Source organism: Rhinatrema bivittatum, chromosome 16, assembly GCF_901001135.1.
Source record: "Rhinatrema bivittatum chromosome 16, aRhiBiv1.1, whole genome shotgun sequence".
NCBI lineage: Eukaryota > Metazoa > Chordata > Amphibia > Gymnophiona > Rhinatrematidae > Rhinatrema > Rhinatrema bivittatum.
In genome coordinates this window covers 44,681,492-44,753,580 of record NC_042630.1, presented here as the reverse complement: position 1 = coordinate 44,753,580, position 72,089 = coordinate 44,681,492, and the positions used below count along the sequence as shown (strand labels likewise).

General features: G+C 42.5%; 3 protein-coding genes across 3 annotated transcripts; all 3 read right to left on the bottom strand.

Annotated features, from left to right (window-relative positions):
* Positions 1-21,902: 21,902 nt before the first annotated feature.
* On the bottom strand, positions 21,903-22,853 carry LOC115077578 (olfactory receptor 13F1-like). Its single transcript, XM_029579874.1, has one exon. It carries the CDS (start codon positions 22,851-22,853, stop codon positions 21,903-21,905), a length of 951 nt encoding a protein of 316 aa, XP_029435734.1.
* A 14,227-nt stretch (positions 22,854-37,080) lies between these two features.
* LOC115077577 (olfactory receptor-like protein OLF3) lies at positions 37,081-37,926 on the bottom strand (the record flags this gene model as incomplete). The annotated part of the gene is made up of 1 exon (XM_029579873.1): positions 37,081-37,926. A coding segment is annotated over one exon (846 nt), but the record flags the coding sequence as incomplete, so codon positions are not given.
* Positions 37,927-63,505: 25,579 nt separating this feature from the next.
* LOC115077576 (olfactory receptor 5B21-like) lies at positions 63,506-64,471 on the bottom strand. Its single transcript, XM_029579872.1, has one exon. The coding sequence runs from the start codon at positions 64,469-64,471 to the stop codon at positions 63,506-63,508; it is 966 nt and encodes a 321-aa protein (XP_029435732.1).
* Between the last annotated feature and the right edge of the window lie 7,618 nt (positions 64,472-72,089).

Below are 72,089 nucleotides of genomic sequence, written 5' to 3'. Positions count from 1 at the left end.
TTGTATAAGATAGATCACATTTTTAGATGTGCAATCTGTATTTCTTTTCCTTTTTACAAGGTATCCTGTTACGGAATCCTTCCATTCATTGCCCTCAATGGTCATGCTACACATGTCACACCTTTGACATGCTCTGTGCTGTCCGCCATAATGGTCATCAATTTTCACGGTATCTGCATGAACCACTTTGTCTCTGATGTTAGACCCTCTCGTTGTGGCTATTAGCGGAAATTCCTCAAATTCTTCATGAATTGCTAATATTGGCCAATGTCTCCGAATGGAGGCTATAACAGATGCCGTCGCTGTACTTTGTGGTATGATACAAGTTAGTCTGTTCTGTTCTTTTTTATTCTGATACTGTAACAGTTGATCGCGGTCTGAAAATTTGGCTCTTTTATAAGCCTTGTTAATAACTTTCTTAGGGTAACCCCTATCTTTAAACTTATTTTTCAGAAATTCCGCCTGTCTTTCAAACTCTTCTGAAGTAGAACATATTCTCTTGTATCTAATAAATTGGCTAACCGGTAATCCCTGTTTCAAGGATAATGCATGATGACTGTGATATTTCAGCAAGGTGTTCCTTTCTGTTTGTTTATGATATACCGTCGTTTCAAGCTTATGTCCCTTCTTGTATATTTCCACATCAAATAAGCTATTCTAATCTGATTGCTGTCCGCTGTAAACTGTAAATTAACATCAAGTGTGTTAATCCACTGTAGAAATTTTTTTAATTCATTATGAGACGACGACCAAATCAGAAAGACATCGTCTATATACCGGCGCCAGTATCTGATGTTAGTCCACCACTGAGAGCTGTAAATATGTGTTCTTTCAAATTGTGCGACGTAAATGTTAGCCACGGAGGGGGCTAGTGATGATCCCCATGGTTATGCCATGGGATTGATGATAAAATTTATCGCCAAATCTAAAGTAATTGTTGGTAAGCACTACGTCAAGAAGGTCATGCAAAAAATGCACAGGTATCCGGTGTAAACCTCTATCTTTAATCAATCGTTGCATAACTGTTTCTATTGCTTGCTGTTGCGGGATTTGCATATACAATGAGGGGTGGATTTTAAGAGCCCTGCGCGCCGGTGAGCCTATTTTACATAGGCCTACCGGCGCGCGCAGACCCCGGGACTCGCGTACGTCCCTGGGTTTTCGGAGGGGGGCGTGTCGGGGGCGTGTCGGGGGAGGGCCCGGTCATCGCGGCGTTTCGGGGGCGTGTCGGCAGCGTTTTGGGGGCGGGTATGGGGGCGTGGCTAGGGCCCGGGGCGGTCCGGGGGCGTGGCCGCGCCCTCCGTGCCCGCCCCCAGGTCGCGGCCCGACGCGCAGCAGGCCCACTGGCACGCGGGGATTTACGTCTCCCTCCGGGAGGCGTAAATCCCCCGACAAAGGTAAGGGGGGGTGTAGACAGGGCCGGGGGGGTTGGTTAGGTAGGGGAAGGGAGGGGAAGGTGAGGGGAGGGCAAAGGAAAGTTCACTCCGAGGCCGCTCCGATTTCGGAGCGGCCTTGGAGGGAACGGGGGGAGGCAGCGCGGCTCGGCGCGCGCAGGCTATACAAAATCGATAGCCTTGCGCGCGCCGATCCAGGATTTTAGTGGATACGCGCGGCTCCGCGCGTATCTACTAAAATCCAGCGTACTTTTGCTTGAGTCTGATGCGCAAGCAAAAGTAGGCTGATCGTGCTTCTTTTAAAATCTACCCCTGATTGTATATCCATCGTGATTAACCAACTTTCTTCCCATGTCAACTGGATATCTGCTATTTCTCTCAAGAATTGAATGGTATCTTTTAAATACGATTTAGCACTGAGCACTAGGGGCTGCAATATTTTGTCCAGAAAAATCGCTGGAGGTTCTAACACTGTGTCTCGAAGTGAGACTATTGGTCTTATTGGTGGAGGCATGATGTTTTTATGCACTTTTGGGACTGAATAAATGAGAGGTATCTTTGGTTGTTTATTTTGAAGAAATTTTTTCTCTTTAGGAGTCAAGAAAGAAACTTCCTCTGTGAGATCATGGAGGATCCCTACCAAACATTTAGTGGGATCTTCTTCAAGCACTTTATAATATTTACTATCTTCCAAATGTTGTAACATAGTTGCTTGATATATATCAAAGTCTTGTACCACAATCGCTCCACCCTTGTCAGCTGGTTTTATAACCAGCTGATGTTCTTTTGACAGGTGTTGGAGTGCCGTTCTTTGATTTTTTGTCAGGTTGTGGTATCTCGGAGTCTCCTTGTTTTCTATGATGTCCAAATCTTTCAATATCATATGTTTAAATGTTGTTATATGAGGGTCTACTGGACCCTGCGGTACCCAACGTGATTTTGGACGCACTATTGAAATGTCTGAAGAAGCTGTCGGATTCTCTTGAGAACTAAAAAATAACTTAATCTGTAATTTCCTTATGAAACGATGTATCCAAATACGTGTGTTAAAGGGTTCATGAAAGTGGGTAGGAACGAAAGACAATCCGTTCTCTAGTACTTGTGCTTGATCTGATGTCAATGACTTTTTAGATAAATTAATTATGGCAGATGACTTTTCCCTGCCTTTTGATTTTTGTGATATTGTTGTCTTGTAACTCGTACCTGTTTGTTGGAATTGTCGTTTTTTGTTATTTGTTTTTTCTGATTTCTGTTGCCTAAAAAATCTTTCGACTGTGATGTCCCTGTGTCTGATGACTTTTGCGTTTTACTATTAAGTTTGGTTGTTTCTTGCCTCTCTTCAACGTCGTTGTCAGCTGATTTTCAAATACATTGATAACATTGTCATTGCGAGTAACGCAATACGTAGAGCGTCATTCACAGCTGATTATCAAACACACCTGTGTCATCGCGAGTAACGCAAGACGTAATACGTTGTCCCAAGTCTATTCTCAAACACACCTGTAAGACTACTACTGTGAGTAACGTAACATCCAAGACGTTCCTCTTCTCATTGGCGGGACTGCGATCCGCTGATTTTTATAAATAAAGCTTATTGAGAAGCGCAAAAAAACCGCCGTCATTCAGAGCTGTTAAGCCTGAAGAGAAGGAAACATCTATTGCCATGGATTATTGTTAGCCATATGAGAAGAACGCTGAGGAAACCAGTACGCCATTGAACAGCGTTTGCCACTTTGAGGCAGGAAACATTCAAATTCGGGCCAGGAGAAGAGTCTGCAGAACTGGCGGAACTTGAGAGCGCTTTCCACTAAACGAATACAAACTCCCCTGAGGAAGAAAGGACAACTTTTCGAAACACAGCTGTGTTGGGAGATAAGTCATACGTTTTCAATACTTTACTATCATGGCGTTTATCATGGACATTATCTAACTAAAAAATTTTTCATTTGAAAGAAGATTATAATATAAGTCATTGAGCACAGACTTTTCACATCAATTCATAGCGAATTAATGGCGTTTTGATTATAAATGTCTTTTACAAAAATAAGCAAATAAGCAAAAAGCCACTGTTGGCGTTATGTAATGAATAATTTTATTATTAACAAATTAATTGACTAAAATAAAGAAGATACACAAACATAAGGGATTGGGAGGTCGGTAAGTTTATGATTACACCACAGAATTGAAGCAAGGCCGAGGAGGCATGCATTCATATGTATGAAACTTACCTTATTCCATTCCAAATTATTTTTTAATTAAAAATAAACAAAAAACGATACATATAAAAAAATTATCAGACACAGAAAGGTGAGATTAATATTGGGATTCATATATATTAGTTGGGTCTCACTTTAGCGGAGATTAGGAACATTGATTATTGTAATATATTGGAGCACTGTCGGGTCGCAGACGTCATGGAAAGTTGGAAAAACGTCTTCAGTTACACAAGAGAACAAGTAGAGAAAATTAAGGACCAAGAGTCCCTATTTTCGGGTTCAACAGAGGAGTTGGAAGGTAAAGATTGGGACGAGTACATCAAATTAAATAGAAAGTTAATCAGAATACAAATGCATGAAATCACACTAATAGAATATGTAAAGCAGCAAATAATCCCAAGAGGGTTGAGAGTGTTAAAAGATCCCATGCTATTTGCAGATGACAACGAATTTTTGGAAATCTGGAGAGCTATTCTTAATAAATGCTCATTAGATTTGATGCTCTTGATCATCAATCGAGCACAACGTCATACAGAGGAGGTACAAATTCAAATACAAGAAATATTAGAATCAGTAAACAAACTTGCAGATTTTGAAAACAAATTAGAGGAACATAAGATAGCATTGGAACAATTTCGAGCAGACATCAAAGTAGCTAAAATAACAAAATTTAAACGAGATCAGGCAGATTATTCAAACAACAGAGTATACAATTGGAAAAATCGACAGGATACACAACAACGAAAAGTAAGATTTAATTTTTCTTCGGGTGAAAGCTCGGGAAGTTCTGAAGAAGGAGATACCGAAGAAGAGAGGCAAGAAACAACCAAACCTAATAGTAAAACGCAAAAGTCATCAGACACAGGGACATCACAGTCGAAAGATTTTTTAGGCAACAGAAATCAGAAAAAACAAATAACAAAAAATGACAATTCCAACAAACAGGGACGAGTTACAAGACAACAATATCACAAAAATCAAAAGGCAGGGAAAAGTCATCTGCCATAATTAATTATCTAAAAGTCATTGACATCAGATTCAAGCACAAGTACTAGAGAACGGATTGTCTTTCGTTCCTACCCACTTTCATGAACCCTTTAACACACGTATTTGGATACATCGTTTCATAAGGAAATTACAGATTAAATTATTTTTTAGTTCTCAAGAGAATCCGACAGCTTCTTCAGACATTTCAATAGTGCGTCCAAAATCGCGTTGGGTACCGCAGGGTCCAGTAGACCCTCATATAACAACATTTAAACATATGATACTGAAAGATTTGGAGATCATAGAAAACAAGGAGACTCCGAGATACCACAACCTGACAAAAAATCAAAGAACGGCACTCCAACACCTGTCAAAAGAACATCAGCTGGTTATAAAACCAGCTGACAAGGGTGGAGCGATTGTGGTACAAGACTTTGATATATATCAAGCAACAATGTTACAACATTTGGAAGATAGTAAATATTATAAAGTGCTTGAAGAAGATCCCACTAAATGTTTGGTAGGGATCCTCCATGATCTCACAGAGGAAGTTTCTTTCTTGACTCCTAAAGAGAAAACATTTCTTCAAAATAAACAACCAAAGATACCTCTCATTTATTCAGTCCCGAAAGTGCATAAAAACATCATGCCTCCACCAATAAGATCAATAGTCTCACTTCGAGACACAGTGTTAGAACCTCCAGCGATTTTTCTGGACAAAATATTGCAGCCCCTAGTGGTCAGTGCTAAATCGTATTTTAAAGATACCATTCAATTCTTGAGAGAAATAGCAGATATCCAGTTGACATGGGAAGAAAGTTGGTTAATCACGATGGATATACAATCATTGTATATGCAAATCCCGCAACAACAAGCAATAGAAACAGTTATGCAACGATTGATTAAAGATAGAGGTTTACACCGGATACCTGTGCATTTCTTGCATGACCTTCTTGACGTAGTGCTTACCAACAATTACTTTAGATTTGGCGATAAATTTTATCATCAATCCCATGGCATAGCCATGGGATCATCACTAGCCCCCTCTGTGGCTAACATTTACGTCGCACAATTTGAAGAACAACATATTTACACCTCTCAGTGGTGGACTAACATCAGATACTGGCGCCGGTATATAGACGATGTCTTTCTGATTTGGTCGTCGTCTCATAATGAATTAAAAAAATTTCTACAGTGGATTAACACACTTGATGTTAATTTACAGTTTACAGCGGACAGCAATCAGATTAGAATAGCTTATTTGGATGTGGAAATATACAAGAAGGGACATAAGCTTGAAACGACGGTATATCATAAACAAACAGAAAGGAACACCTTGCTGAAATATCACAGTCATCATGCATTATCCTTGAAACAGGGATTACTGGTTAGCCAATTTTTTAGATACAAGAGAATATGTTCTACTTCAGAAGAGTTTGAAAGACAGGCGGAATTTCTGAAAAATAAGTTTAAAGATAGGGGTTACCCTAAGAAAGTTATTAACAAGGCTTATAAAAGAGCCAAATTTTCAGACCGCGATCAACTGTTACAGTATCAGAATAAAAAAGAACAGAACAGACTAACTTGTATCATACCACAAAGTACAGCGACGGCATCTGTTATAGCCTCCATTCGGAGACATTGGCCAATATTAGCAATTCATGAAGAATTTGAGGAATTTCCACTAATAGCCACAACGAGAGGGTCTAACATCAGAGACAAAGTGGTTCATGCAGATACCGTGAAAATTGATGACCATTATGGCGGACAGCACAGAGCATGTCAAAGGTGTGACATGTGTAGCATGACCATTGAGGGCAATGAATGGAAGGATTCCGTAACAGGATACCTTGTAAAAAGGAAAAGAAATACAGATTGCACATCTAAAAATGTGATCTATCTTATACAATGCCCATGCCCAAAAAAACTATGTGGGCAGGACATCTAGGCCAATAAGAACAAGGTTGATAGAGCATAGATCAAAACTTAACACCAAAACAATGGAGGCTCCAATAGTCGACCATTGTGTCACCAAAGAACACCAGTTTCAACAATTAAGATGGACGATTTTGGACAAAATAGATGATAATGAACGAGGAGGAGATCAAAAGAGAAATTTAAATTATAAGGAACAACATTGGATCTTCAAGTTAAAAACGGTAGTTCCACATGGATTGAACGAAGAAATTGAGTGGACATCATTGATTTAAACAATCGGAATAACCAAGTTGGTCATCCCTGCTGGTACACACGGATTATAGCACGCTTGAAACAGAAACTCAATGTTGATGATACACAACGTAATACGTCGTTCTCAGCTGATTTTCAAATACATTGATAACATTGTCATTGCGAGTAACGCAATACGTAGAGCGTCATTCACAGCTGATTATCAAACACACCTGTGTCATCGCGAGTAACGCAAGACGTAATACGTTGTCCCAAGCCTATTCTCAAACACACCTGTAAGACTACTACTGTGAGTAACGTAACATCCAAGACGTTCCTCTTACCATTGGCGGGACTGCAATCCGCTGATTTTTATAAATAAAGCTTATTGAGAAGCGCAAAAAAAACGCCGTCATTCAGAGCTGTTAAGCCTGAAGAGAAGGAAACATCTATTGCCATGGATTATTGTTAGCCAATATGAGAAGAACGCTGAGGAAACCAGTACGCCATTGAACAGCGTTTGCCACTTTGAGGCAGGAAACATTCAAATTCGGGCCAGGAGAAGAGTCTGCAGAACTGGCGGAACTTGAGAGCGCTTTCCACTAAACGAATACAAACTCCCCTGAGGAAGAAAGGACAACTTTTCGAAACACAGCTGTGTTGGGAGATAAGTCATACGTTTTCAATACTTTACTATCATGGCGTTTATCATGGACATTATCTAACTAAAAAATTTTTCATTTGAAAGAAGATTATAATATAAAGTCATTGAGCACAGACTTTTCACATCAATTCATAGCGAATTAATGGTGTTTTGATTATAAATGTCTTATACAAAAATAAGCAAATAAGCAAAAAGCCACTGTTGGCGTTATGTAATGAATAATTTTATTATTAACAAATTAATTGACTAAAATAAAGAAGATACACAAACATAAGGGATTGGGAGGTCGGTAAGTTTATGATTACACCACAGAATTGAAGCAAGGCCGAGGAGGCATGCATTCATATGTATGAAACTTACCTTATTCCATTCCAAATTATTTTTTAATTAAAAATAAACAAAAAACGATACATATAAAAAAATTATCAGACACAGAAAGGTGAGATTAATATCGGGATTCATATATATTAGTTGGGTCTCACTTTAGCGGAGATTAGGAACATTGATTATTGTAAGTGAGATAGAACATGTGTGTGATTGAGAGCTTGTGTGTAAGTGAAATAGAGAGAGCATGTGTGTGATTGAAAGCCTGCGTGTAAGAGAGAGCGAGAGCATTGTGTGATTGAGAGACACTGGCCAGAGAGGTGACGTGTGTATGTGTGAGAGAGATTGATCAGGGAGATGACTGGTGTATGTGTGTGTGTGTGTGTGTGTGTGTGTGTGTGTGTGTGTGAGAGAGAGAGAGAAAAAGAGAGACTTGTTGGGGAGTTGATTGATGTGCGAGAGACAGAAACTGGTCCTGAGGGCGTGACTGGTTTGTGTGTGTGAGAGACAGAAGAGATTGGTTGTGGTCCCTAAGAAAGAGGAGAGTGAGGTCAGTTTCAGCAGCTACTATAGAAACATAGAAACATAGAAATGACAGCAGAAGAAGACCAAATGGCCCATCTAGTCTGCCCAGCAAGCTTCACACATTTTTTCTCTCATACTTATCTGTTTCTCTTAGCTCTTGGTTCTATTTCCCTTCCACCCCCACCTTTAATGTAGAGAGCAGTGATGGAGCTGTATCCAAGTGAAATATCTAGCTTGATTAGTTAGGGGTAGAAGCCGCCGCAATAAGCAAGCTGCACCCATGCTTATTTGTTTTACCCAGACTATGTTATACAGCCCTTATTGGTTGTTTTTCCTTCTCCCCTGCCGTTGAAACAGGGAGCTATGCTGGATATGTGTGAAGTATCAGTCTTCTCCCATGCCGTTGAAGCAGAGAGCCATGCTGGATGTGCATCGAAAGTGAAGTATCAGGCACATTTGGTTTGGGGTAGTAACCGCCGTAACAAGCCAGCTACTCCCCGCTTTGTGAGTGCGAACCCTCTTTTCTTCTCCCCTGCCGTTGAAGCAGAGAGCTCTGCTGGATGTGTGAAGTATCAGTTTTTCTTCTCCCCTGCCGTTGAATCAGAGAACTATGCTGTATATGCATTGAAAGTGAAGTATCAGGCTTATTTGATTTGGGGTAGTAACCGCCGTAACAAGCCAGCTACTCCCCTCTTTGTGAGTGTGAATCCTTTTTTCCACATTTCCTCAATCGTTTTTGGACGATTTAAAATATCGTCCGATATATTTTAAATCGTCAAAAATTGTTAGAGCCGCGATACAATAACAATTCCCCCGATTTATCGTCAAAAAATCGTAAATCGGGGGAAGGGGGAGGGGAAGGGGAGGGCGGGAAAACCGGCACACTAAAACAACCCTAAAACCCACCCCGACCCTTTAAAATAAATCCCCCACCCTCCCGAACCCCCCAAAATGCCTTAAATTACCTGGGGTCCAGAGGAAGAGTCCTGGTGTGATCTTTTACTCTCGGACCTCCGTGCGTTGTAGAAATGGCGCTGGCGCTACCTTTGACCTGTCATATGACAGGTCAAAGGTAGCGGCGCCATTTTGTTTTTATGTCCCCCGACGTCAGGAGCGTAGGAGATCGCTCCCGGACCCCCGCTGGACCCCCAGGGACTTTTGGCCAGTTTGGGGGGCCTCCTGACCCCCACAAGACTTGCCAAAAGTCCAGCGGGGGTCCGGAACGATCTCCTACCGCGAATCGTTTTTCCATACGGAAAAACGATTCGACTGCAGGAGGTCGTTCCGGACCCCCGCTGGACCCCCAGGGACTTTTGGCCAGCTTGGGGGGGCCTCCTGACCCCCACAAGACTTGCCAAAAGACCAGCGGGGGTCTGGAATGACCTCCTGCAGTCGAATCGTGTTGCAATACGGCCGGCGCCATTTTGCGCAAAATGGCGCCGGCTGTACGGCAACACTGGACCCCAGGTAATTTAAAGCATTTGGGGGGGGGTTTCAGGAGGGTGGGGGATTTATTTTAAAGGGTCGGGGTGGGTTTTAGGGATGTTTTAGTGTGCCAGTTTTCGATTTACACGATTTACACGATTTACACGATATTTAAAAAACCCAAACTGCGACGATCCGATTCCCTCCCCCTCCCAGCCGAAATCGATCGTTAAGACGATCGATCACACGATTCACAACTCTAGCAGCTACTGCTGCTTCTGGTATGGCCTGCAAGGGAAAGGAGTAGGAGAACTGCTGGAAAGGATAACTAAAGGTGGCTTTTTAAGTTCTTCATTGACTACCATTTTAATTATTGGATAGTATGAGATGTGTCTGCTGTTTGAAATATTTTATTGGTGTTTAGTAAAGCTTTCAAAATTTGCATGAGTATTTAATTATTGGATATTCTATTCATCGGCTGTTTTGAAATTATTTTATTAGTATGATTTTACTATTATGATTAATGGTTTATATATCTTGATTTTTTTGATTGTTTCATGAGGAATGGTGAAATTTTTGGTTTTCCATTGTTGCACTGTATAGAGTCTGGCATGATGCATTTTACAGTTCAGTTTTTGGCTGCACATTTCTATTCATACTTTAGGTGGCTTTATTCTGTATTTGGTGAAGGTTTGTGTTCTGCATGCAAAGACTGAGATGAAACATTCTTTTAGCATGTGGTTTCTCTGTAGGGATCTGTAATAGCTTTAGCTTGGCCTGTTCTGTTTTCCTGATAGGAGGTGTATTGATATTTTAGATTCTGGTGTAATATTTGAGGCATTCTTTTCCATAGGTAGGGTTGTTATTCTTTGAGTGTTGGCAAATAGTACTGTGTTGATATGGGAGGACCATGCCGAAATATATCACAATAGGTATGATGTCATATGAATTCCAAGATGCAAAGCTTTCTTGTTAGCATCACAACAGTGCATGAAATTATCACAATAATGTATATATTAATTTTACCTCAGAATGTCACTTTTCATGTAAAATATGTGTTAAATGCATAATTTAAAATTGTGTATGGGGAGGTGGGGGTAGGGCGCTAGGCTATAAAGTTTGTCTAGGGTGCCTAATACCCTTGCACTTGTCCTGTGCACAGCAACAATGCTCCACCCCACCCAGGAATAGTTCATCATGTTTCAGGTCCTAGCACACCTCTTAGACTCCTTGGTCCATGTTTCAAGACAGCTCGGGTGGACAGTACGCCCCGGTTGACAGTCGCACCGCATGCTGAGATTCATCTTGTCTTGCCTCCTTGTCTTTCCCCTATCAACACCACAGCGACCTGACTACTTCTGCTCTGCCAGCCTGTGTTGCCCCTATCAAAACCACAGGGACCAGACTACCTCCTCTCTGCCATCCTGTCTTGCGCCTATCAACTTTCTGCCACTCTGCCTTGCTGCCATACACCAGATGTCTCACTCAACTCCTTGTGGTGTTATTGCCACTATCATGGTTCCTCAGTGTGTTGGTGCTAGTCTTTCTGCTTGCTATGTTCCCCCTTCATTGTGCTGTAGGATGTTGATGCCACTTGTCTTGCCACTTTGCCTGTCATGCTACCTTTGAGGATTCATGCAACTTTATCGGTGCTCTCTTTTGAAGCTGTGGTGTGTTTTTGACACTCTCGCTGCTGCATTGCACCTCTGTTAAAGCACTCTTGCCACTCCTGGTACCCCTTTGCCCCTTTACAGTGCCTTAGGCTATTCATGCCACTTTACCACAGTCTAAGTACCTTGGAGCTATTTTCTTGTCCTGATGATTGCCCCCCAGAAGTTTCATCAGAATTGATAAGAAAACCCCAATTCTGCAGCCAAACATAGGCTGCAAATACTTCCCCCATTGACTTTAATGAGAAATTGGAAAACAAATAAAACGAATCAATGAATTGGTTTTCCCCCCTATGAAATTAATGCAACAAATTTGGATCCCAGAGAAACAAAAACAAATCGAAACAAATGTTTTCCTTCTGCACATCCCTAATATTACCCCAGTACTGGATGTTGGTGAGACCTCATCTGCAGATCTCTGTGTAAATTCTGAAGTCACAGTTGAGGCAATCTCAGTCCATCTGCATGTCATAAACTCCCCCACCCTTCAACAAAAAAACCCCTAGAAATCTTCAAATACCTCCTGCTGGTCAGTCATACTTATCCCCAGTACTGAAGGGCCTGCCAGATTAAAGCCTTCTTTGATATAGGGAATAAAGATAAATAGAGACCAGGGCTACAGCTATAATTTATACCACAAACAATTCTCGCATGGTGTGCTTCACTTTTACCAGCCTCCTCCACTGCAGGTTGAGCCTTTGGGGTAAAGCGGCAGGCAGGACTTAAGTAGATCCCTAGGGCAGTGAAGATAACTAATCCAAAAGCACACTAGGGTTAAGGGAAGCAGCAGGCTAATGGAGTCACAGACAGGCCAAGTTTTGGGCAGGAGCTAGCTAGACTGGTCTGGCTGTGCAAAGGAATCTGGTCCAGGTGGCAGGCTACCATGGTCAGGTCCAAGCAAGAGGTTAAGATCAGATAAGTCAGGCCATGGATGGATGAAGACACACTGAAGACACCAGACAAGTCAAGACTGGACAAGGTGAACTGAACAAGGAAAGCTGAAGAAGACAAGACTGGATGATGTAAGGCTGGACAAGGCTGGATGAGATAAAGCTGGAAGAAAAGGGCTGGATGAGGTACAGGAACACAGGAAACAGGAATGCTAAGTAACAGAAGACCCATTGCTGAGGCAAGGAACTGCTGCAAGGTCCTGGCATAAATAGGCCGGTCAGCCTGATGTCATCAGAGGGTGCCACTCAGCATTTCCTGGTGCATATGTGTGCATTCACACCTAAGAAGGTTCCAGGACAGGAGCAGAATGGCGATGTTCCAGTCATGGGCGTGTGCTGACAGCATCCTGGAGCTCTCACGGTGGAGTTGGGGTGAATACAGCTGCTCGTGGGGTCAACACGTGAACCATGCTCCTAAGAATAGCAAAATTTCATATAATAGTCACTAACTGACTGAGAATGTCACCAGCTAGTAAATTAGTTACAGTCTGACATGGTTTCACACTATCTGGGTCATGGTGAAAGAGCTCCACAGAGGCACAGTCACTCGGTTGCACACTCATACATTTAAAGTTATGTTGTTATTATTATTATTATTATTATTATTATTTCTGGCATTCATGATTTTCAGGAGATTTGTCTTGCATAACCAATGTTCCACTTTCCTCCCCCTCTGTACTTCCTAGCTGCTAATGTTTACTGAGGTTCTGTTGGGGGATCACTCGATTTTGAGCCAACATGCAGATCTTTCAGCTCTAACACAGACTTAATTCTAATGTTTATGAGATGGTGGGATCAACTTGTGAACACAGTCAACATAAAGAAATCAGAACATGTTTTGCAAATTTTTCACCAGTTTAGATCAGAAGGTGGACCTTTATATGTATACACCTGATGAGGAATTAGTCAAAAATTATCTAGTTATAAAATATATTAGGTCAGGTTTACAATTGTACCAAATAATGTAATGACAAATGCATCCGTCATAAGAGCTTCTGCAAATTGTATCTGGTGGTGCATTAAATGGTGGAACATTAGTAAAGATTCTAATCCAAATAGAAAAATGTTGTATTTCATCATTTATTTTCTGGATCAATGGATTCTCCATCTATAGTATGAATAGCTTAATGAGCTAAGACTGTTTACATTCATTTATACATACTTTTGGGATATAATCCCTGGACACACAGACTGTCTTTTTTTCTGTAGTGAATCTTAAGACTAACAATGCATTTCTTACCCCATCCATTCTGAGCACTTTGTAATTAACACTGTATAATATTTATTGACGAGTGTCTAATAAGATAAAATTAGTACACAAGATGCCTTTTGACAAAATTAGTGCCTGAGATGCCTTTTGCGTAGAAGCTGAGACCATTCCAATCAATGGGATAAACAAAGAGTCTCAGTTAGTGAGAGAGGGAGAGAAAGGGAAAGATGGCAGAAGGATTAGTTCATTCTTTATCTCATTGTTAGGTCTCTAAATATTGTAGTTATTTGCATCATGAGCACTGCTACATTAATCCCACAATGTCATAGGATATGAAGTGATATGAAATTGACTAGAGGTCTACATGTACATTTGCTTTATGAGTTTAATTAATGGTCTGGACCAAGTGATTAAATCTATCCATCGATTAATTATAACTCAGGACTAATGTAGAAAATAAGTTCCAGTGGATATGCTTTATTTATTTTATAGTTAGGGGTAGTATATGAGATATAAAGCTAAAACTGAGAATGAAGAGCTGAATCCCAAGTCTAGACCCCAGTGTTGCACATTCAGAACCACAAATTTCCCTTGAAATGTCCTCTATTCCACATGATGCATCTTCACAACAACCGCTATTACCTATCTTTCAAGTGTTGGATATAAAACCAGACTCAGTAATTCCAATGTATCTAACATAAACCCTTGGTTCAATCATTACAGCAGATTCAGCTTTCTTACCTCATGTACACATAAAATCTTGAAAAATGATTGACCATATTCCTGCTTTCATGTCTCTAAGCATCATACCCAGGATGCTTAAGTCTGGTGGAAATATTGTAAAAACAGTTCAGCTGGGACTTAGGACACCCACTTACCACTTTCTCTTCTATGGCCAGCACACTTCCAAAGAGTAAACATAGTCCTTGTTTCTGAACAAGATATAGGAATTCTGTTATTTTTCCCCAATTGTAGTTATTTCTTACCTCTGTAGGAGGTTTGTTACATACTGTATTATTATAACTTTAACCAGTGCTAAACCCTGGGACCACAAAGATAATCATTTCAATGTGCTGCTATTTTTAATCATTAATAGGGCCCTATAAAAACTTCAGGATTTACATCCCACAGTTGTAACTATATGGCAGACAAAATTGTGGTAAACAGCATATCTGCAGCCTTAATTCTTCAGGTTATGTATTTATTTAGATATAAAAAAAAAACAGAGAACATTTAAAGCATATATATATATTTTAATCTACATCTGGAATCCAATGTGAGGAAATACCTCAGTCAGGTCAATATCTCTCATCCTTTGAATCTGGAACTGTAGCTGTGCAGGTCTGCTGAATGGAAAACCTCCATCTGACCAAACAGTAGAAGGAAGTCATGTCTCATTAATCCATTGGAATTATTTGATATCAACTTGATCCACATGAAGAGGTGGCTCAAGTTGATATCATGTCAGAAAATATGTTATTATTTTGTGTTTTATTGATAATTACCTATATTCAGTGTAGTCAGTAATCAATAGGCCATAAGAAGCATTAATACCCATATGCCTTTTTCTCTTTTTAGAAACCATAGCATTAGTCAAGGCCTGTGCTGGATACATTCCATTCCCCCCTTTCAGACCTTGAGAAGAGCTGTTTACAGCTAATTCCTTGTCTATAGTGGGAAAGGAATGTTTAAAGTTTTGAATTTTATGGTCTTGGGCAGCCTCAACCATTTGATTGCTCAGGCGTGTATCCTAGGGTTGGAAGGAATACATTTTCTCTTATCACTGAACTGTTAGAAGAAAGAAAAAAACAGAGGGGCGGATTTTAAGAGCCCTGCTCGCCTAAATCCGCCCAAAACCGGGCGGATATAGGCGAGCAGGGCCCTGCGCGCCGGTAAGCCTATTTTACATAGGCCTACCGGCGCGCGCAGAGCCCCGGGACTCGCGTAAGTCCCGGGGTTTTTGGAGGGGGCGTGTCGGGGGCGGGCCCGACCCGCGCGGCGTTTTCAGGGCGTGTCGGAGCGTTCCGGGGGCCGGCCCGGGGGCGTGGCTACGGCCCGGGGCGGCCCGGGGCCGTGCCCTCCGGACCTGCCCCCAGATCGCGTCCCGGCGCGCTAGCGGCCCGCTGGCGCGCAGGGATTTACTTCTCCCTCCGGGAGGCGTAAATCCCCCAACAAAGGTAAGGGGGGGGTTTAGACAGGGCCGGGCGGGTGGGTTAGGTAGGGGAAGGGAGAGGAAGGTGAGGGGAGGGCAAAAGAAAGTTCCCTCCGAGGCCGCTCCGATTTCGGAGCGGCCTCGGAGGGAACGGGGGTAGGCTGCGCGGCTCGGCGCGCGCCGGCTATACGAAATCGATAGCCTTGCGCGCGCCGATCCCGGATTTCAGCGGATACGCGCGGCTACGCACGTATCTACTGAAATCCAGCGTACTTTTGTTGGCGCCTGGTGCGCCAACAAAAGTACGCCTATTCACGGTTTTTGAAAATCTACCCCAGAGTGTTTTTTCGTCTGGTACAGCCTGGCATTACAAAAAAGGCAATGCTTTAATTGGACAGGAAAGCTCCTATATTTTTATTTTTCATATCCTGATATTAATTAAATTGTTTGAACCTCATGAAGGCTTCAAATTATTTTCTTCAAAAGCTAAAGATTAACGTATTGACAGAAATAATATAGCTGCTTTAGATCAGATAATTTTAGGGTTATAAATGGGAGGCAGACAAAGGAAGAAGGAACTGGGACTTTGATTTTTTTCCTTACCCATGGAAAGCCGGGAGAGACTATGGGCCTCATTTTCTAAAGTATCGCAGTCCTGCGGTACTTTAGAAAAATGCGGTAATAAGGGGCGGGGGGCCGAAATGGGGGGGCGGTCCTGCACTAGCCGGCAGTGATCGCACCTCCGCGGTGTGATCGCTGCCGGCATCGCGCCCAATAACTCCACCATAGAAGGTGTAGTTATTGGGCACGAAATAGGCAGCAAAAAGGTTCCTTACCTTTTTGCTGTCCACGCCATCCTCACAGAGTCAGCCCCGATGATGCCCCAATGCCTCCTCTTCCAGGGCCAACTCTGCCCCTATTTAGGTAGTGCAGGCGTGCGCTACCTGCGATAGCCTTAGAAAATAAGGCCCAAAGAGCCAGACTGCTTCAAATATCTGGTAAAGATATTATTTTTTATTCAAGCATATGAGAACCTGTTAATTGCTATTGTTTCTAAATTGGCATATGCATTAGAAATGCATTAGTAGATATATATCTAATTTTAATCTTTTCTGTTACCCTATTAATGGTTTTCACACTGATTGTAGGGTATAGTCTGATAAAATTAAGGTTTGAACATAGAAATGTTTCTTAGAATCATTTAGAAATTTTAATATTGATATCTTTCTTTATCTGAAATAAAGAAAATAGTTTTTACTACAAATTGTCTGGTTTTATTCTAAGTGCATACTGTGCTGCATTAATTATTGGTCAATAAAGTTCTGGAGTAAAAAAGAAAACACATCTCTTTAAATAATAAACTTTTTGTCTATAAGGCAAGAAGAGTAGAAGGGGGGATTTAAGTATAGGGTTTTCATCCAAGCAGGAACCCCTGGTAATAACTTTGAATTCTGCTGGTGGTGAACCACAATACTTCTATCAAACCCTTTCACAATCACATAGTTAGATTTTCAAAAAGCTTTTGATAATGTCCTTCAAGAAAGTCTCTTAAAGGATCTATGTTGTCCTGAAACAGAGGAAAAGTCATTTCATGGAGAAAATCACCCAGGTTGGTTGAAAAAAGTGTCTGGTAGGCCATGCCATGAATCCACTATCCTTTCCAAGAAGAGGTGATTCCTGATGCTGCTGTGGAGTCTACCCACTTGAAGCATCCCACCATAACAACGTATTCTAGTCCAATATTTTCTCTAAAAATGAGAATGACCTTTACATAGCTGGCCACTCCATTGCCTGCTAAGGAGACCCCTGCAACTTTGTGATCCTTGCCATTCCAAAAGAGGTAGGACAGACCCTTTCTTCCTCCAGTCTACACCTTCCTTCCCTTGCACTCCTCTGTACCCCAAGCCATCCAGCAGTTAAGATGTACCTTCATTGCTCAAAGGTACACAAATTGACTTGTGAAAGGATACTCTAATTGAGTTATTTGAGGGTTTCATATCCAGTAGATTTTTTCTGGCATATATGCGAGATATTATGTCATGAGGGAACGATTTGAATTTAACTTTATTCAGAATGAGATATTGAGATCTATGGAAGGGTTATATAAGATGTGTAAAGCCCAATCATTGTTACAAGCATTGACAGATGCTCAAGAGCATGAGCCTCTGTGTCATGGTGTCACCTGCACAACCCCAGGGCTAGCCACAGTCCATGCCTCAGGCAGGTGAATGCATTCGGGCTGACTGGACCGGGAATACTCTTATCTTGGAACTAATAATGCACTTGACTTAGAGCAAAACACTTTCACTTGGAACCAGGAACTCTTGGATGTGCAGCATGCACCAGGAAGGGAAACCCAGCAATACAATGCTGGTCTCTGGGGTAGGCCTCCGACCACTCCAAAAGCCCTTTGGTCTTCTTTGGAATGGCTTATGCATCAGGGAAGACAAAGGCAAGGGCTGAAGATGATGCTGGAGACAATATGATGAAGACACTAAAGACTTGGAACTAGAAAAAAACACTGAAGACTTAGACAAGACAAAGCTGTGGGAGAGCCCTGGGCTGCAGCGCACCCTGCACAGCCCATGGCTGGCTGCGAATCATGCCAAAGGCAGTTCAGACTCTGGACTTAGAACTTAGCAAGGACTTGGCATGAGGACTTGGAACATGGCAGAAGCTGGAACAAGAACTCAAAAGACCAGAAACAGGACTCAGGAACTTGGACTCAGACTCACTCAGGAACTCAGGACCAGGGATGGGATCTCAGAATTCAGGAACTGGGATCAAGGCTTTAAACCAAGGGACTTCCAGAGACTTGGATCAGCTAACAAAGACTCGGAAGACTCTGGACAGGATGAAGACTTGGATCCAGGAACAAGATGTGGAATGCAGGAATGAAGACTTGAACTCAGGAATGAAGACACTGAAGACAGGAATCAGGAACTGATGAGAGACCAGGAACATCAAACAAGGAAAGAGGAACAACAAAAACCTTGAAGGTGCTAGCAAACCATGTGAAAGCTTGGAGCAAAGACTGAAGAGCCCTTTTATAGGACTGGCTGGAGATGACATCATCAGGAGGTGCCGCATCATTTCCTGCCATGGGCCCTTTAAATTAGCAGCAGAGGCACATGCGCACGCCTAGAAAGAACTCCAGGGCAGAAGCAATGGCAAAGCAGAAGACAGCGGCCCTCCGGTCATAAAGAAAGCACAGGTGGCATCTGGTGGCGTAATGGGTGCTCCTCCTGCTGTGGAGCAATGGCGACACTGGTTCTAGCAGCGGCTCAAGTCTGCACAGGACAGAGTGGCACCCACCGGCATCGGAGGTTGGTGGCATCCGTGGAGTTGGGAGATGAGTGAGCTGTTCACGGGCCTGTACCATGAGTGGAATCGCAAGTCATACAACAAGGCTCAGATATGTACAGCTTTACAAATCAAGTTTTGAATCTGAAATGTGAATAGCTTTCTTTTTAGAATTTTTTTTTAGATTGTTTTAAACTGTAGTAAAACAAATATATTATGGTTTGGTAGCTCTTCACCTGGACTTTATATACACTCCTATCATAGTCCTATATAAGAGAATAATGACTGTAAGGTGGGAGGAGCAGGTAGAGGCCTTGCTTTTCCCCTCTGCAGAACGGATTTTCAGGATGGTGGAGATGACATGTAGGATGCCAGGGTTAGGAGAAATGGAGTGAAGATTGAAAGCACCGATACCATGAAAGTCATATTTTGAATGACAGAGATGTCTGTGCAGGAAAGTTCCAGCAGTGTTGTGGTTTCACAGAAAATGTGATTCATTATATTGGCGTCACAGTAAGAAATTTGTGATATAACGATAGTGTGAGGCAGTAGGGGTGTGCATTCGTTTTGAACTTAAATGTAAAACGCAACTTTTTTTTTTTTTTAATTAAAAAAGTGATGAGGCGAAAACGATCGGATTTCCAACTTATTCAACATAGCTATGTTGAATACGTTGGAAATCACGATTGTTGATCCTAAATAAAAATTTAAACCCCTCACCCTCCTTAATCCCCCCCCCCCCAAGACTTACCAAAACTCCCTGGTGGTACAGCAGGGAGTCAGGACGCCATTTCTGAACTCCTTTGCGAGGAGCACGTGACGTCGGCGTCACGTCGGAGTGACGCGGCGTCACGTGATTCCCCGCGCGTTCACTCCGGGACCCTCGTTGCACCCAAAAGGAACTTTTGGCCAGCTTGGCCATTTGGCGCCATTTTGCGCAAAATGGCGCCGGCCGTACAGCAACACGATTCGACTGCAGGAGGTCATTCCGGACCCCCGCTGGACTTTTGGCAAGTCTTGTGGGGGCCAGGAGGCCCCCCCAAGCTGGCCAAAAGTCCGTGGGGGTCCAGTGGGGGTCCGGAACGACCTCCTGCAGTCGAATCGTTTTTCCGTACAGAAAAACAATTCGCAGTAGGAGATCGCTTCCGGACCCCCGCTGGACTTTTGGCAATTCTTGTGGGGGTCAGGAGGCCCCCCCAAGCTGGCCAAAAGTCCCTGGGGGTCCAGCGGGGGTCCGGGAGCGATCTCCTACGCTCCTGACATCGGGGGACAAAAAAACAAAATGGCGCCGGCGCTACCTTTGACCTGTCATATGACAGGTCAAAGGTAGCGCCGGCACCATTTCTACAACGCACGGAGGTCCGAGAGTAAAAGATCACACTGGGACCCTTCCTCTGGACCCCAGGTAATTTAAGGCATTTTGGGGGGGTTCGGGAGGGTGGGGGATTTATTTTAAAGGGTCGGGGTGGGTTTTAGGGTTGTTTTAGTGTGCCGGTTTTCCCGCCCTCCCCCTTCCCATCCCCCCCGCCCCACTGGACCCCAGGTAATTTAAGGCATTTTGGGGGGGTTCGGGAGGGTGGGGGATTTATTTTAAAGGGTCGGGGTGGGTTTTAGGGATGTTTTAGTGTGCCGGTTTTCGATTTACACGATTTACACGATATTTAAAAAACCCAAACTGCGACGATCCTATTCCCTCCCCCTCCCAGCCGAAATCGATCGTTAAGACGATCGATCACACGATTCACATCTCTAGTGTACACACATTCATTGAGGAGGGCATGAGGCTGGATTTTATTTTAGGGCAGATTTTGTCCTAGAGGCAATGAAATCATTGTTAGATGCTCCTTTAAGGAAAATGTTGAGTGAGGATAGAGCCAAGAACATCTGCAACATATTAGCCTTGAGGTTTAGTAAACCAACCCTGAATTTAGGATTAGCTTAGATCAGAATTATATCTTGCTGGTTTAATTTTGACTGACTGGATTTAACCAAATCTTCAGCTGAACATTCCCTGAAGAATAGTAGGTGGGATTCACTGGTTATCTTTACAGTTTAACAGTTCCTGGATAATCGGTCTCTTTGTGAAATATTTCTATCATATAGTACTGAAAAACCATGCTAGTGTGTAAACTTTGGTTGTGCCGCTAGTACAAAATGCATGCAAAATATGTGCATTTTAAAGCATTCTTAGGGTTATTGTTCTTCAATGCTTCAATCAGGATTTTAAAACTAAATTCAAAATACCATGTTGTTTATTTTTAACTAATGTGTGCACAGTCATAAAACCTTAGCATGTATGCTGCCTCCTTTGGATGCAAAATGAAAAATGAACAGAAATTTAGATAATGCACAGACAGTAATGAGATTTAAGACAGGAATTACATTAAAAAATGAAAGGAAAATACCTGATTAAATGAAAATATTTACTATTTAAAGATACAGCTTTTCTTTTTAATAAGATAGGTTCATGCAATACCAATATCAGGCATTTTATATGCTTGCTAACATTATAACATTATTTTTCCTTTTCAGCTACTTTCTTGAATAGCTTTGAAGTAAAATTACTTGGCAAGAGTAATACTGGAGTATTTCACCACTGTGAAGGTTATGCTTTAACACCCTGAGGAAGCAAAATAACTCAATGACAGCCTTCTGCTCGACATGGTAGAAATTGCTTCTATATTTCTGTAGACACTAAAAAAGAACACAATATATTTATTGGGTGCCACAAAACCAAAAAAAAAAATATATTTTTCCTGTCAATGCTGTCACACATAAAATATTTCATGTGTGCCTTCAGTTCTGAGTTATCCTAAGAAAGACATGCACAGTACCAACATTAGCAAACTGATTCACTTTAGTCTTGCAGAGTTATTAGAATCCATTAGCTGAACAGGAATTTTGTAAAACTGTTTAGCGGCTCACATATGTAGGCTTCCTACTTAAAGCTTTTTTCAGGGCCACTTTTAACTCTTTGCTCCTCAAGCTATAGATCAAGGGGTTTAACAGTGGTAGAGTGAATATATACACTGCAGTGGGCAGCTTGTTTGATTTAGTAGAGTCCCATGAGCTGGGCTCCATGTATATTCCTATCATAGTCCCGTATAAGAGAATGATGACTGTGAGGTGGGAGAAGCAGGTAGAGAAGGCTTTGCTTTTCCCCTCTGCAGATTGTATTTTCAGGATGGTGGAGATGATAAACACATAGGATGTCAGGGTAAGGAGAAATGGGGTCAAACCTGAAATTACAGATGCAGCCAATGTCATAGTGTCAAGGACAGAGGTGTCAGTGCAGGAAAGTTTCAGCACTGCTGTGATTTCGCAGAAGAAGTGGTTGATCACATTGGAGTCACAGAAAGAAAACTGGGATATAATGACAGTGTGTGGCACTGGCTCCAATGCTTCTGTTACCCATGTGATAGCTGCCAGAAGCACGCAGACCCTCTTATTCATAATGATGGTATAACGCAGGGGATTGCAGATTGCAACATAACGATCAAACGCCATGGCTGTAAGAAGCAGAATCTCTGTATCTACACACATATAATAGCAGTACATCTGCAGAATGCATCCACTGAAAGATATGTAACTGTTGTTTGTCAGAAAGTTTGGCAGCAGTTTTGGCAGAATGGTGGTCAAAGTGCAGATATCTAATGCAGATAAGTTGGCCAGGAAAAAATACATGGGAGTGTGCAGGTGTTGATCGGCACATACTATGCAGATAATGAGGAGGTTCAGCAGCATGGCCGTCAGGTAGAGAAATAAGAAGAGAGGGAGCTGCAGCTCTGGGACGTCTGAGAACCCCAGAAACAGGAATTCTGTCACAATGGTGTGGTTTTCCATTTCCCTGTACTTATGCTCCATAAGGTGCTGAATAGAGTGCAAAGGAGATCCATAACAAAGAATATTATGTAATCCACTTCAACTTTTAGACCGAAAGAAAGAAGAGTCATCAAGAAAATTAATATAAATTAAGCAGCATACATAACAAAATATTTCCAAATATGTTAAATAGAAATAGAAAATAAGTAATGAAACGTTCAAATATAGAGATGTCAAATACAAGGGGATCCAATAACAACATACAATAGCCCCAGGTATATGTAGACATTCAAAACATAAGAACATAAGAACATAAGAAAATGCCATACTGGGTCAGACCAAGGGTCCATCAAGCCCAGCATCCTGTTTCCAACAGTGGCCAATCCAGGTCATAAGAACCTGGCAAGTACCCAAAAACTAAGTCTATTCCATGTAACCATTGCTAATGGCAGTGGCTATTCTCTAAGCAAACTTAATAGCAGGTAATGGACTTCTCCTCCAAGAACTTATCCAATCCTTTTTTAAACACAGCTATACTAACTGCACTAACCACATCCTCTGGCAACTAATTCCAGAGTTTAATTGTGCGTTGAGTAAAAAAGAACTTTCTCCAATTAGTTTTAAATGTGCTCCATGCTAACTTCAATGAGTGCCCCCTACTCTTTCTACTATCCGAAAGAGTAAATAACCGATTCACATCTACCCGTTCTAGACCTCTCATGATTTTAAACATCTCTATCATATCCCCCCTCAGTCGTCTCTTCTCAAAGCTGAAAAGTCCTAACCTCTTTAGTCTTTCCTCATAGGGGAGTTGTTCCATTCCCCTTATCATTTTGGTAGCCCTTCTCAGTACCTTCTCCATCACAATAATATCTTTTTTGAGATGTGGCGACCAGAATTGTACACAGTATTCAAGGTGTGGTCTCACCATGGAGCGATACAGAGGCATTATGACATTTTCCATTTTATTCACCATTCCCTTCCTAATAATTCCCAACATTCTGTTTGCTTTTTTGACTGCCGCAGCACACTGAACCGATGATTTCAATGTGTTATCCACTATCCACTATCCACTAGAGATGTGAATTGTGTCCTCGATCGTCTTAACGATCGATTTCGGCTGGGAGGGGGAGGGAATCGTATTGTTGCCGTTTGGGTGTGTAAACTATCTTGAAAATCGTTAAAATCGTGAGCCGGCACACTAATACCCCCTAAAACCCACCCCCGACCCTTTAAATTAAATCCCCCACCCTCCCGAACCCCCCCCCCCCCAATGCTTTAAATTACCTGGGGATCCAGCGGTGGTCCAGAACGGCGGCGGTCCGGAACGGCCCCCTCAATTGCATCGTGTTGTCTTCAGCCGGCGCCATTTTGCAAAATGGCCGCCGCAAAATGGCGGCGGCCATAGACCAAAACGATTCAACGCAGGAGGTCATTCCTGACCCCCGCTGGACTTTTGGCAAGTCTTGTGGGGGTCAGGAGGCCCCCCCAAGCTGGCCAAAAGTTCCTGGGAGTCCAGCGGGGTTCCGGGAGCGATTTCTTGCCGCGAATCGTTTTCCGTACGGAAAATGGCGCCGGCAGGAGATCGACTGCAGGAGGTCGTTCAGCGGTGGTCCGGAACCCCCGCAATATGGCCCTGAGTGACCAAAACCTGTCAAGGGGTTCAGATGATAAATACAAATTTACTACCATATCTTTGACCTCCTGCAGTCGTGTGCATTTTTAGTATTTCCCAATTTGAAAATAATCACTGCAATGGCTGAAGTGACATGAGAGTAGCAAATCACGTACACTGTTTATGAATTTAAGGAATCTTGCTTGTATAAGAGTAACCAAGATCAGTCTGCATTGAAAGACATTTGTAAGTTCTTTTATATTATAGAAAAGGTATGCGCTCTTACAAGACGTGGAGCAGTGAGTTCTTGTGCTTGACAGATGAAGCCTTTTTTGTCAGAGAATATTCACCAAATTAGAAGAAATTGTCCCACAGGAAGTTTCTTCTTTAGCCGATATGGATGAAAGCTTGAGAATTGCAATAGGTTGTTAATGTTCAGACAAGTTTCAGTACACTGATGTGCCAATACATTGTTGATTTTTGAAAATTAAAATATCTAAAAATGATATTGAGTTGGTGTCACCCTTAGTACACTGCATAGCCCTGGGACACACTTTGAGGATATGCGGTGGGGAATACTTGAACAAATTCTCCTCTTCCAAAGGGAAAGGAGAACCAGACTATAGAGAACAATTCTGAATTTTTAGTTTAAACACAATTTTACCACACAGCCTTCATTTAGAAATTGACTTGTACAGTTTAATTGAAATTTAAATTGAATTATTTAATATTGTTTTCTTGACCAATATAAAAAAAATCTGTATATATGACACCATTCAGAAATTGTTCTGTTTAAAATTTTGGTGCCAGACTAGCCCTGAACACTGTCAGAGTGTGCACGATCGAGTGGTCTTCTTTGCTTTTGTGTTTTATTTTATTTCACACTATTTGTGAAGATAACATCAGTGTTGCTGCATTCTAGCTTTTCATGGTGAAGTATTGATTATGGAAGAAAACATCTAATCAACCTCTGACACAGATCCTATGCTAAACACAGACTCATGTCAGGAACCATATTATTAATTCAGACCTTCACCAACTATAAAAGCATTTCTGAAAGATAAGTAATGAAATTGTATTTGCAAAACCAAGAAAGTTCAAACATATTACAATTGGACCTATGATTATTTAAAAGGCTATGAAAGCATTTGCATTCTGGAGAGCCTAGTATGATGTCTTTATTATTCTAATCTAGAGGTGGCGATTTGGAAGTGAATGTGTTTTGGATGTGTACTTATCCCTGGGTCCATCTCATGTTGTTTGCAGAATATAAGTAAAACTGTCTGCTATTATTCCAAGTTAGCTAGCAAGAACGCATGGGTGTGTTAGGCACTTACAGATTTCTAGATATGCCTCGGAATCAGGAATACATTTCAGCTCTATTTTGTCCTGGTTTTTTCAGCTTATTGGTCCAAGAGTAGGAAGAGTCCATGATTTTTCAGGTCATTGGTTTCTTGCTTCTCTTGAGCACTGCCCCTGTCTTTTCAACCTCTGTTGGGGATGCAGGGTTCTTCGAGAGCTGGTTCTTTTCCTTGTGGGACATTTTCATTTTTGTTTTCAAGACTCCCCTAAAAAACTTTAGGCTCATCCATAGTTCTAGTTTTTTTAGGTAGGGAGGGGAGGGGAGGTGGACTGCTGCATGTTAGGATGTTTTTTTTTAATAAAGAAGGAAAGAGAATCAGGACTTGAGTAATGGGCTGTTGGGGGGGGGGTCATTTACAAAGGGTAGGGGGCTCAGCAGGCAGTAATTCTATAATAAAGGCTGATTTTTCAATGATAGGTGTCTAGAACTGTAATATCTGGCCACTTAAGTTCACCAGAATATTTGTTTAAAGATAGCTGTTTTTGGCTGGCCGTCTTACCTGCTAAACAGGAATTTGAATATTGATCTCTTATTAATGCTTAGGAATGCAACCTGGGCAGAGTGGATTCTCAATTAGCTTTCCATCAAGCATCCCAATGATAGATGAAAGCATTTCTATAGATGGCACAATAAGCTGTAAAGGCGGCACTCATAAAATCCATGCTCACCCACAATGACATACATAATGTTTGAAGGCAGCATGAACAGCTACTGAGTGGATCTTCACCAGAGCCCCATGCAGTTATTGTACTGATATCTATAAAGCATAAACACAGCACCAAGAGCTGAAGAGCAGATCTTCACCAGTGCTACATTCAGGCTTCACACTGATGCATATAAATCTGGAATACAGCATGGAAACCTGGTAAGGGGACATATAATTGTAAAATTGGAAAGAACAAGGAGAAGAAAGTATGTAGCAGGAATGACTGACCTAATAGTTTAATGGCTTGAGAACCAGGGAGATCAGAATTCAAATTCTACACCTCTTGCTGATATATCTTGTGACCTTAAGTAAATCACATTATCTCACATTGCCTCAGGTATCCACTTAGTTTATAAGCTGTTTGGGGAAGGGACTTAGTATACCTGACTACTTATTACATTTGTACAATATTGTATATGTCCAATAGTACTATAAATATAAGCATTATTATATTGTTCTGTCAAATAACTATAAATGTACACATTAATATATCAATTCCAGTTGAAAATATAATAATAATGTTCTAAGTGAATGGAAAGTCACCATGAGGTTGATATTCAAAGATTTGTTCGACAAATATTTGGAGTTAATTAGAAAAAATTGAAGTCTTAAATTTGTCCTATATCCTCTGGCAAATTATTCCTGGGCATATTATAGCCCAGACAAAATAGTTTTACTTTGCCCAGGCTACACTGATAATCAGCATTATGCAAATAAATGTATCTAGGTAACATTGATTGACCTACAATTAATCTATACCAGATATTCATGCTAGCCACGTTCTTACTGAATATCTGGAGTAAGTTAGCTGGACAAAGGTGTCTGGGTACCTAGTTGATGCAGCCAGGATAACATCAGTCCCCAAGTAGTCAATCTGATATTATAAATATAATCTGTCCATTGGAGGAACTGAACAAAATGAATAAGCTTATTTAAATGTTTTTCCTATTATCAGCCTGTTGACTGATTTACCACAATGGAGAAGCAGAACCTGCAGGGCCACGTTCAGGGTTTCTAAGGTGAATATTGAAAATGTTTGTGGCATTAGGTTTCCTCAAGAAGAGTTAGCTATAATTTTGTAAATACTACAGTTAGAGCTATAAATATTACATTTTTGATAATCTTCTAATATATAATTAACTTCATTTTCTTTGGGTGCTATTTATACTAGGGATGTGAATCGTTTTCCATATCGTCTTAACGATAGAAATCGTGTGGCAGGGCAAGAAAATCGTCTTAGGCACGATTTTTTAGTTAAAAAATCGTTAAAAATCGTTTTTTCCGATTAGTGCGCACTAACTCGAGTTAGTGCGCACTAACGGGAGTTAGTGCGCACTAACTGGGAGTTAGTGTGCACTAACTGAAAATGATACAATTTGACACTTTTCAGGTCAGTTAAGGTCAGTTTAGGAATGAATATGTATTCCTATTGGCTGCCCTCTTATTTATTCATGTTACCAAGTTTCCTACTGACAGTATATGGGGGATGGGAAATGGAAACAGTTGGTAGCTTGACAAAACAAGTAATGTGATCAGTCAATGTGACTAGAACTTGTGCCCTAACCCTGATACCAGGGGTATTGTGATCTTCCTGCACACAGTGCCCTATCCCTATTAATACCAGGAGTGTTGTGATCTTCCTGCACACAGTGCCCTATCCCTAATACCAGGGGTGTTGTGATCTTCCTGCACACAGTGCCCTATTCCTGATACTGGGGGTGTTGTGATCTTCCTGCACACAGTGCCCTATTCCTGATACCGGGGGTGTTGTGATCTTCTTGCACACATCCCGATATCAGGGATAGGGCACTGCATGCAGGAAGATCACAACACTCCTGGTATTAATAGGGATAGGGCACTGCATGCAGGAAGATCACAACACTCCTGGTATTAATAGGGATAGGGCACTGCATGCAGGAAGATCACAACACCCCTGGTATCAGGGATAGGGCACTGTGTGCAGGAAGATCACAATACCCCGGAGGAGTGAGGGTCAGGCAGCTCCCCCCTGTCTGCGAAGCCAGCCTCTCACTAGTAATGCAGGGAGGGAGCTGTCTCAGACTTCACCATCCTCCCCCCCCCCCTCACCCACACACCATTCACTAGCTGGGACATGGGGGAAGTCAGGAGTGAGGGTCAGGCAGCTCCCCCCTGTCTGTGAAGCCAGCCTCTCACTAGTAATGCAGGGAGGGAGCTGTCTCAGACTTCACCATCCACCCCCCCCTCACCCACACACCATTCACTAGCTGGGACATGGGGGAAGTCAGGAGTGAGGGACAGGCAGCTCCCCCCTGTCTGTGAAGCCAGCCTCTCACTAGTAATGCAGGGAGGGAGCTGTCTCAGACTTCACCATCCTCCCCCCCCCTCACCCACACACCATTCACTAGCTGGGACATGGGGGAAGTCAGGAGTGAGGGTCAGGCAGCTCCCCCCTGTCTGTGAAGCCAGCCTCTCACTAGTAATGCAGGGAGGGAGCTGTCTCAGACTTCACCATCCTCCCCCCCCCCCCCTCACCCACACACCATTCACTAGCTGGGACATGGGGGAAGTCAGGAGTGAGGGTCAGGCAGCTCCCCCCTCTCTGCGAAGCCAGCCTCTCACTAGTAATGCAGGGAGGGAGCTGTCTCAGACTTCACCATCCTCCCCCCCCCCCCCCTCACCCACACACCATTCACTAGCTGGGACATGGGGGAAGTCAGGAGTGAGGGTCAGGCAGCTCCCCCCTGTCTGCGAAGCCAGCCTCTCACTAGTAATGCAGGGAGGGAGCTGTCTCAGACTTCACCATCCTCCCCCCCCCCCCCTCACCCACACACCATTCACTAGCTGGGACATGGGGGAAGTCAGGAGTGAGGGTCAGGCAGCTCCCCCCTGTCTGTGAAGCCAGCCTCTCACTAGTAATGCAGGGAGGGAGCTGTCTCAGACTTCACCATCCTCCCCCCCCCCCTCACCCACACACCATTCACTAGCTGGGACATGGGGGAAGTCAGGAGTGAGGGTCAGGCAGCTCCCCCCTGTCTGTGAAGCCATCCTCTCACTAGTAATGCAGGGAGGGAGCTGTCTCAGACTGGTATCAGGGTTAGGGCACTGTGTGCAGGAAGATCACAACACTCCTGGTATTAATAGGGATAGGGCACTGTAAGAGATGACTGTAGTAGATTGAATAAAGATCTGATGTTTCTGCTCTCCTCACACCAAACAAAAACAACACACAAGCAGAGAAGCCCTTCTTACAAAGCTGAGCTAGTGAGTTAAGTAGGAGGAAAAGTAAACATACTGGTGCCAGTGTGGCTACTTAAAAAATACACTTACCAACAATCAATTACATATATTTGAACTGTGTACAGTTCCAGCCAGGACCACCTTTCTAAAATGCACAGTGATTGGCAAATTCAACATGCACTAGCATTTCAGGTGCCTGCTAACTAAAATAATAAACAAACAAGTTCTAGTCACGTGAGTGCTGATCATTACATTACTTTTTTTGTCAAGCTTCCAACTGTTTCCATTTCACATCCCCCCAACCATATTGGTAACATCAATAGATAAGAGCACAGCCAGCCAATAGGAATACATACATACATATTCATTCCTAAGTGACCTTTACTGACCTGGGAAGTGTGAACACTTTGTTTCATTTTCTGTTGGTGTTCGTTAGTTTCCAGTTCCATTTCCCATCCCCCCAACCATCACCTCAGTGGTAACCTTGGTAATATCAATAGATAAGAGGGCAGCCAGCCAATAGGAACACATATTCATTCCTAACTGACCTTCAGTGACCTGGAAAGTGTTTATTTGTATCATTTTCAGTTAGTGCGCACTAAATCGAGTTAGTGCGCACTAACGGGGAGTTAGTGCGCACTAACTCGAGTTAGTGCGCACTAACACGATTTAACGATTTTTAACGATAAATCGTTAGAATTTCTATTGTATCGTGTTCTATAACGATTTAAGACGATATAAACATTATCGGACGATAATTTTAATCATTGAAAAACGATTCACATCCCTAATTTATACCATTCTAGGTAAATTTCCTGCAAGACCATTCCACAGATGCACTCATCTGATGCCTTGAGTGTAAGCAAGCACCGACTGCACAGAGTCTGCCAACCTGAACAAAGGATCCCCCAGTGTCACCAAGCTCATGAAATCTGCCTCCAATACTCTACAGAATTCAGCAAGAAGCTGAGCACCATCTTTAAGAGCAAGAAAACTGGCAGGATAAAGAAACCAGACAGCATGAAGTGGTGCTAATTGTTGTACAGAATATAAAATGCATTGTATTTAGGTCAATTGAATATTTGCCTTTTAATTTAGGCATCATTTTAAAATAAAGACATTTGAATTTGTAAATCTGGAAAGGTTTGCTCTTTAAATGTCATGATGGGATCAATTTGTCAACTGCTCCAAGGAGATTATTAAAAAGAAACATATTTAGCATTTGTTTAGATGAGAAGGGGACTCATTTATTTCCATACCTGATGATGAATTACTCAACAAGAAAATTTGTTCCCTAAGATCTTCCTTACATCAGGTTTATTATCATAACAGATAATAACAATTGAAATTCATGAGCATTCAGTAAAGAACTCCTAAATATTATATCTGACTCATTATGGAAAATATTTGTTCATGTTCCAGTCTAAAGAAAACTAAAATCTGATCCTGGTACTCACCTTCTTCTCCAATGGGCCTACATCTCTGGAACACAGAAGCTGATGACTCTTTATACTTTGCTTTGTGTATTCCTTTGGGTATTCATTTATACTTCCTTTTGGGATATGAACCCAAGGAGACACAGTTTGTTTTTTCTTTTGCCACATTAACAGAGTCATATAATAATAATTTGAGAAATGTTCTCTATATTTTCTATAGCTGCCAGCCCTCCCCCAGGAGGCAGGGCTGAATCACCAGGCTCTGGCATTGCTGGAGGACACCATTTCCTGATGGCATTTATCAGGCTAATAGGGTCATTTTACAAGGTGCGATAGCCCATTATCGCGGAGGTAAAATTAAAATTAGGGGAAGGGGTGGAGTTAGGGAGGAGCTTGGGAGGGGTTTGGGGAAATGGGGTGGTGGCACCACTGCTGGCGATAATGTTTTGGACATTATCGCTGGCAGTAGCAGGGGAAATAGCACCACCTTTTAGCGTAGCTCTATGGGGGCCATAGTGTGCAGCCCAGCCTCACCACAGTGTTGCATCCATCCGTCTCAGATGACTTTGACATCTGTGCCTCACCTTTCTTCCTTCTCAAGTCTTGGGAAGATGGCTGCTGCTGCGTCTTCTTGCTGCTCTCTCCTGTGTCCCCGGATTGGCAACGGCGATGGTGTTTGCCATGATTTTCCTGAGGGCCTCCTAGAGTGTGCCTGCGCATGCCACCCATGTCTTTATCCACATCATGGCGGGAACCTTTGGGGCGTCCCCTCCGACTGACGTCATCACATCCTGGTAATTAGCCTGCCTTTCGTTTGCTAACAAACGGGCCGATACAGTACAATGCGCTCCGACGGAGTGTACTGTTAACCCTTGATTGGACGTGCATTTTTGACGTGCTAGCGTTACCCCTTATCCAGTAAGGGGTCAAAAACGCGCGTCCAACCCCCCCCCCCCCCCCCGAACCTAATAGCGCCGCAACATGCAAATGCATGTTGATCGCCCTATTAGGTATTCCTGCACGATTCAGTAAGTAAAATGTGCAGCCAAGCTGCACATTTTACTTTAAGAAATTAGCGCCTACCCAAAGGTAGGCGCTAATTTCTGCCGGCGCTGTGGAAGGGCACAGAAAAGCAGTAAAAACTGCTTTTCTGTGCGTCCTCTGACCTCTGACCTCTGACCTAATCCCATGCTACTGATGCAATATTAATTGCATCAGTAGCATGGGATCTTCTTAGAGTTTGGGTAAGTGCCAGGTTCTTATGACCTGGTTTGGCCTCTGTTGGAAATAGGATGCTGGGCTTGATGGACCTTTGGTCTGACCCAGCATGGCAATTTCTTATCTTCTTATGTTCTTAATATCATGGCGATATTAAGTCAGAGGTCCCGAAGGGTAAAAAAAGGAAAAAAAAAGGAAAACAATTTCAAAGTAGGCCTGCGGCTCATTGGTTGAAAACCAGATGCTCAAGGTTGCTGGCATCCGGTTTCCGAACCCATGGCTGTCAGTAGGCTCGAGAACCGATGCCAGCAAAATTGAGCGTCGGCTGTCAAACCCGCTGATAGCCTCGACTCCTGTCCCTAAAGAGGTGCTTGGGACGCGCTAGTGTTCCTAGCGCCTCTTTTTACCTGTTTCTACCGCCGTACCTAATTTGCATACTGAATCACGCACACAGGAGAGTGGCCTGTGCACGCGCCGGGAGAGCGGGCATTCGCTCGCTCTCCCACGGACTTTACTGTATCGGCCCCATCACTGAGTTAGCAAGGATTGGATTGCCTCCAGTCTAAGCTGCTCTGCTGCTTCCCAACTGCCGCAGGAAGCTCTCTCTGCCCTTCGGGGTATTCTTCACTAACTTGGGTACCTGCTCCTCTGGGGCCCTTCTACTCTATTTCGGGTACCTATCTTGGGATACCGGGTACTCGCTCCTCGAGGGCCTGCTCTCCCTAGTCTGGTGCCTATTCTGGTGCCTGCCACTGAACAACTTCTGCCTGCCGGGACCTTCAACAATACAGCTTTCTGCTTCAGTGAGTACTAAGCACTTAAGCATGAAGCAACATGTTAGCTCTATACTCAAAGAAGCTTTCTTCAAACTCAACATCCTAAAAAAACTCAAACCCTTACTATACACCCAAGACTTCTGCACTGTGATCCAAGCCACCCTTTCTTCTAAATGGGACTACTGCAACTCTCTTCTATTAGGGCTCCCCTACTCCATGAAAAAACCGCTTCAAATGCTACAAAATGCAACCGCTAGAATCATCACAAACACCCGCAAAACAGACCACATCACCCTCATTCTCAAAGACCTTCACTGGCTCCACATCCTTTCCCGAATCCTCTACAAAACACTGACTATCGTACATAAATCCACTCACTCCCACAGCTCCAACTGGCTTGATATTCCTTTTAACGTTGCTCAGCCCAATCGGCCCACCAGAACAGCTCACAAAGGAACCTTGACTGTGCCCTCCCTGAAAATAGCACACACCTCTCTTCCACAAGAGACCGTGCCCTTTCAATTGCTGGCCCATCACGCTGGAATTCCTTGCCCTCTAGTCTCCATCTTGAACCATGCTTCTTCAAATTTAAAAAGAAACTAAAACCTTGGTTGTTTAAACAAGCATATCCTGACTAGTCAACCTCCCCCTTTCCTCCTTTTGCCACTTAGTCTGCCGTTGTCCCATGTATTTTTGACCATTCAGTTCAATTGTTTCACTTACATACATTAATCCGATGTCATGCTGTCACATATAAGGACAATTGCGGACATTCACCTTATGTTAACGGGTTTTATACTGTTGTGGCACTGTACTTCTGCTCTGTTCTTGCATGATCCCCTCCCCCTTTTGTTTCCCCTGCTAATATGTACTTTCAATCCTGTTGTTCAAATGTGAACCGGTATGATGTACCCACTAATACCGGTATAAAAATGTCCCTAAATAAATAAATGCATAAATAAATAACCCTCTCAGTCTGTCTCACCTTCAGCTTCAGCGCTCTGTGTCTATATCCGGACTTACATAAGAAACATAAGAAACATAAGAAAATGCCATACTGGGTCAGACCAAGGGTCCATCAAGCCCAGCATCCTGTTTCCAACAGTGGCCAATCCAGGCCATAAGAACTTGGCAAGTACCCAAAAACTAAGTTTATTCCATGTAACCATTACTAATGGCAGTGGCTATTCTCTAAGTGAACTTAATAGCAGGTAATGGACTTCTCTTCCAAGAACTTATCCAATCCTTTTTTAAACACAGCTATACTAACTGCACGAACCACATTCTCTGGCAACAAATTCCAGAGTTTAATTGTGCGCTGAGTAAAAAAGAACTTTCTCCGATTAGTTTTAAATGTGCCCCATGCTAACTTCATGGAGTGCCCCCTAGTCCTTCTACTATCCAAAAGAGTAAATAACCGATTCACATCTACCCGTTCTAGACCTCTCATGATTTTAAACACCTCTATCATATCCCCCCTCAGTCGTCTCTTCTCCAAGCTGAAAAGTCCCAACCTCTTTAGTCTTTCTTCATAGGGGAGTTGTTCCATTCCCCTTATCATTTTGGTAGCCCTTCTCTGTACCTTCTCCATCGCAATTATATCTTTTTTGAGATGCGGCGACCAGAATTGTACACAGTATTCAAGGTGTGGTCTCACCATGGAGCGATACAGAGGCATTATGACATTTTACGTTTTATTCATCATTCCTTTTCTAATAATTCCCAATATTCTGTTTGCTTTTTTGACTGCCACAGCACACTGCACCGACGATTTCAATGTGTTATCCACTATGACACCTAGATCTCTTTCTTGGGTTGTAGCACCTAATATGTCCCTGCTACGCTGCGCTGCCTATCACCTACTCGAGTGTGAGACTGGTCTCCTCTGCTGAGGACCCCTGGACTACTTCTACTGGCTTACCTTCACTGCTGCCCACTCCCCAGGCAGTACCATCGAACTGTACAATAAATACAACTTCTCCGTGTCTGCATGCATAGAGTCTAGCCTAGTACTGTGGCTCCTCACGGGGCTCCTCCCCATGGGAGTGGCCATCACCGTAGTAACCAAGAATCCATTCCAACACCTCAAAACCATAACACACAGCAGGTGAAACCGCACTGCCGAGATGTGGTCGGCTGCACACTAGTGCCCCCACACCTTTTTTCGCCCCCCCTGCCCCTTTACCACTGCGAGGAGAGGGGATAGGGGAAAGGGTAGGAAGTTAGGTATGAGGTATAGGAAAGTTCCCTCCCAGTCCTCTTCTTACTTGGAGTAGACTAGGAAGGAACAGGGGAAGCCCTACTTGCATCGCCGCATGTTGTCTTCTAAAATCCCACCCCTCCCCCGCGCACTAAGGAGGCCTCCGCCCATACATGTGTGCATGGACAATAAAGTCCAGCGTGCATATACATGTGGGAAACATATTTTATAACATGCATGAGCCGACGTGCACGTGTTATAAAATCGTGGCATCCACGTGCGCACACTGGGAACTGCATGCGCATGGATGCGCGCACATGGCTTTGAAAATCCAACCTTTAGGGACCTCACTAAGAGATAAAGAATCCCAAGGCCATTTCTCTTTCTTCATCCCTTCTGTCTCTCATTCATTAACGGTCTGGATTTAAAAGGGCCGCACACGTAAAAAACGAGGGTTACGCATGCGGCTGGGCCTTGTGCACACTGGGCCGGATTTTAAAAGCCCTACGTGTGTCGGGCCTATTTTTAAAAGGCCCGGAGATGCGTGTAAAGCCCTGGCACATGTGTAAGTCCTGAAGCTTGCAAAAAGGAGTGGTCCGGGGGTGGGTCATGGGCGTGGTGGGGTGGCCCACTGGCGGAGGCAGGGCCAGAGGCCTACGACATAGCGGCCATTTGCTACTATGTCGGAGGATCGCATGCCGGCAGGGCGGGTTTAGAGTAGGGCAGGGGGGGAAAGGATAGGGGAAGGGGTGGGAAGGTCAGGCTAGGGGGAAGGGAACGGGGGAAGGCAGCACGGCTCGGTGCACTCAAGGTGCACAATTGTGCACCCCCTTGCGCTCGCCGACCCCCGATTTTATAACTTACGCACACAAGTTATAAAATCGGGCATAGATGTGTGCGCGCCGGGTAGCGAGCGCACATGTATGCCCGCGCGCACCTTTTAAAATCTACCCCACAATGCCCATTGTAGAACAGGCCCAGCCATATGCCTAACCCCCATTATGCACAGAAGTGTCAGGTCCTGAAGAGGGGGAGGGCCGGGGGCATGGTCTGGGTGGGGAGAGGTGGGATGGGGCAGGATGGGACAGCGCCATTAGATGGTGCACAGAGGTTACTTCTGCTTATGAGGAGCAGTAAGTAACAAACAAAAAAAATTGTAAGTAGCTAGGTAGGGGTTAGAGGTCAAGGAGGAGAGGAGAAAGCGTAGGAAGGTTAGGTAGGGATATAGAAAAGTTCCCTCCCAGTCCGCTCCTTAATTGGAGTGAGTGGACTGGGAGGAAACTGGGGAAGCCCTACTCACATTGCCATGCATTGTCCTTTAAAATTCTCCCCCCCCCCCCCACGCGGAGGTCACCCACCCGTACATGCGCGCTCGGACATTAAAATCCAGCGCGCATGTACACACGGGAAACATAATTTATAACATGTGCATGTTGACGTGTGCATGTTATAAAATCACCGGGTCCATATGCGTGCGCCAGGAACCATGCGCACATGGACAAGTGCACGCGGCTTTGAAAATCCAACCTTTAGTGTCTCTGTTTATTCCCAAGATTACAATGGTGTCACATACTTAGGAAGCATCTCAGGCAATAATGATGTCATAGAAGTTGCAAATCCAAAAATCTTTCACAGTATGAAGTGCACAGAAACAATATCAAATTATTCTATGGGTGCTTTATGCTCCACATTATTAGACTCGAGCTTCCTTTGCTAGAACAGCAAACTTACAGAAACTATTGGTGGGGCAAAAATATTGTCTTCCTCATTATGACTTTTTTCAGAGCTACTTTCAACTCTTTGCTTCTCACACTATAAATCAAGGGGTTTAACAGTGGTAGGCTGACGATATACAATGCAGTAGGCAGCTTGTTTGATTTCTTAGAGTCCCATGGCTTGGGCTGCATATACACTCCTATCATAGTCCCATATAAGAGAATGATGACTGTCAGGTGGGAGGAGCAGGTGGAGAAGGCTCTGCTTTTCCCTTCTGTGGAACGGATTTTCAGGATGGTAGAGATAATAAACACATAGGATATCAGGATTAGGAGAAATGGAGTAAAGACTGTAAGCACTCCTTCTGCAAAAGTTATAACTGGAATGACAGAGGTGTCTGTGCAGGAAAGTTTCACCACTGCTGAGATTTCACAGAAGAAGTGATTGATTACATTGGAGTCACAGAAAGAAAACTGGGATGTAATGACAGTGTGTGGCAATGATTCTATCAAACCTGTTACCCATGAGACAACTGCCAGAAGAGCACAGACCCTCTTATTCATGATGATGGTGTAACGCAGGGGATTGCATATTGCAACATAACGGTCATAGGCCATCCCAGTAAGTAGTATAAATTCTGCACCTAGGCATCCCAGATAGAAATACATCTGCAGAAAGCATCTGTTAAAAGATATGTTATTGCTGTTTGTTAGAAGAATTGACAGTAACTTTGGAACAATAATGGTCAAAGAGCAGATATCAATGATGGACAAGTTGAGCAGGAAGAAATACATGGGGGTGTGCAGGTGTGGATCGGCACATACTATGCAGATTATGAGGAGGTTCCCCAGCACGGCCATCAGGTAGAGGAGTGAGAAGAGAGTGAAGAGAGGGAGCTGCAGCTCTGGGAATTCTGAGAACCCAAGAAGCAGGAATGTGGTCAACCTGCTGTGGTTTCCCATTTTATAGTATTCATAACTCATGGGTGCTGAAAGGAAGAAGAACAAAGAGAATGGAGAAAATGAAGAGGAACAAGGCAGCTTTGAGACCAAAACATTTATATCAGAACATATTCCCACAAACACTGAATTAATACATCAGACCAAGTAAGCTAGAAATGATGTATTATTTTGCAGTGACCAGCAGTTTGGCAGTGGTGTGGTTGACCACAACTTTTTTATTTCTGCCTGACTTGATAGATGTTATTTATATTTCACACTCCTTTAGATGATCAATTTGTGAAGAATAAGGAAGCAATTAAAGCAGTTATGCATGTAAATGTAACATACCATCATAGCAATTTTCAAAAGCCATTTATGTTCATAAAGTTTCACATAAAAAAACCTATAGAGAATTCTATGGCATATATTGTATAAGTTTTCAAAAGCCCACTTACATGGTTAAAGTGCATTTACACAGTAAACCCCAATTTTATGCGTGTAAATGCTTTTGGGAATTACCTAGATATGGGGTGAAATATGTGCACATATATATTTAAAATAGGTGGGTAAAATACACATGTTCAATCCATCGATATACATGGTTTCAATGCACTGCTGTTACCCGGATCGCTCCAGGGGGGATCTGGGTAACTATAGACCAGTGAGCCTGACTTCAGTGCCGGGAAAAATAGTGGAAACTATTCTCAAGATCAAAATCGTAGCGCATATAGAAAGACATGGTTTAATGGAATACAGTCAACATGGATTTACCCAAGGGAAGTCTTGCTTAACAAATCTGCTTCAGTTTTTTGAAGGGGTTAATAAACATGTGGATAAAGGTGAACCGTTAGATGTAGTGTATTTAGATTTTCAGAAGGCATTTGACAAAGTCCCTCATGAGAGGTTTCTACGAAAACTAAAAAGTCATGGGATAGGAGGCAATGTCCTTTCATGGATTACAAACTGGTTAAAAAACAGGAGACAGAGAGTAGGATTAAATGGTCAATTTTCTCAGTGGAAAAGGGTAAACAGTCGAGTGCCTCAGAGATCTGTACTTGGACCGGTGCTTTTCAATATATATATAAATGATCTGGAAAAGAAAACGACGAGTGAGGTTATCAAATTTGCGGATGATACAAAATTATTCAGAGTAGTTAAATCACAAGCAGACTGTGATATATTACAGGAGGACCTTGCAAGACTGGAAGATTGGGCATCCAAATGGCAGATGAAATTTAATGTGGACAAGTGCAAGGTGTTGCATATAGGGAAAAATAACCCTTGCTGTAGTTACACGATGTTAGGTTCCATATTGGGAGCTACCACCCAGGAAAGGGATCTGGGCATCATAGTGGATAGTACTTTGAAATCATTGGCTCAGTGTGCTACAGCAGTCAAAAAAGCAAATAGAATGTTAAGAATTATTAGGAAGGGAATGGTTAATAGAAAGGAAAATGTCATAATGCCTCTGTCTCGCTCCATGGTGAGACCTCACCTTGAATACTGTGTACAATTCTGGTCGCCGCATCTCAAAAAAGATATAGTTGAAATGGAGAAGGTACAGAGAAGGGCAACCAAAATGATAAAGGAGATGGAACAGCTCCCCTATGAGGAAAGGCTGAAGAGATTAGGGCTGTTCATCTTGAAGAAGAGATGGCTGAGGGGGGATATGATAGAGGTCTTTAACATCATGAGAGGTCTTGAACGAGTAGATGTGACTCAGTTATTTACACTTTCGAATAATAGAAGGACTAGGGGGCATTCCATGAAGTTAGCAAGTAGCACATTTAAGACTAATCGGAGAAAATTCTTTTGCACTCAATGCATAATAAAGCTCTGGAATTTTTTGCCAGAGGATGTGGTTAGTGCAGTTAGTGTAGCTGGGTTCAAAAAAGGTTTGGATAAGTTCTTGGAGGAGAAGTCCATTAATGGCTATTAATCAATTTTACTTAGGGAATAGCCACTGCTATTAATTGCATCAGTAGCCTATGTACTCATGTATGCTGCAGGGTAGAATTATGAATATTTTATAAAATGTGCACTTATCATTTGTGGATATTATAAAATACAAGAACAAATATGGGCACTGACATATACACACATACAGGTGAAATTTCAAAGGAGTGACGTACATAAATGTAATATACTATGTAACAATTTTCAAAAGCTATTTATGTACGTAAAGAACACTTATGCAAGTAAATCCTATGGACATTTCAATAGTATATATTGTAGCAATTTTCAAAAGCTCATTTACATGGATAAATTGCATTTAGATATGTAAAAACTCATTTTTAAGCATGTAAATGGTTTTGAAAATCAAGCACATCCTGAATATGTTGCTGTACGCAGTTGTTGGAAAGTTATCCTTCCAGGGATCTTCATCAATATGTTAGGATTCATGCTTGAAGGAAGACCTCTCGAGCCACTGGACTTACCCATGATGCCACCAACAGCTGGATCTTGTGTTGCGGCAGGATGCCACTTGTCTCCTCTCATGTGGTGCGGGATGCCACTATGACCACTGCTCCTCCAGTCTTCCTTAGGCATGCATGCTAGTTAAAAGCCCACAGTGAGAAAAATGCCCTCAGTGCTAACTGATGATATCAGCACATCAGCCCTACATAAGAGCTCCCCAGAATTCCCCTCCTCACCTTAACAGCAGGTATCTCTAGCAGAAAGTACTAGAGATATGAATCGGAACCAGAATCGGTTTCGGTTTTGGATTCGTGGACCATCGGGAAACAATTTTTCCCGCGGTCCAATCATTTTTTTTTTTTTTTATCGGCTGCACAGAGCTGATAACCCAAAAACATAGCCCGACCCTTTAAAATTAGTTCTTTAGTATCCCCCCACCCTCCGGACTCCTCCTGCCGTCCATTCCTCCTACCATGTGACAGGGGCCAGCCAATGGCACGGATACCCTGTCACATGCTAAGGGCAAAGGGCCATCTGCGCCATTTTATTTATGGCAGCTGATGGCCCGAGAGCTGGAGAATGCTCCCGGGACCCCCACTGGACCACCAGGTACTTAAATTTTTTTTTGGGGGGATGGAGGGGTCTGGAGGGTGGGGGGATACTAAAGAACTAATTTTAAAGAGTCGGGCTATGGTTTTGGGTTACTTTTAAGTGCCCTTTCTTCCCGCCCCCCGCCCCCCCCCAATAATGATAAGACAACCCACAAAATTAATCATGGTGTTTCCTATCGCTATTGGGGACCCCCTGATATCTGACAAGATTGAAAATATCGTCCGATATTTTTAATCGTCAGATAAATGATTCACATCCCTAGAAAGTACTGCTATACTGTTCCTGCATTTACAGCCTTGCCTTCCAGTCTAGCCTTATCCAGATTTGCCATCTAGTCAACATAAGAACATAAGAAATTGCCATGCTGGGTCAGACCAAGGGTTCATCAAGCCCAGCATCCTGTTTCCAACAGAGGCCAAACCAGGCCACAAGAACCTGGCAATTACCCAAACACTAAGAAGATCCCAGGCTACTGATGAAATTAATAGCAGTGGCTATTCCCTAAGTAAATTTGATTAATATCGTTAATGGACTTCTCCTCCAAGAACGTATCCAAACCTTTTTTGAACCCAGCTACACTAACTGCACTAACCACATCCTCTGGCAACAAATTCCAGAGCTTTATTGTGTGTTGAGTGAAAAGAATTGTCTCCGATTAGTCTTAAATGTGCTACTTGTTAACTTCATGGAATGCCCCCTAGTCCTTCTATTATTTGAAAGTGTAAATAACTGATTCACATCTACTCGTTCAAGACCTCTCATGATTTTAAAGACCTCTATCATATCCCCCCTCAGCTGTCTCTTCTCCAAGCTGAACAGCCGTAACCTCTTCAGCCTTTCCTCATAGGGGAGCTGTTCCATCCCAGTTAACATTTTGGTTGCCCTTCTCTATACCTTCTCCATCGCAACTATATTTTTTTTGAGATGTGGCGACCAGAATTGTACACAGTATTCCAGATGCGATCTCACCATGGAGCGATATAGAGGCATGACATTTTCTGTTTTATTAACCATTCCCTTCCTAATAATTCCTAACATTCTGTTTGCTTTTCTGACTGCTGCAGCACACTGAGCTGACGATTTTAAAGTATTATCCACTATGATAACATGGAACCTAACATCGTGTAACTGCAGCAAGGGTTATTTTTCCCTATATGCAACACCTTGCACTTTTCCCCCATTAAATTTCATCTGCCATTTGGATGCTCAGTCTTCCAGTCCTGCAAGGTCCACCTGTAATGTATCACAATCCGCTTGTGATTTAACTACTCTGAATAATTTTGTATCATCCGCAAATTTGATAACCTCACTCATCGTATTCCTTTCCAGATCATTTATATATATATATATATATTGAAAAGCACCGGTCCAAGTACAGATCTCTGAGGCACTCCATTGTTTACCCTTTTCCACTGAGAAAATTGACCATTTAATCCTACTCTCTGTTTCCTGTCTTTTAACCAGTTTGGAATCCACGAAAGGACATCGCCTCCTATCCCATGCCTTTTTAGTTTTCTTAGAAGCCTCTCATGAGGGACTTTGTCAAATGCCTTCTGAAAATCCAAATACACTACATCTACTGGTTCACCTTTATCCACATGTTTATTAACCCCTTCAAAAAAATGAAACAGATTTGTTAGGCAAGACTTCTCTTGGGTAAATCCATGTTGACTGTGCTCCATTAAACCATGTCTTTCTATATGCTCTACAATTTTGATCTTGAGAATAGTTTCCACTATTTTTCCCAGCTATAGCTACTTGGATTGCCCCTGGAGCTTTTTTTTAAATATTTGAGTTACATTGGCCACCCTCCAGTCTTCAGGTACAATGGATGATTTTAATGATAGTTTATAAATTTTAACTAATAGGGCAGAAATTTCATTTTTGAGTTCCTTCAGTACCCTAGGATGCATACCATCCGGTCCAGGTGATTTTCTACTCTTTATTTTGCCAATCTGGCCTACTACATCTTCCAGGTTCACAGTGATTTTGTTCAGTTCGTCTGACTCATAACCCCTGAAAACCATTTCCGGAACTGGTTTCTCCCCAACATCCTCATTAGTAAACACAGAAGCAAAGAATTAATTTAGTCTTTCTGCAATGGCCTTACCTTCCCTAAGAGCCACTTTAACCCCTCTGTCATCTTATGGTCCAACTGACTCCCTCACAGGTTTCTTGCTTTGGATATATTTTAAAAAGTTTTTATTATGAGTTTTTGCCTCTATGGACAACTTCAATTCAAATTCTCTCTTCGCCTGTCTTTTCAATGTTTTACACAACTTGACAATGCTTATCTTGTATCCTATGTTCTTCAGATGGCTCCTTCTTCCAATTTTTGAAGGATTTTTTTTTTGGCTAAAATAGTCTCTTTTACCTCACCTTTTAACCATGACTGTAATCGTTTTGCTTTTCTTCCACCTTTCTTAATGTGTGGAATACATATGGACTGCACCTCTAGGATTGTATTTTTAAACAATGTCCATGCCTGTTGAACACTTGTAACCTTTGCAGCTGCACCTTTCAGTTTTTTTCTAACTATTTTCCTCATTTTATCAAAGTTTCCCTTTTGAAAGATTAGTGTTAGAGTTGTAGATTTACTTATTGCCCCCCTTCCAGATATTAGTATACATTTGATCATGTTATGATCACTGTTGCCAAGTGGCCCCACCACCATTACCTCTCTCACCATATCCTGTGTTCCACTAAGAAGTAAATCTAAAATAGCTCCCTCTCTTGTTGGTTCCTGAACCAATTTCTCCATGAAGCAGTCATTTATTACATCCAGGAAATTTATGTCTCTAGCAAGTCGTGATGTTACATTTACCCAGTCAATACTGGGGTAATTGAAATCTCACCTTATTAATTCACTGCCAAATTGGTTAGCTTCCTGATTTCTCTTAACATTTCATCATCTGACTGACCATTTTGTCCAGGTGGATGGTAGTATACTCCTATCACTATATTCTTACCCAATACTCATGGGATTTCTACCCATATAGATTCTACTGAGCATTTAGTCTCTTGCATGATCTTTATCCTATTGGACTCTATACCTTCCCAGACAAAAAGTGCCACACCCCCACCAAGTTGATCCTCCCTATCATTGCGATATAATTTGTACCCTGATATAGCACTGTCCCATTGTTTATCCTCCTTCCACCAAGTCTCTGTGATGCCAGTTATGTCAATCTCATCATTTGCTGCTATACACTCTAACTCTCCCATCTTATTTCTTAGACTGCTGGCATTGGCATACAGACATTTCAAAGTGTGTTTTTTGTTTGTATTAACAAACTGATTTTCAGTTGTTAGGGATAACTTGGAAATCATTAGCTTAGGTGATTTTGTACTTATAGACACATGGACTATATTTGCTTTTAATTGAACCTCTCTGTTGGGATGCCCTAACTCTCCTGTTTCATTAGTATCCTTCAAGGATACATTTCTCTGAACCATGCAGCTTGGTTCCAGTCTGGTTAAGGTGGAGCCCATCCTTTCGGAAAAGTCTCCCCTTTCCCCAAATGTTTCCCCAGTTCCTAATAAAGCTTAATCCCTCTTCCCTGCACCATCATCTCATCCACACATTGACACTCTGGAGCTCTGCCTGCCTCTGGGGACCTGCACGTGGAACAGGAAGCAGTTCAGAGAATGCAACCTTAGAGGTTCTGGATTTCAGCTTCCTACCTAAAATCCTTAATTTGGCTTCCAGCCTTGTCTTGCACTCCAGCCCCATCCATCCTGTCTTCCTTGTTGTTTCTTCCAGTGTCTTTTGTGTGTCCATGTCCACCAATGGCTTGTCACTCCAGATCTTGACCTCTTGTTTGGACTTGACTATGATTCTCTGCTGCCTGGAACTGCCTCCTTGCCTGGCCCTGACTATTCTTGCCTGCTGCCTGTCCTGACATTCTCTCCTCTGGTCTTCTTATGCTATTTACTCTGTCTCTGGTGTGTCTCTAGACTCTTAAGTACCACCTCTGCCTTAGAGATCCATCTATGTTCTGCCGGCCACCAGAATCCAAGGGCTCATCCTGCAGATAAGTTGGCTGGTGAAAGTGAATCTTCAGACTGTCTTGCTACAGGGCTGCCAGCGTAGTCATCAGGGGTTTACCCTCGATGCTGCATCAACTATGCTGCAGCACTAAGGGTGCACACCCCTCCTATCCTTTACACAATGTTTCTGTAACAGTTTGTTGAATTGATACAAAAAACTGGATGTTGTCATCATAAAGCCAATAACCCATATCTAGATTAGCTAAGAATTGACATATTGGAAATATATAATGATTCAATTGTGTCACAAACAGTGCTGAATAGGGATGTGCATTTGTTTGCAATGCAATAGGAAATAAAGATGATATTTCCTATTTTGATGCATTTCAGGGGGGTTGACGAAATGATAGGAAAACCCACGGAATTTTGTGTGGTTTTCTTATCATTTTCTTGGGGGGGGGAGGAAGGGCACATTAAAAAATGCCCAAACCCATCCCAACCCTTCAAATTTAATTAATTGCAAACCCCCACCCTCCTGAGCCCCAAGACTTACCCAACCCCCCCAAGACTTGTATAAAATCTCTGGTGGTCCAGTTGGGTACCAGGAGCGATCTCCCCCTCTCGGACCATCAGCTGCCATTAATCAAAATGGTGCTGGTGGCTCTTTGCCCTTACCAAGTGACAGGTGCTACTGGTGCCATTGGTCAACCCCTGTCACATGGTAGGAGCAATGGATGGCCCGCACCAGTTTTTAAGATGGCACCAGTCATCCATTGCTCCTACCATGTGACAGAGGCCGGCCAAGGGCACTGATAGCCCATGTCACATGGTAAGGCAAAGGGCCACCGGCACCATTTTGATTACTGGCAGCCGATGGCCTGAGAGTGGGAGATTGCTCCCGGGACCACTGCTGGACCACCAGGGACTTTCACAAGTTTTTGGGGGGTTGGGAGGGTGAGGGGGTTGTAATTAATTAAATTTGAAGGGTTGGGGTTTTTCGTTTTGGGGCAGCTGAAAAAAAATTAGCCCGAACCGCGGGAAAACAAAATTTCCCACGGCGGGCCGATAACGAAGACCGAACCAAAAGGTTCAGCTGAATCACATCTCTAGTGCTGAATCCTTTGGAACTCTTGTCTTCAGTGAAAAGAAAGATGATTTTGACCCAGGGAGAAAATATCCTTTGGGAACAAGATGTCAAAAACAAAGTAAACCAGTTTAACATAGTGGGCGATAAACCTATCTATTTCATTTGTTGCAACATAATAGAATGGTCAATAGTATCAAAGCCAGAGGATGTGTCCAACATGACCAAAAAAAGCAATTACCATTATCAACTCCATGGTGATATACATCAAAGCTTGAAAGTAATGTTTGCATATTATATGCCACTCTAAAACCAAACTAATAAACATCAAGTAATGTATGATCTTCAATAAACTCATGAAGATGCTTCAATATAATAATAATCAAAATGGTGCCGGTGTCCTTTCGTGGATTGCAAACTGGCTAAAAGACAGGAAACAGAGAGTAGGATTAAATGGGCAATTTTCTCAGTGGAAGGGAGTGGACAGTGGAGTGCCTCAGGGATCTGTATTGGGACCCTTACTTTTCAATATATTTATAAATGATCTGGAAAGAAATACAACGAGTGAGATAATCAAATTTGCAGATGACACAAAATTGTTCAGAGTAGTTAAATCACAAGCAGATTGTGATAAATTGCAGGAAGATCTTGTGTGACTGGAAAATTGGGCATCCAAATGGCAGATGAAATTTAATGTGGATAAGTGCAAGGTGATGCATATAGGGAAAATAACCCAGCTATAATTACACAATGTTGGGTTCCATATTAGGTGCTACAACCCAAGAAAGAGATCTAGGTGTCATAGTGGATAACACATTGAAATCATCAGTACAGTGTGCTGCAGCAGTCAAAAAAGCAAACAGAATGGGAATTATTAGAAAGGGAATGGTGAATAAAATGGAAAATGTCATAATGCCTCTGTATTGCTCCATGGTGAGACCACACCTTGAATACTGTGTACAATTCTGGTCACCGCATCTCAAAAAAGATATAATTGCGATGGAGAAGGTACAGAAAAGGGCTACCAAAATGATATAGGGAATGGAACAACTCCCCAATGAGGAAAGACTAAAGAGTTTAGGACTTTTCAGCTTGGAGAAGAGACGACTGAGGGGGGATATGATAGAGGTGTTTAAAGTCATGAGAGGTCTAGAACGGGTAGATGTGAATCAGTTATTTATTCTTTCAGATAGTTGAAAGACTAGGGGGCACTCCATGAAGTTAGCATGGGGCACATTTAAAACTAATCGGAGAAAGTTCTTTTTTACTCAACGCACAATTAAACTCTGGAATTTGTTGCCAGAGGATGTGGTTAGTGCAGTTAGTATAGCTGTGTTTAAAAAAGGATTGGATAAGTTCTTGGAGGAGAAGTCCATTACCTGCTATTAAGTTCACTTAGAGAATAGCCACTGCCATTAGCAATGATAACATGGAATAGACAGTTTTTGGGTACTTGCCCAGGTTCTTATTACCTGGATTGGCCACTGTTGGAAACAGGATGCTGGGCTTTATGGACCCTTGGTCTGACCCAGTATGGCATTTTCTTATGTTCTTATGTTCTTAATATCACATTTTCCACATCTTTAGCTAAGAAAGGGAGGGTAGGAATATAACAATAACAATAATAATATAATAGCAATAATTGTCTAAATAAAAAGTAGCCATGTTAGTTTTATTTTAAACTGAACAAGGAAGCCACTGAGACCCTCCCTGAACACCTTCATAAAAGTGTGACAATAATCATTTAAGGGGCAGAAGGTGTTACTCATATTTGATACAATATGAACAATTTCAGCAGAGGATGCGATTTCAGATTGTTCCCATTTGCTAACATTATCAAAAACGGGCTCAGATGCTGTTACTGAATTTAATGCGAGCTGTGCTTTAAGAAGGTGAACCACCTTATTATAAAAAAAAAATTGAGAAAAAGTTCAGCACTCTTGCTTGACTTCTACCTGAGTATTGTCCTCAGGAAGTGATGTATGTGAATGCACAATGTAAAAAGTACAGAAAAGTGGCATTGCTTTAAGTCATCAACCATCTGATGCTAAGTGAGTAAGGGGCAGCTGATTCACTCTCAGTTATCATGATGGGGTATAATATCTGGGTCGGTGTAATCTATTAGTTGCTATCAGAGTGGGGAAGTAGATGACAGACCTGATAAAAGCTGAAGAAATGATAGCATGTAAAAGTGAGGTACTGTTACTGAGTGACCTGTCTCTATCAGATGTAGCTTGGAAAGTGTCAGTTGCTGGATCCACTAGAAATGAAGGTATATTTAACTCCTTATACAATTACTATTGCTCAAGCAATTAGTTAAAGAGCCGTATTTAGAGAAGCTGATTCTGGACCTGGCATTGACAAATGGAGACATTATCACTGATGTTAAGGTAGGGGACAATCTGTGATCCAGGGATCACCTTATTGTGTGGTTCTACGGAAACACTGGATCAAATGCAAACTATGCTTGAAGAAGGGCACTAGATTCCGAACATGTGTCTAAGAAAACAAATCTTCTTTTTAGGGAAAACTCTGCAAAAGAGTAGTGGATCTACGTGTTGCAGAGAAGGAATGGGCAGCAATGCAAAAGAGAAACTGAATTGTCAAATCATTGTGTCGGGAGTTATAGGAAGGGGAAGAAAATGAAAAGACTGATGTGGTTCAGCAATGAAGTAGGAGAAAAGAGCAAACAAAGCACAGCAAAAATATAGACTCAAAAAGAGATGGTTCGGCAAAATCAGCAGGAGAAACAAAGGGAGGCAGGGAAGGGCGGTGAATGACTCAGCCATTGTATTTGCCAATTAGTAAAAACTTTCTTTAAACATATATATGAAAACAAGAAGATCAAAAGTGGAATAATAAGAATTACAGAGAATGATGGGTTTAAGGAAGAGGAGGATTAGAAGGAAGCCTGCATTTTTCCCCCCATTGTGTCCCCTAGAAGTTATCAATGGCTGTTTATGGCACTGCCGCAGGAATTAAATGTTTTTCAAGAGGGTCCTTGCTATTAGCATCCTGCTGTCTGATTTCACAAAATGATGAAGAAGGCACTTCTGGGACTCATTCTAGTGAATATTTCTAATGGTGATTGTTGCCAAGGTTTCCTCACAGTAAGATAATAAAAAAAATTAAAAATCATATGCAGAATGGCAAAACAAATCCAGGATTTTCATAATCTGCTGTGAAATCATACAATGAAGTGTCTTGCAAGTGTTTTAACATTATTTATTTATTTTGAGTGAGTTAGATTCTACCTTTCCACAAACCTTGGCTAAATTGTTTAGAAAATACATTTAGCTGACCAGAAAAGTGAGTAAGGAAGGGGCAGCTGAGTCTGGAAGACTCAATGCAGCTTGTGATCGCTCACAAGGAATAATTTTCAAAGGTGTTACACGTATAAATATAATTTCTATCATAGCAATTTTCAAATGTTATTTATGCAAGTATGGGAGACTGAATCCTTCAGTCTCACAAACTGAAGGATTCAGTCTCCCATACTTTAAATGATTCAACACAAAACAGCACACCCTCCCTTTATAGCATCAGTACTGACAGGTTAAAGATTCCACGCAGCACAGTAGCAAAACAAATCAACTTGAATTTGCATGAGCTTGTGTTTGAGGCAGCTCTCAAAATGTTCCTGAAATCACTGGACTTCTTAGTTTGAGAATAGTTTCTCCTTCCTTCTCTGTGGCATCAATGAATTGATAGAATGTATGGGAAATTAAAACCAAGCAATAAAATGTTTGATTTTTAAGTTTAGCATCTATTTAGGATTTAAAAAAACCAGCATAGGGGTAACCTACAAGGCAACTACTAATACTACCATATGCAACTTTCTGGGCAGACTTGATCTACCATTTTTTCTGATGTCATTTATTTTGTTACTATGTAAACACTGATTTCAATTAGAGATCTGAAGATGGTTTCTCTTTAAATGTCATGACCTTTTATATGACAAGAGATATCACTGCATAACCACCAAGAAACATTCTTCCCTCTCTCCGTATGTTTAAGTTGCTGGTGCTCTGTTGAGGGTACACCAGATCAATTGTGATTCCTCCTAAATTACACTTCAGATCCTGCCACTCTAAAAGTGACCCGATTCTCAGGTTTATTGAGGTAATGGGATCAACTTTTGAGCTTCTACCCCCAAAGACATTACAGAAAAGCAGAATTTGTTTTATAAATCTAGAATGAACACATTTGTATCTGGACCCAGTGATTAACTAGTCAAGAAATTATTCATTCACATGAAAACCCTGCTTTTAGTATAAGTACTTTTTACAGTTCGTATCAGAGGAAGCTTGATATTGAAAAAAAGAATTGAGCAGATCCTATAGTAAAGTAAAGTCTGCTGCCATTACTTGCCTTCTTGTCCAGTGAATGCTGCGTCTCTGGAATGAATGGCTTGGAGTGTTTAAGTAGGTTTATATGCACCTCTGGGATCTGATCTCCAGGCACACAGACCCATGCTTTTCTTTTCTGTATCTTTAGACTTATATGACACCTAACTCACATAGTGATTAGTCACTTGTGTAAGAAATCCAGGATAATCAAGCTATGAAATAATCTGATTTTCTGGGGACTTTCAAGGGGGCAAGTTTCAAATGTTCACTGTGGGGATAAAGGTCACAAATCTTTGCCTATGGATAGGAACCGAGTCAAAGGTAAATGTGCAAGTCTTGCTTTCCCTCTGAATCTTGCCACAGAGACCAAGCACCAGTAGATGTTTGCACTGTTTTGTAGGGATGTGCAATCATTTTTCCCAGATTAGTCAATTTCAATGAACTTGCCTAATTTGGAAAGGTTCAGGAGAATGGAAAAATGATTGAATTTTTTCCAAAATTTCAGAAATAATTCATTTTCAGGTTAGCCGGGTTTGCGCTACCTCCCAGAGAGTGCACACTAACTCTGCCACATTAGTGCACACTATCGGGAGTTAGCACACGCTAACCCTAAAATCTGGGCCCCCCAAAAAAACAACCCAGAACCGGGGAAAAAATGAAATTCCCGAGGGGGGGCCCCGAAACAAAGCCCGACACGAAAATTAAACCCGAAGCACATCTCTACAGTTTTGTTGTTGTGAAGGCAGATTTTCCACAGAAACAAACTTATGTAGCTACAGTCCAGGGTAGAAAAGGTCACAGTTCACAAAGGGGTAGATTTTACAAATTTGCGCACACACGTACATTTGTTCGCACACCAGGCGCAAACAAGAGTATGCGGGATTTTAATAGATACGCGCGTAGCCGCGTGTATCTGTTAAAATCCGGGATCGGCTCACGCAGCCTGCCTCCGTTCCCTCCAAGGCAGCTCCGAAATTGGAGCGGCCTCGAAAGGAACTTTCCTTCCACCCCTTCCCCCCCCCCCCGCAACTTCTCCTCCCTTCCCCTACTTAACCCACCCCCCCAGCCCTACCTAAACCCCTCCTACCTTTGTTGCACAAGTTACGCCTGCCTGAGTCAGGGCTGGCCCGGCGCGCGATTCCCAGGCCCAGAAGCCATTTCGGAGGCCTCAGCCATGCCCCCAGGCCAGAACCATGCCTGTGGCCCCGCCCCCAAATGACGTGCTGCTGCGACACCCCCCCCCCCCCCCCCCAGGAAAGCCCCGGGATGTACACGCGTCCCGGGGCTTGCTCGTGCCTCCGAGCCTACTCAACATAGGCTCGGAGCGTGCAGGGAGACCTTCGGCCCGGTTTTCGGGGAGTACGCACGTATCTTATGCCCATACCCCTTTGAAAATCTGGCCCAAATTAAGCATGTTTAAAGGCCTTTTTAATGACACAAATAGGATAGCCATGTGCAAAAATGTTTTTCACCATCACACAGGCATGCATAACAAAATCTTCTTGGGAGGAACACAGGTGGTAAAGTCACAGGAATTTGCCTGTAGGAATGTTATATCTAAGGGAATGTGGGTGGTGGCTATTAAAGTGGAGGGGATTTTTTCTGTCAGAGAATTTTCTAGAGAGGGAAGTAACCACTACCAGTAATAATAGAGAGGTTAATATCAAGGAACCTGAAGAGACAAAGATCCTAAACCGTAAGTTAGGGTCGCAAGAATTTAACCAATCAAAGAAGAGGAAAAAATAGGATAATAGAGGCAGACCAAATTAAAAAACATTATCATATATAGCGATGACAAGTCAAGATGAACTGGTAGAAAAAGGAAGCATAGAGAAAGCAAGATTCAAAGAAATGTAGAAGAAACTTACAGACATTAAAATATTGGGAGCCAAGGTAGCTTCACTGATTTATAAGCACTGGCATGTTTAATTACCTTCAGTATCCCACACGCTTCCCTTAATTGCATAAATTTGAGGAAGCAATCAGATTTATTGGTAAAATCAGTTTTGCTTGATGTGACTGAAATGACAATGCATCCTATGTAAAAGGTCACTCCCCATGTGGTGACTATTTGTTTTGTACATTGACAATTAGTAGAGAAACATGGCGGGATGCATCACCTGGATAAGTACATATACAATGATGAATATGACCAATTGTACATCTTTATAAGTGTTATATGTTATCATCTGCCCATGTACAAATTATATGTGGGAAGAACTAAGCATTTGATAAAGATGGAACACTGTAGTTGTATTTCTAAAAATAAAATACAAGCTCAGATTGTCCAGCACCGCTTCATACCCATTTATTTCTTGTTTTCTACTGGTGTATTATTGATCAGGTTAATCCACTGAACTTCCTTGAGAATATCTGCAACCACATAAACTGGTGGATCAAGTTGATATCACACAGTTATACTTTCAAAATGCTTTACATAAGATCCTTCAAGAAAGTATTTTAAAGGAACTCTTGTCTTGAAAGCAAAGGAAAATTCTTTTCATGGGAAAAACTAATTGATCTGAAAGTCCCATTTCATGATTCCTCCATCCTTTCTAAGAAAGAGGTATTTTTTTATGCTGCTATTTACTGCCTTGGAGACTCCCACCATAATCATTTGTTCTAGAGCATTCTTTCCTCTGAAAATATTTGCTTTTTGTGCATTAATAAATATTCCTCAAAAGACAAAAATGAAGGGGAAATATTCTTAAAAGCTGAGATAGAGTGAGATAGTGTGTCTGGTGCATTAAATGCTTGGGTTATAACCACTCTTTATTTAAGTGAGTGTACCAAGTTAATCGGATTGTAACTGCTGAGTGTGCTGTTCATGATGGCTGCCACCTTGAGCCCCTGAAGCAGACAGAATGTCAAAACACTGTCAGTGTCTGGCTATTTTGAACACCAACAATGAACTGCCAACCAGGCTCTGTGAGCACTGTGGTGCCGTTAAAACACATAAGATGCTGCTGTTTTCAACTCTGGAGCATTTGTAAGAGGGCACTTAATGTGATATGTTCAATAAATATGGGCCAAGAAGTTCTTAATTTATTTAAGAGAGACATTTTTAATTGCATTTAAAAAACAAAAAATAGAAAAACACAAAAATTATTGAGTGTCTACCTACAAGTACGTTTATTACAATCCAATTAACTTGGTTAACTCACTTAAATAAGGAGTGGTTGTAACCCAAGCATTTACTGCACCAGAAACACTATCTCAGTATTTTAAGAATATTTCCTCCTTATTTTTGTCTTTGGAGGTGCACTATAGAGGGTGGTTTTTTAGGCTTTTTTGGTGGTCATAGAACATACTAACATTATTAAATATTTCCAAATGATTTCTGTGAGAGGAAGGAATTTGCTTGCAGAATTCAGCTGTCTAAAAATTACCTACCCTGAATGTGGCAAAAATCCTAATATAGTTCCACTTCCCACATAGTTTTACCTGCACTGTAGTGGAGTTGTTCACATGACAGTGTTAGGTTGAGGAATAAGCAATGCACATACATTTTCATTTTCAAAATTGTGCATGTTATTTTTTTAATGCAAATGACAGGAAGCTACAGACAGATGATCTTCACATTTCCCATGCTGCCCAGGAGTCCAAGCAAAGCTCATCCTACTTTCTTTGTAGGCCCCATGCTAAACCTCCTACTTCCATGTTCCTTTGTATTCCCAAATCAACCAGCAGCTAAGATCCAACTGCAAGGCTCAAAGGTGCACATAAGCCAGCACTTTCCATCCTTCCCTCCCTCACAACTCTCCCTCCTCACTGTATATCTTCTTTTCACCAATAGTATCAGAACTAAAGTGGATGGAGAAGGGGATGAGGGAAGGATATGGCTTGAGCCTGGGCCAGGAACCTATGCTATCATGACAAACCTTGAATCAAGACCCAGCTGCCTTTCCAGAAAATGTATTTATTAGCAATTTCTCTTTTCTAAATTGTCAAAAATAAAATATTTCATGTGCCTTATATTAGGATTTTTCTCTAAGAAGGATTTGTGCAATGCCAGGTCAGAAAGGAGAAAATCCTTAGTCTTAGACATTGACTAGATTCCAAATGTCAAACGGGTACCTTTCAAAAATGCTTCTTAATCAAAATTGTTGACTTTATTCATGATTTTTTTCAGGGCTACTTTTAAGTTTATTTTATTTATTCATTTTCTCTTTTTTCTATACTGTGTTTTGTCAATCTAAGTTATTTACAAATTTTACATACATACAATTTTAAAATAAATAACATACAATAACAATACAAAATAATATAAAACATACAATAGGAATAAGTAACTCTTGAACTTCCCCTCTAAGTCCCCTTGCTGCTTAACACTTCAGCCATGTCTCTTTACTTTTAGATATCATTATAAGCCTCCTTAGAAAGCCAAGTTTTTAAAGTTTTCCTAAATAACTTATGTTCTCTCATTAGCTGTAACTCCTCCAGCTCTGAATTCCAGGGTACTGGTACTGGTTTGTTCACATACCATGGGTACTGGTACTGGTACAGGGTACTGGTACTGGTACTGGTTTGTTCACATACCATGGTCAAGCTATCTTCCTTCACTGAGCTGGTTACTAAAAGACCTTTGTTCACAGACCGTAGTTCCCTTTGTGGCACATACCACTATAATCTGGATCTCAAACATCCATTTTCCAATTTATAGAGTACTTTATGTATTACTACTAACTAGGGATGTGAATCGTGTGATCGATCGTCTTAACGATCGATTTTGGATGAGGGGGGGGGGGAATCTGATCGTCTTAGTTTTTTAGGTTAAAAAATCATTTTATCGGGGGAGGGCGGGAAAACTGGCACACCAAAACGCCAAAGGTAGCGCCGGCACCATTTTGCCCTCACTATGTCGACATAGTGAGGGCAAAGGTAGCACCAGCACCATTTTGAATATTGGCAAATCGGCCCGAGTGCAGAAGGTCGCTCCCGGACCCCCGCTGGACTTTTGGCAAGTCTTGTGGGGGTCAGGAGGCCCCCCCCAAGCTGGCCAAAAGTCCCTGGGGGTCCAGCGGGGGTCCAGGAGCGATCTCCTGCACTCGTGACGTCAGGTCACAGGAACCAAAATGGCGCTGGCGCTACCTTTGCCCTGTCATATGGTAAGGGCAAAGGGCCACCGGCGCCATTTCTCTTAACGCAGCCGTGGCCCGAGAGTGGGAGATTGCGCCGGGACCCCCCCACTGGACCCCAGGTAATTTAAAACATTTTGGAAGGGTGGGGGATTTCTTTTAAAGGGTCGGGGTGGGTTTTAGGGTTGTTTTGGTGTGCCGGTTTTCCCGCCCTCCCCCCCTCCTCTGATTTACGATTTTTGACGATAAATCGGGGGAATTGTTATTGTATCGCGGCTCTAATGATTTTTGACGATTTAAAATATATCTGACGATTGTTTTAAATCGTCAAAAAATGATTCACATCCCTACTACTAACACTTTAAAACAGATCCTAATAGATACTGGTAATCAATGAAGGTCCTTAAGTACAGGCATATGTTCATTAGAGATGTGAATCGGAACCGGAATCTGATCGGTTCCGGTTCCAATTCAAATCTTAAAATTGTTATCGTCCGGCCCGATTGGGTTTTTGTTTATTAGCTGCGCATGAGCCGATAATCAAAAAACACTCCCCGACCCTTAAAAATCGACCCCTTAGCTTCCCCCACCCTCCCGACCCCCCAAAAAAACATTTTAAAATTACCTGGTGGTCCGCTCTCAGGCCATCGACTGCGCTAATAAAAATGGTGCCGATGGCCCTTTACCCTTACCATGTGACAGGGTACCGTGCCATTGGCCGGCCCCTGTCACATGGTAGGAGCATTGGATGGCCGGCGCCATCTTTAAAAATGGGGTGGGCGTCATGTGTCCCCTGGCGCCCGTGGGCCATGTGACACGGGACGTTTTAGTATTATCATGAATAACTAACCGAAAATCATCAAACCCCAATTATAGCTTTAATCAACGCAATATACGCAATTTGAAGTACACAGTTTTCACCAGCTTACAAATGTGATCTTTCATAACTAATTTGCAACCTAGCTGGACTCCCAAGTTACATACAACAGATGTTAGTACAAGATCAGTTCCTTCAAATGACATCTTCGACACACTGGCATCATGCAAACACTATTTTGCCAACAATATAATTTCGGTCTTACATGGTGTTCAATGTTAACCAATTTGATTTAACCATATTTTTATTATTGACAAATATTATTCTAGCATTTCAAATGCATCCTTTAGGGAATCCTAAATTGGAAACCAAAATTGAATATGATCTGTGAACAACTGATACTCTACCCCCAATTTTCCCAATACCTGGCATAACGGTGCAATATAAATATGAAATATTGGGGGGGTCAGGAGACCCCCCCCCCAAGCTGTCCAAAAGTCCCTGGGGGTCCAGCAGGGGTCCCGGAACGATCTCCTGCTCTCAGGCCATCGGCTGCCAGTAACCAAAATGGCTGATAGCCTTTGCCCATACTATGTCACAGGGGCTACCGGTGCCATTGGTCAGCCCCTGTCACATGGTAGGAGCAATCGACCAATGGCGCCGATAGCCACTGTGATATAGTGTGGCCAAAAGCTATCGGCACCATTTTGGTTACTGGCAGCCGATGGCCCGAGTGCAGGAGATAGCTCCGGGACACCTGCTGGACCCCCAGGGACTTTTGACAAGTCTTGGGGGGGTCAGGAGGCCCCCACAAGCTGGCCAAAAGTCCCTGGGGGTCCAGCGGGGGTCCGGGAGCGATCTTGTTGTCGGCTGCCAGTAATCAAAATGGCGCCGATAGCCTTTGCCCATACTATGTCACAGGGGCTACCAGCGCCATTGGTCATCCCCTGTCACATGGTAGGAGCACAAGATGGCGCCGATGGCCATGTGACAGGGGCTGACCAATGGCACCGGTAGCCCCTGTGACATAGGATGGGCAAAGGCTATCGGCACCATTCTAACTCTGAGTGAGGCAGGCACGCCGGGCACGGAGGGTCAAATCGCTCGCGGGAGCCCGCTGGACCACCAGGGATGTTAGTAAGTCTTGGGGAGGGATCGGGATGGTATGGGGGGGGGGATTTGTATTATAATTAATTGTAATGCTTGGGGTGGTTTTTAATTTAAAAAAAATAAAATGTGCCCCTCTTCCCATACAAACCCGAAAAACGGATTTTCCCCGAAGTTCGGGGAAAATCCGTGTTGGGTTTTGGGGCCCCTGAATCACGACGAATTAGGCAATTTCTTTGAAATTGCCTAATTCATGATAAACGAATGCATATCTCTAGTAGTTTGTGCTGTGCTATATAGGTTACCCCATGCTTATATGTTTCCAAGACCAAAAATGTCAGGGTCAGGGCCCTGGTTATTTGCTGTTTGAATCCAGTTCCCGGTTGTCCCCACATTCTTATCAGTTACCCACATTAGCCCTCGTTGATTGCTGTTGAATCCAATTCCCTGTTATGCCTTGCTGTTGGAGCAGAGAGCAATGTTTGAGTTGCATCAGTGTTATTGGTTAAGGATAGTAACCACTGCATCATAAAGTTACCCCTATAATTTTTTCCCCAGATCATAAACGTCAGGGCCCTCAGTTGCTGAAAAAATCCATTTCCCCTTTTCCCCCCTGCCGTTGAAACAGAAAGCAATGATGGAGTTGCATTAACAGTATCAAGGCTTATTGGTTAAGGGAAATAACCGCTGCTCCATCAAGTTACTCCATGCACTCGTTTTTTTCATTTCCATCCTTTAGCCTTTAGGATTGCATGGTATTTATCCCATACCCTTTTGAATTTTTTCACTGTTTTGGTTTTTACCACCTCCTACAGAAGGTCATTCCATGCATACTACTCTCTCCATGAAGAAATATTTTCTGATATTGGGTCTGAGGCATCCTTCCTGGAGTTTCATTTCGTGACCCCTAGTTCTCTGAAATGCTCCCTGTTCCACGTGCAGGTCCCCAGAAGCAGGCAGAGCTCCAGAGTTTCAATGCATGGATGAGACAATGGTGCAGGGAAGAGGGATTCAGTTTTGTAAGGAATTGGGGAAACTCTTTGGGACGTGGAAGACTTTTCTGAAAGGATGGGCTTCACCTTGACCAGAGTGGAACCAAGCTGCTGGCACTAATTTTCAAAAAGGAGATAGAGCAGCTTTTAAACTAGAACAAGGGGGAAAGCCGACAGTCACTCAGCAGTGCATGATTCGGAGAAATGTATCCTTGAAGGATACTAATGAAACAGGAGAGTTAGGTCATCCCAATGGAGAGGTTCCAATAAAAGCAAATGTAGTCCATGGGCCTATGTGCCTATATGTAAAATGTCACCTGAGCTAAAGATTTCCAAATTATCCCTAACAACTGAAAAGCAGGTTGTTAATACAAACAAAAAATACACTTTGAAATGTCTGCATACCAATGCTAGCTGTCTAAGAAGTAAGATGGGAGAATTAGAGTGTATAGCAGTAAATGATGAGATTGACATAATTGGCATCACAGAAACTTGGTGGAAGGAGGATAACCAAGGGACATTTCTATATCAGGGTACAAAATATATCGCAATGACAGAGAGGATCAACTTGGTGGGTGTGTGGCACTTTATGTCTGGGAGGGTTTAGAGTCCAATAGGATAAAGATCATACAAGATACTAAATGTTCAGTAGAATCTATGGGTAGAAATCCCATGTGTGTTGTATAAGAGTAAAGTGATAGGAGTTAGGGGTGTGCATTCGTTTTGACCGCATATGTAAAACGCAACTTATTATTTTTTTTTTAACTTAAAAAAGTGATGAGGCGAAAACGATCGGATTTCCAACTTATTCAACATAGCTATGTTGAATACGTTGGAAATCGCGATTGTTGATCCTAAATAAAAATGTAAACCCCTCACCCTCCTTAATCCCCCCCCCCAAGACTTACCAAAACTCCCTGGTGGTCCAGCGGGGAGTCAGGTTGCCATTCCTGTATTCCTTTGCGAGGAGCACGTGACGTCCGTGTCATGTCGGAGTGACGCGGACGTCACGTGATTCCCCGCGCGTTCGCTCCGGGACCCTCGTTGGACCCAACTGGAACTTTTGGCCAACTTGGGGGGGTCAGGAGGCAAATATTAAGGCATTTAAATACTGAAGCGATTTTGGCGGGAATTAACCTTGCACTTTTTCAAGTTCAGATACTACAACTTTCCGATCAGGACATAGTCCCTGAAGCAGCGCAACCGCGAAACGTACGTTGGACTACAGGAGCTCTTAGTTGTATGAGCACCCTTATTCGGAAGTTTATTTCATCTATTCACATACAACCATTGGAGTATCTTCGCCTATAAAGCACGGCAGCATTGAAGACAAAGATTTGGAAGCGCGGCGGCGCTCCGCACAAGTAAGGAAATTCCGCTTCAAATATATTTACTCTAATACCATCAAAAATATTTTATTATAAATGGACAAAAAAAGATAAAAAGAGAAAATTCAATAAAGTAGTGAATTGAAGTAATTCAAAAGACTTTATCGGACGGATGATTAAAGATGACCCGTTGTGGTTGAAAGCGTGGCTTACTGCCTAAATCAACCAAGGGTGGTATGATGGTCCATATTTCTAGATAAATTCTATGCACAGAAAAAAATAAAAAAACTTTTGGTTTTTGCGACGTCTTTTTATGAGATAAGTGTGGTTCGTTGCATGTTCATCATTAACTGTTTTTGTATAGTAGATTCCAATTAACCCAATATTGACTGGGTAAATGTAACATCAGGACTTGCTAGAGATAAAGTTCCTGGATGTAATAAATGGCTGCTTCATGGAGCAATTGGTTCAGGATCCAATGAGGGAGGGAGCTATTTTAGGTTTAATTCTTAGTGGAACACAGGATTTGGTGAGAGAGGTAACAATGGTGGGTCAACGGGGGACAATGAGTAAATCTACAGTTCTAACACTAAATTTTAAAAAGGGAAAAGTTGATAAAATGAGGAAAATAGTTAGAACAGAATTGAAAGGTGCAGCTGCAAAGGTTAAAAATGTTCAACAGGCATGGACATTGTTTAAAAATACAATCCTAGATGCACAGTCCAGATGTATTCCATGCATTAAGAAAGGTGGAAGGAATGCAAAACGATTATCAATATGATTAAAAGGTGAGGTGAAAGAGGCTATTTTAGCCAAAAAACATCCTTCAAAAATTGTAAAAAGGTTCCATCTGAAGAAAATAGGATAAAGCATAAGCATTGACAAGTTAGCTGTAAAACATTGATAAGACATGCGAAGAGAGAATTTGAAATAAAGTTGGCTGTAGAGGCAAAAAATATTAATAAAAACTTTAAAAATATACGTCCAAAGCAAGAAACCTGTGAGGGAGTCGCTTGGACCGTTAGATTAATGCTAGCAGCTGCCACTTACTCCTCTGTCCGTCGTCCCTTCAATTTTGTTTGTCCATACCTTCATCACCCCTTATCAGTGTCTCTTATAATAATTACACATACTCCATTTTTGGTATAATATGGCCGCAGCTTTTATTTTAAACAACATGGTAACTTTTCTGGATATCCAAGCCGGTAGCATGTTTCCACCACTGCCCGCCTCATGAACCAGACAAGGCAGCCTGAGTCTGTGGGCCCCCCTTATTATTCTCCTTAATGTTAGGGGGGTTCATTTTAGTCCTTTCACCAGCACCCCTTTCAGTATCTGCTTCCCTCATCTTTCTGGAATTCACTCCCCACTTGTTTTCTAGAAACATCTGAAACATATTTCTCTCTGTATGTTAATTATTTTACTATACTGTTATTTATTTCTTTATTTTTTTGCTTACTTTGAGAATAATGATCACCCAGGTCTAATATGGTATGGTTTGTAGTACATGGATTAATATATGTGCTAATTTTGCAAACATGCAAAAAAACCCAACTAACTGAGAAATTCAAGCAATATTTTCATCAATAACAAGGGCAGCTATCTAATTTACTTTCATCTTTGGCTCAAATATTTATAGACTCATGTGACTCTCTACACTTAGATGGTAAGTGTGAATCTGATGAATGCAAGTTTGAATCTGAATATTTGCATTTAAGCAGGATCACACAAATCCCAATTGGGCACCCATGGAGCTTCAAGTCTAGGCATAATAACTTAGATTTATTAGACTTGTCTCATAGCCATTCTCCAGTTGACTTTCATTATTCAACTGCCCCCTGTTCAGATGGGGGTCAGATTTAATCCCCCGCCTTGTTCCCGAGCAAGGGGGGGTGTAAAAAACAAAAACCTACTCTTCAAATTTAATTAATTGTACCCCTCCACCCTCCTGACCCCCCAAGACTTGCCCAACCGACCCCACAAGACTTACTGATTTAAAATGTTGGTATCTATTCAAACCAAATCACACTACCTCAACACCTTTCCAAGGTGAGTAACTGAACTGAACTTTTCAACCTTTTTACTTAGGTATACACTGCTCCTAGCTTATTTCTAGCTTCTGGCTACTTTTGTTGTTTTGTTTGTTTGTTTTTAATATACACAAACACTCTAACTTGTGCTTACTAGCTGCCTTACAGACTTATTAAAAATAAACACACTATCTACTGCTTACTAGCTGCTTTACTGACTGACCATTTAAAAATACAGTCTAACTTCAGTTTATTTGCTGCCTTACTGACTATTAAAAGCATAAACACACAAACACACTAAATAATATTCCTAAATAGTTAACTTCGCCCCAGTACTTTTAAAAAAGAAAATGTCCCAAGCAAAAACTTACTGATTCCTTCCAGCCACCAGCAAGGTGATCCTCTCCTCTCAGTGCTCCCACTGATGGAAGCAGTGAATCATTTTATGAGATGTGCAGACAGGAGATATTTTAAGGCACCCCAAGCCTGATGGACTGGCTCCAGACAGAAACAACTTGACATTTGGAGTCACATTTTCTGTATAGTTAATGACTCTTAAGAATATGCCCTGAGCTTTAAGTCACAGGAGTGATGTCACAATGCAGTGACATGAGTGATGTCACAATAGGCTAATTTATGTGTGATGTCACATGTGGTTGTTACTCACAAGAGAAATATAAAATTTGTTCAAATCAATGTCCCCTGTTAGGTACATGAAAGACCACTTACATCTTTCTTTACCAGGTGCACTCTAGCCATTTTGTGGATTATGCAAGACCCTTTAAGGGAATTGTGGCCCAGTACAGAAGGACTGGGCACAACTAATGGGAAAAAAGGAGTTAGTGGTCTTCCATGCAAAGGGAATATTGGTTTTAACTAATAGGAATGATGTCATGTTGAGCTGTATCCCTTACTTGTGATATCACATGGGACTGTATCTATCAGCAGTGAGTTATGTTGGGCTGTATCTCACAAAAGTGATGTCACTTGGGGCTGTGTGTCACAACGGTGATGTCTTGTTAGTCTGTATTGCACAGTGGTTATGTCATTAGGCTGTTTCTCACAGTGATGATGTCATAGTGCTGTAGAATTGACAGTACTTATGCTATAATGGAGTGTGTAGAGGCCTGAGAATACCAAGAGGAAGGAATTTACTGATCCCAAAGATTGAGATTTGACCCTCCACAGGGTTCTCAGTGAGATTATTTCTGGATCATGAAGGAAAGATCCCTCTCTGATTGGAAGGGTTTGTATATCTGTGAATCTTTTCTTGAGTCAGCTGTCTAAGAGTTGTGCTAAGTTGCACTGGAGCATTCTTTCTGGTTTCCCTTTTGGGCCCAATCAGAACCAGGGTTGGAATCTGGAACCAGGAGCCTTCCTTCACAACTAGGATGCAAGTTTTCTCCTATTTTATTATTCCCCTTTCCCCACCAAGCCCAATGTATTTAGTCTGGTCACTGTAATCTCAGACAGAGACCATGTGGCAGGGATCATTCTGGAACTAAAAAATCTTGGTCCCTAAAACCGGCCTTGAGCAATGACCACCCCCCCCCCCCCCCTCCATGGGGCTATGAATGCTGCCTCTACTAATACGCAGCAATAGCTAACTTGAGAATGGAAGACCCAACCCAGGGATTGAACCAGAAACTTTAAAGGGAGCGACATCTTGAGCCTTTCTAGAAACTGGAGTCTCCTCCTTCTAATAACCTGCCTTGATTTGTACATCATGTGGCTTCTTAAGCAGCTTCCCTATTACTTTCCTCAATGCATCTTTCACCTCCTTATTTCTCAGACTGTAAATAATGGGGTTCAGCATGGGGGTGACCGATGTGTAGACCACAGACAGGATTTTTCCCTGCTCCTGGGAGTATGTTGAGCTGGGGCTCATGTAAATTGAAAAGAGTGACAGATAATATATGGAAATAACGATGAGGTGGGAGGAGCAGGTGTTGAAGGCTTTACGCTTCCCCTCTGCAGAGCGGATCCTCAGGATGGCTGAGATAATGTAGGTGTAGGATATAAGAGTCACAAGGAAGGCAGGCACCGATAACAATGCAATTTCAACAAACAATATAGTTTCAGGGCCAGCCGTGTCAGTACAGGAAAGCTTTAACAGTGGCATGAGCTCACAGAAGAAATGATTGACCTTGTTAGAGCCACAGAATGAAAGGCGGGTGACAGAGGCTGTGATTGTCTCAGAAGGTAGAAAGCCAATGATCCAGGAAGCGGCTGTCAGCAGGACACAGGCTCTCTGATTCATGATGACTGAATAGTGTAAGGGGTGGCAGACTGCAGCATAGCGATCATAAGCCATAGCAGTGAGAAGGAACGCCTCAATGCCAGTGAAACCTAGGAAGAAATACAGCTGCACCATGCACCCAGCATAGGAAATGGTCTTATTGCCTGACAGGAAGATCTCCAGCAGTTTTGGGATGACAGTGGAGGTGCAGCAGATGTCTGTGAGAGACAGGCTACAGAGAAAGAAGTACATGGGAGTGTGCAGGCGGGGGTCAGCATAGATCACTGTAATAATCACAAGGTTCCCCAGCAGGGTGATAATGTAGATGACTAGGAAGACCAGGAAGAGAGGAACCTGCAGCTGGGGATTATCAGAAAGTCCCAGAATTATAAATTCTGCCACCAATGTCATGTTTTCAATGTCCATTTGTTCCTTTTTTCTTGTCCTGTGGGTATAAGAATAAATTAGATATGACATATGTTTCGTACAGATATCATTGATCATTACAGATGCTGCAATGTGTGGCCAGAAAAAAAGGTCACTGATCTGCACCTCAACAGGTATCACATTAAAGTCACTCACTGGGCATTGGACATTTAGGGGCGGATTTTCAGAGCCCTGCTCGCGTAAATCCGCCCAAAACCGGGCGGATTTACGCGAGCAGGGCCCTGCGCGCCGGGAAGCCTATTTTACATAGGCCTCCCGGTGCGCGCAGAGCCCCGGGACTCGCGTAAGTCCCGGGGTTCTCCGAGGGGGGCGTGTCGGGGGCGGGCCCGGTCGTCGCGGCGTTTCGGGGGCATGTCGGCAGCATTTTGGGGGCGGGTACGGGGGCGTGGCTACGGCCCAGGGCGGTCCGGGGGCGTGACCGCGCCCTCCGTACCCGCCCCCAGGTCGTGCAGGAGGCCCGCTCGCGCGCAGGGATTTACGCCTCCCTCCCTCCGCCATCTTGTGCTCCTACCATGTGACTGGGGCTGACCAATGGCACCAGTAGCCCCTGTGACATAGTATGGGCAAAGGCTATCTGCGCCATTTTGATCACTGGCAGCCGACGGTCCAAGTGCAGGAGGTCGCTCCCGGACCCCCGCTGGACTTTTGGCAAGTCTTGTGGGGGTCAGGAGGGTCCTCCAAGCCTTGCCAAATGTCCCTGGTGGTCCAGCGGGGGTCCGGGAGCCACCTCCTGCACTCGGACCGTCGGCTGCCAGTAATCAAAATGGCGCCAATCCCCTTACTATGTCACAGGGGCTACCAGTGCCATTGGTCAGCTCCTATCACATAGTAGGAGCACAAGATGGTGCCAATGGCCATGTGACAGGGGCTGACCAATGGCACCGGTAGCCCCTGTGACATAGTAGGTCAAAGGCTATCAGTGCCATTTTGATCGAGGCAGACCAGACAGCCCGACAGCATGGAGGGAAAAATCCCTCACAGGACCCTGCTGGACCACCAAGGATGTTAGTAAGCCTTGGGGAGGGATCAGGATGGTGGTCGGGGTTGTATTTAATGTATTAAAGTGAATTGTAATGCTTGGGGTGGGGGGTTTTTAGCTTCGTTTTCCCGCATCATTTTTTGGGCCAGTTTTGTTTTTTCCCGTTTAGTTTTTGTTCATTTTTCCAAAAAACTAACCGAGGAAAAACAAAATTTACCCCGATGCGTCCGACTGAAAAAATGACCCGGTAGAAAAAAATGAAGCTCATCTCTAATTCTAAGTACTAAAATCATTTTAAGAAAAAACAAGCATATCTGGATAAAACTGACACCATTTTTAAGAGTAAAATGAAAATATGAGCAATTAGAAATAGAACGTGGGGACTACTAAGATTAATACAAGGGCAGCTATCGATCCACAAATAAGAGATCAGGTTGGGAGTATGGGATGTCCATCCATTATATTTCATTTACATAATGATGAAAGGATTAGCAAACATTTATTCGAGTGTGATCCTGCAGGTTAAGATGAAGCTCCCCTTGCAGTACAGATCTTCAGCAGAGTGGACACACCTGAAGGAGTAGAGAAAATGAGAGGTGATGTAAGAAAAGGAGTGGTTGAAGATTTGGCAGCTGGGATTCAATGCCAAGAAGTGCAGAGTCCTGCATCTGGGGTGCGTAAATCCAAAGTAATAGCATAGGAATGGGGAGCAAAAGACTGATGTGCACAGACCAGGAGTGAACCCTCAGGATATTAGTGTCTGAGGATCTGAAGATAGTTAAGCAATGTGACAAGGAGGTAGCTAAAACCATTGGGATGCTGGGCTGCATGGAGAGAGGTATAACCAGGCAGGAAAAAGGAGGTGTTAATACCCCTATATAGGTCAATATTGAGGCCTCCCAGGGGTATTGTGTTCTAGAGATGTGAATCATTTCCGGAATCGTTTCCGGTATCGTGTTCGTAGAACCATAGGAGATCTTTGTTTCCCATGGTTCTAACTGCTTTTTTTTTTTTTGGCTGTCCTAAGATGAAAAAAAAACACTGTCAAATTTAATTAACAATCCTCCACCCTCCTGACCCCCTGAAAAGTTGCCTAAAATCCTTGGTGGTCCAACGGGGGTTCCAGGAGCGATCTCCAGCTCTCGGGCCATCGGCTGCAAGAAAACAATATGGTGCCATGGCCCTTTACCCTTACCATGTGACAGGGGCTATCAGTGCCATTGGCTGGCCCCTGTCACATGGTAGGAGCAATGGATGGCCAGCACCATTTTTTAAGATGGCCATGTGACAGGGGCCGGACAATGGCACTGATAACCCCTGTCACATGGTAAGGGCAAAGGGCCATCGGTGCCATTTTGATTAGTGGCAGCTGATGGCCCGAGAGGGGGACAATGCTCCCGGGACCCTCGCTGGACCACCAGGGACTTTAGGCAAGGTTTTGGGGGGGGGGGGGGGGTGTTTGGGGGGGGGGGATTGTAAATAATCAGATCTGAAGGGTTGGGGTGGGTTTGGATTTTTTTTCTATGTGCCCTTTCTCCACTCCCCCCCCCCCCAAAAAAAAATAAAATGATAGGAAAACCACACAAAAGTTTGTGGGGTTTTCCTATCATGTTCAGGGTCCCCCGATACATGACAACTTTTGAAATATTGTACAATATTTGAAATCATCGAAAAACGAATGCACATCCCTATTGTGTTCAGTTCTGGAGACCGTATCTCAAAAAGGATGGAGGTGGACCTGAGAGAGGTGACCAAAATAGTGCAGGGTCTGCATCAAAAGCCATATGAGGCATTCCAGGCTGGAGCTCACATACCTTATAAAGGTGATATTGAGATAAGTCTGCTCATGTTGCAAGGCAGTCCCAAATTTATTCACTTAACTTTGGTTTATCTGGGTAACCTCAGTGGTGCAGCGGCTGAATATTGACCAGGCCAAGGACATTAATTTAGGTTTGTTTAACATTAAACTGAAAGATGAGTCTCTGTAAGGGATGAAACTTTCATAGAGGATGTGAACTAACAATTTGAAGGAACCTGGTGATGTCTAAAGCCTTAGCATGATCCAGAAAACATAAAGGAAGACTTTATAAGCCCCAAATCTGATCAGGTGCGTTTTATACTGACTTGCTATTTCATGGATGGGTCAGAATAATCTGTTGGTAAATGTAAAAAAAGACAGAAAAGATATCACTTACACGAGGAATAAATGAAACATAAATATCACTACAGCTAGGAAAGGATAGTGTGAAGGCTATTCATGATTTAGGAGACTTGTTAGACACCTGATTTACCTTACGGCAACAGCTATTAACTGTGGTGAGGAAAGGTATTTTCAAGCTAAGAAAAATCACATGATTAAGATACATATTGAATAGGAGGAATTTTAGACCAGTAATGCAGGCCTTATGTGGTCCTTCCCAAGGGCTCTGTGCAATCAATGAATGCGGCAGCCTGGATAATTGCAGGGTGTGCTCTATCAGCCCAGGTCACCTTGACATTGAAGGAGCCAGACAGGCTTTGCTCCAATACAGAGTTCAATTTAAGATTTTGACATTGGTGCATCGGGTATTATATGGGAAGTTTCCTCAATATTAGCTAGATTTAGCGCAAGTATATTGTCCAGCCCGTAATCTCTGTTAATGTTAAATTTGTACATTACCATTCAAAAAAACATAGAAACATAGAAATGATGGCAGAAAAGGACCAAATGGTCCATACAGTCTGCCCAGCAAGCTTTTTAAGTTAGTAACTGCCACTCCGTGCTGGTTTCTCCCATGTTTCTCTTAAGGGCAGTAACTGTTTCTTTGTGCAGTTATCCCCAAGCCTTATGGCAATCATAAAAATTGCAGCTAGAAACATTTTTTAAACAGTTTCAAAATTGCCAAATAGCTTCATCTATAGTTTCAGAAAGAGAAGACAATGAGTTCCAGAGCCTCAGATCTCCAAAGATAAATGTGATCCATTTTGTTTGCTTTAATTTGGAAGTAGGAGCCAGAGTTTCCAACAAGCTTCGTTGTGAAGACCACAAGAATCATAATGGCTGATGCGGGTTTCCAGCATTGTAAATATAAAGATGGGAAGACATGAATAATGCTTTGAAATCTATTTGTTGTGTTACAGGTAACCAATGTGAATCCTTTGCAACAGGATGAATGTGGCTCTCATGGTTTTTCACCTGTTATTAAACTGTTATATAGTGTCTATAAATCAGATTCATGTGAACATCCCTACATCCCAGGGTTCTTAAGGAACTAAAAAATGAAATATCAGATCTATTAGTTAAAATTTAAAACATACCAATAAATCATCCATTGTACCTGAAGACTGGAGAGTGGCCAATGTAACCCCAATATTTAAAAAGGGCTCCAGGGGTGATCCGGAAAACTATAGACCAGTGTGCCTGACTTTAGTGTCAGGAAAAATAGTAGAAACTATTCTAAAGATCAAAATTGCAGTGTATATAGAAAGACTTGGTTTAATGGAACACAGTCAGCATGGCTTTACCCAAGGGAAGTCTTGCCTCACAAATCTGCTTCATTTTTTTGAAGGGGTTAATAAACATGTGGATAAATTTGAGCCAGTAGATGTAGTGTTTTGGATTTTCAGAAGGCATTTGACAAAGTCCCTCATGAAAGGCTTCTAAGAAAACTAAAAAGTCATGGGATAAGAGGCATTGCCCCTTCATGGAATACTAACTGGTTAAAAGACAGGAAACAGAGAGTAGGATTAAATTGTCAATTTTCTCAGTGAAAAAGCATAAACAATGGAGGTTCTGAGGGATCTGCACTTGGACCGGTGATTTTCAATATATTTATAAATGATCTGGAAAAGAATATGACGAGTGGGGTAACCAGATTTGCAGATGATTCAAAATTATTCAGAGTAGTTAAATCACAAGCGGATTGTGGTAAATTGCAGGATGACCTTGAAAACTGGAAGATTAGGCATCCAAATGGCAGATGAAATTTAATGTGGACAAGTGCAAGGTGTTGCAGATAGGAAAAATAACCCATGCTATAGTTACACGATGTTACATTCCATATTAGGTGCTACCACCCAGGAAAAAGATTTAGGCATCATAGTGGATAATTCATTGAAATTGTCGGCTCAGTGTGCTGCGGCAGTCAAAAATGCATACAGAATTTTAGGAATTATTAGGAATGGAATGGTGAATAAAATGGAAAATGTCATAATGCCTCTGTATCATACCATGGTGAGATCGCACCTTCAGACTGTGTACAATTCTGGTTGCCGCATCTCAAAAGAGATGAGGAAAAGCTAAAGAGGTTAGGGTTGCTCAGCTTGGAGAAGAGATGGCTGAGGGGGGATATGATAGTGGTTTTAAAATCATGAGAGGACTAGAACAGGTAGATGTGAATTAGTTATTTACTCTTTTGGATAATAGAAGGACTAGGGGGCACTCCATGATGTTAGCAAGTAGCACATTTAAAACTAATTGGGGAACATTATTTTTTACTTTGCACAATTAAGCTATGGAATATGCTGTCAGAGGATGTGATTAGGCAATTAGTGTAGCTGGGTTTAAAAAAGATTTGTATAAGTTCTTGGAGAAGTCCATTAACTGCTAGAAATCAAGTTGACTCAGGGAATATCTACTGCTATTTCTAGCATCAGTAGCATTGGATCTACTTAATGTTTCCACCCTAACATATTTCCACCCTAACATTTCTGAGAGTTATCAAAAGATGTAAACATCAAATATTCGACTCTCCCAAATGAAGAAAGAGCTAAGGGTGAGTACCAGAGTCAGAGGGGCAAATGTCACAATGACAGAGCTGGGCATTACAGCTGAAGCACAGGGAGATGGAATGACACCCCAAATTCATACACAGAGAGTCACTGACAGAGCTGGGGATTACAACCGAGATACAGGGAGATAAAGAAACACCCCCAAGGTCATACACAGTGACAGAGCCGGGTATTAGAGGTACAGAAAGTTAAAGTGACTCCCCTAATATGAAACGCAGAAGCAGTACAGTGTTTAGAGCTCATAGAATTTTACGTTGAATTGAGATAGTTATATATTTGCAGCTTTATCAGATTCTTTTGTATCTGTCCCTGAGCTCCATCCTACCCCTGGCACATCAGATCCCTGCAGCTTCTCTCCATCACAGTTGTAGATTCAAACATGATAAACCCATTTTACATTCTCTTTCTCAGATGCTCTTAGTTAGCAGGGTCTGAGCCCCATAGAAGCTTCTGAAAATAATCGTAAGCTTACAGAAGGCATTAAAGCCGCATGTTACAGGATTTCTGGAGTTTCTCCTTACATGCCCAGCAGCGCTGCCTCCTCTCTTCCACTGTGGACCAGGCAAGGATACCTCAGGCGTCTTAAATGCTTTAAGAAAGGGACATGGAGATACAACTGTGTTTTGTGCATTTGGGAAATTAAAAAACTCTCACAGACAACTAAGTGATGGTTTGCTGCTCTGTGCCTGAGTTGCCTGGAAATTTTAGAAGTGATTGATCCATGGTGAGAATAAATGATGGATCTCTCATTTTGTTCTGTTCCACCTCTGCCAAGGGTATGTCCTATTAATTGATCATTAGTCATATTTGAGGTCATAAGTTAATTTAAACTCCTTCCTCATGTACAGTCCCCTCCCTAGCTATCTCTCTCTCTCTCACGCACATACACCATTATGTGGTATTTATCTAATGATGATATCAGCAAACTTTCTCCTAAATTTTCAGCTCTTTGGGGAAGTGTCCTGCAATATTCTGTATCTGGCTATTAATTGTATATTTTATATAGTTTACCTACTGCATTCTCCCCATCTGCACATACATCAGTATGAATCATGTGGTCCACTGAGACAGACAGAAGATCTTTCTTATACAGTATAGTTAACCTAATTGCCAATTGTGAAGGAGGTAAAGATGGTCTAAGGTGATGGTGGGAAGCAGCTCATGGCATTTCAGTTATTGGAGTGGAAAGGGTGGGTTTTCCATTAAGAGACTGGGCAGTTGGGGTAGAGTGATGGGGACTGGGCAGCAATGTATGTGCAAACACTTCACCTGCTTTCCATGCAAGTAGAACATTTCCTGCAAAATGACATGTGCTACTTCTCAATCCTTCCTAAAATATGACCTCCTAAATGCAGCTGAGAGTACCTGTGTGGAGAATGTATGTGTGTGTGCTTTTGGCCATGGTTACAGGGACTCCTGTTCTTCTGTATTCCTCTGAGACTCCCAGCCCTCTCTCTGGTTCCTGGCATTGTCAGGAGTGGAAGGAAGATGGCTGAGGCATAGGATCTACTCAACCTTCATCTCAGACAAGGCATGGGATATCCTGTACCTTCTTCTCAGATGTGGCATAGGATCTACTCAACCTTCATCTCAGACAAGGCATGGGATATCCTGTACCTTTTTCTCAGATGGGGCATAGGATCTACTCAACCTTCATCTCAGACAAGGAATGAGATATCCTGTACCTTCTTCTCAGATGGGGCATGGGATCTATTCTACCTTCATCTTAGAAGAGGCATGGGAATCTACTCTACCTTACTCTCTGCTCTGGTCCATGCCACACAGAGAGTCTTCATCACATTTGGAAGTAGATTTACCTTTTAATCATATCCAAGCAGAAACCTTAGC

Excerpts from the sequence above, each read along its gene's own strand:
- LOC115077578 (XM_029579874.1), bottom strand. The coding sequence starts at position 22,853 with ATGGAGCATAAGTACAGGGAAATGGAAAACCACACCATTGTGACAGAA.
- LOC115077576 (XM_029579872.1), bottom strand. The coding sequence starts at position 64,471 with ATGGACATTGAAAACATGACATTGGTGGCAGAATTTATAATTCTGGGA.